Genomic DNA, 72,089 nt, shown 5'->3' with positions numbered 1-72,089 from the left:
TAAGAATGTACGAAAAATCTACAAATGGACAAGAAAATAGAAAAACCTTTTGATGCGGGAGTCTTCTACGAGTGTGTGACTCTTCTCTCAATGAAAGCACCAATTTGTGGATGTAAATTTTCGCCTTCTTGATCTTGGACAAAATTGCACCTACAAAACAAATAACACCTTAGGTCAAGGCCAAGAGCCACACGCGCCTAGGATGAATTGGGGGGGAGGGGGGCGCTTTGGCCAAAGAACCTTTGATGCCAAAGTTAGAATTTAGAGAGAAAAGTGTTTGAGAGTTTTGGAGAATTTTAGCAAGAGTGAAGACCTAGGTTTTTAGAGAAAAGTGGGTCATATTTATAGGGCATTGCCAGTCCTCTTTGGAAAAAGAGTGGCCGGCCCTTTATGTGTATTTTGGGTGTTATTTGGTGATTTAATTAGCAAATTAATATATTGATTAGAAATAAATATATTTATTGGCTAATTAACATAATAAAAGGAATATGTGGAGTGAATAAATAGCTAATTGATTAGCTAAAAAAGGGAAAATGAGGTAAAAGATATATGGAATGAAATAGGTTTTGGGAGTTACCTTGTAGAAGGGATTTGATGAGATAGGTTTTGAATTGTTACCTATTTTGGGCATTTTTGATTTAGTTGAAAGATGATTGCCCATTGCTCGCATGTAGGAGTCCCCTTGTACCTCAAGGGTATTTTTGTCCTCTTCTATCCAAAAATCCACATGTCGCCTTGTGATTATTTTTGGCTCCACACCTTTGTCTCTACTGTTCAAAATTTTGTCATATATATGGCATTTACGTTTATGTCACATAAATAAAAATAAAATGATACGCATGAGTAAAAATGGAATGTTGCCTCAAGTAAATGCACATGATTTTGATACATGTGAATCATGTATTAAAGGAAAAATGACTAGAAAATCATTTTCTCAGCATTGGACTTCTACAAATTTACTTGAGATAATGCATACAGATTTATGTGGACCAATGAGAACTACAACCCATAGAGGAATGAAATATTTTGTGACTTCATCAATGATTATTCCCGTTATGGACATGTCTATTTTTTGAAGCATAAAAATGATGCCTTAGACAAGTTGAAAGAGTTCAAGGCAGAAGTAGATAACCAATTAGGAAGATCCATAAAAACCCTTAATAATGATAGAGGTGGAGAATTTGAAGCCTTTGATGATTTCTGCAAAGAGAATGGTATAAGGCATAATTATACTATGCCTTATACACCACAACAAAATGGAATCGCAGAACGAAGAAATCAAACTCTAATGGATATGATGCTATTTATGATGTTTTATGCTGACTTACCTCTACATTTTTTGGGTGAAGCTTTGTCTATATATATTCAATAGAGTTCATATAAAGGCGAAGCCACTGACTCCATATGAATTATGACATGGGCGAAAACTCGATTTATCAAACTTAAAAGTTTGGGGTTGTAAAGCACACGTCCTCATTCCAAAGCCATTAAGAGATAAATTACAAGAAAAACCTTGGAATGTAAATTCATAGGATATCCTAATAATAGTGTCAGATATAGGTTTCATGAGAAAGGATTGATCGAAAGTAAGGATGCTACTTTTATTGAAACTACTGATTTGGTTAATCCAATACAAGAATTGGAATCTTTGGGAGAAGAAAATTCTCCTACGGATGATCAAGATTTCCATCTTGATTTAGACTTGTCTCATGATTATGACATTAGCAATGATCAAGTGGGAGACATAAACATGGGTGATCATAACAATGTCGATCATGACATACACATGGATGATGATCATGATATTATCATGGAAGATATAAATAGGGGGATAAATGATCAAATTAGTAGGAGTAAAAGAAAAAGGGAACCATCTAGAAGATTGAAAGATCACTTTGTTTTCAATCTTGAGGAGGTAGATCATTCAATGGGAGATCCAAACCCAAGGAATTATAAAGAAGCAATAGATAGTTTTGAGTCTGAACAATGGCAACAAGCAATGAATGAAGAACTAGATTCCATAAAGAAAAATGAAGTTTGGGAATTGGTTGATCTACCTGATGGAAAAAAAGTCCATAGGTTGTAAGTGGGTACTTTGTAAGAAGTACAAATCAAATGGTACCCTGAATAATTTTAAGACTCAACTTGTAGCTAAGGGTTATACTAAAAAACTCGGTATAGATTTTGTGGACACTTACTCTCCAGCTGCGAAGTTTACATCCATTCATATTCTTATGACAATTGTTGCTAGAATGGATTTAGAACTTCATTAGTTAAATGTCAAAACAACATTCTTAAATAGAGATTTGAAGGTAGACATCTATATGATTCAACCTGAAGGATATCATGCCAAAGGACATGAAAACAAAGTTTATAAATTAAGAAAGTCGTTGTACGACCTTAAACAATCATCAAGACAATGGTATTTAAGTTCCACCAAGCCATTATTGAAATGGACTATAAAATAAATCCATTGGATCATTGTGTTTACTTTTGGAAGTGCCAAGATAATTTATGTATGTTGTCACTATATGTAGATGACATCTTAATTACAGGTAACTCTATAGATATGATTGAAAAGACTAAGTCATATGTGGGATCCAAATTTGAAATGAAAGATATGGGAGAAGCATCTTATGTTCTAGGAATTAAAATTACTAGGGATAAAGATGCCAAAATGCTATATTTGGATCAACAAAATGATCTGGATTTTGTTTGTTATTGCAATGTAGATTTCGCAAGTGACTTGGATGACAGAAAGTCAACAAGTGGTAACATTGTCTTGTTTGGTGGAATGATTGTTTCTTGGATAAGTAAGAAACACAACTGTGGTGCAAAGTCTACCATGGAAGTAGAATATATATCTTGTAGCACATTAGTAAGTACTGCAATATGGGCTAAACAATTGATTGAAAATTTAAATATAGGTATACCTTAGGAGCTTGTCAATGTGTTTTGTGGTAATAAGTCCGTCTTCTTTCTGATAAAGAGTGGAGCAAATAGTTCGAAAGGAAAACACATTGATATTAAATATCACTATATACAAAATATAATGGAGAAAGGAGATGTAAAGGTCGACTACATACCCTCCCAAGAGATGGTGGCCGATCCTATGACTGAGGGATTGTCTTTGGAAAAATTCTGAGAGCATGTGACTACAATGGGTTTGCAAAACTAGATGTGTTGTAGTGTGAGACATGTGGCATGCATCAGGGACGTCTGAAACATAGACAAGTAGATGTGATTATGTCTGGTTCTTTAGTACTTGGTCGGTTAAAGATAGAGGGCACTAGCGAGGTAAACAGGTTATAATAAATTGTCTTGAAAGTAAAATCCGTAATTAGCTTTAAGAAATAATTTGTATAACATTGTGGCGTATAGTGCTGGGCTAAGTCATCATTTGTAACCGAGTATGGATTGTTTTTCCTAGTTACTTGGATATGATGTCATTTTACTAAAGAGTAAAATGTTATCAGATAAAGTGGAATGGTGCGCACCAGGTAAAGAAGCCACATATTTGATGTTACATTGAATTTCTTTATGAGTAATTGATGTGAAAATTTTCTTAACACACAAATTAAACCCTCTTGTTGTCAAATTGTAGTATAAATGCAAGTAGGGATCGTTCTAAACCGGGGATTATGAGGGCTTGCTAAAACCTCGAAACTGACTTAAAAACATATAAACAAAGTTAAAAACACTAAACTAGACTCAAAGAACTTAAAACAAACTCAAAGGACTCAAAATAAGCTAAAAACACTCAAATCTGCCTAAAAACACAAACTAGGTAGATTTGGACTCTAACACACTTTTGGGACACCTAAAAACACAAATCAAAACAGATTTTGACTAATAAAACACTTTAAAGTAAAAGGGTTTTGGTTTTGACGAATTTGAAAACAAAACAAGTAAATTAAAGAACTAATGAAATCTGCACGAATTTGAGTAAATTGAATGGATGGAAGGCTAGCTAGGAGGTTCTTCTCCACACATGACATACTTGCACATAAACCAATTTTCAGTTGTTCTTTCGATCAATCATGAAACTCAACACCCCAGGTTAATTAAGTCCGCTTAAATTAACCTTCAAGTTCTCCTTAAGTTATTGAATTGGATGGGAAAACGCATACAACAATTCAAGCATTCTTCAAAAGTTCTTTACGTGAACAGCACAATAAAGATACAATCAAACATCATTAAGCATTATGAAAATTATAAGTATTGACGAGGCATTCGTTACTATGATGAGCATGAAACTCCTGCCAAGAATTTATTTAACTCGATCGTTTAGAAGCGACCTCCACTACTTGTGAATATAAGTTTGTAACTATTAGGTGAAACTCCCTTATACTCTAGCATCATATTCATGCATGCAAACTAAGTGTGCACTCTTAATAAACATACACGAATAAGTTATCAATCAAGCAGTTAAACAAATTGAATTCACAACTTATGAAATCATAATTGAAGGTAATCAAATCATATTGCAAGCATGAACATGGTTTCGAATCCCCCCTAGCTAAGGGGGGTTTAGTTCCTCATACTCACAAAGCAAAGATAAACAAATTTAGACATTGAAAACAAAAGAATGAAAATACCTAAAAACGCTCAAACAATCCAACTTGAATGGCAAGCACGTCCAAGGGTCCTCCTTCTTCTCTTTGTTGTGGCACAAGGTGTGGTTTGATGGATGAGGGGTAAATTATGGTGGTGGATGGATATAGGTGAGTTATGGTGAAGGGTGGATGGGTGGATTGTGTTCTCTCGGCCAAGGAATGAAAGTGTAAGTGTATGGAGTTGTGAGATGTGAATGTAGTGTCTTTTGATGGATCTTTTTCTCCCCTCCTTGTTATGGTGAAGGGTGGATGTATTTATAGGCTAGGGAGAGGACCACCATCTAATTAAAGTGGTAGTGGTGTATGTTGTGGTAATGAGTGGATGTAATGGGTGTAGTGGATGGATGTTTGGTAATGAGTGGATGTAATGGGTGTAGTGGATGGATGTTTGGTAATGAGTGGATGTAATGGGTGTAGTGGATGAGTGTTTGGTAATGAGTGGATGTAATGGGTGTAGTGGGTGGATGTTTGGTAATGAGTGGATGTAATGGGTGTAGTGGGTGCATGTTTGGTAATGAGTGGATGGAATGGGTGTAGTGGATAGATGTTTGGTAATGAGTGGATGTAATGGGTGTAGTGGATGGATGTTTGGAGTTATAGGTCAACACACTTGCACACACACATGTTGATTTCTAGCCTTCAAATCTTCAAAAACGTCCATACTTATGTCTCCATGCTTGCACTATCCAATATTGGCCCAAAAATGCTCCAAAATGCTCCAAATAGCACTTTGTTGCTAACTTTGTTATTTGAACCTACAAATACACGAAAATAGCTTAAAATACATAATTGACTAAGAAATAACAACATAAATGCACAAGAACAAGCTAACTAAGTCGCATAAATATGCTCCTATCAGTAATACTCTTGAGAAACAAATCAGAATAGGAAACTATTTATGTCATCATAATCAAGTGGGAGATGTTGGAATATGATTATGATAACATGGTTTTCACAATATGTACATATGATTGTAGTGAAATGAGTTAATTAATTAATTAATTCTAAAAGGATATGAACCGTTGTATTTCAACATGAAAAGTTATAACTTCCCCTGAAGAATACAACTTCTCTAGAAAGATTATTTCCAGCTCTATATATTTGTCAAATCATTTTCTATCAAATTCATTCAATTCCATACTCACTCTCTGTTAATATCCTTCACATCATATTGTGATCGATAGTCTAAGTGACATCCGTTTTCAATCCTGTGAACTACCCTATTTCTATCAAAAGTATCAAAGTCTCAAGCTTTTGTAATAATTAGATGACTGCTCGACAATGATGAACTTTGTAATATGAAGCAGTTGTTGTCACCGTTTGAGAGGCAGAGAGATAAGCTATTTTGAATGAGGATCCTCGTAACTAGTTAATCAAAGTTAAAGACTCTATTATTTCAGGGTCATTTGAATATCATATCGCTTAATTAATAAGTTATTTGAGAATCCAGTGACTAATTGACAAGTTATTAATACTCATAATTATATTTACACTTCGTGGCTAAAGAATGATATTGTATTTCTGATTAATTTGTAATTATAAATTATGGTGTTTATTTCATGTGCATGATCTCATGTCTTCTTTTAACATTTTATGTGAGTAGCCTAATAGTGGCTTTGTTCTTAACTTCTTATCACTTTTTCTGATTCAAAATTTCAAGGGAGGGCATTTATTTTGGTCTCACTTTGACATCATTTGTGCCTCACCTTGAATACAAAGTGCAAAAGTTCAGGGGCCAGCCATTCAGTAGGTATGTATAGTTTGAATCGCGCGAGCCTTTCATATTGCCTGCTTAAGTAAGTGATTGGGACTAAATAATACTTATCCAATATAAATATCAATTTCAAATCAGAGAGTGGTCGAACTTCTTTTTGTTACAAGCGTGCATGATACATGGCACTTTCTAAGATAAGGATGTATAGCATTTCTTTACTCCACATGATATATTACCCGTCAAATCTTCTCGAATTTTCTAAGCCATAATGCAGTGTCAATTTGCCCTAATCTCTCATCACCTCCGACTGGAGAAACGATTTGTATTTGACAACAAAACCAAAAAACCAGTTTAACCTGTAATGTTATTTTATAAGTTTCAAATCCCTCTATCCCAATAGGGCTTTTGAGCTTTTTTGTAGGTGTGAATGCTGAACTTAGCTTGTTCGAGGGGCTATCAAGTCTAAGGCAGCATGGGTGTTGGAGCCTCAGAATCTCATTCCGTGACAGGCCGTTAGAGTTAATTTAAGTTTGGTTATGATTAATCAATCTTATGGTCATGAATAAGGTACTTATACGTTGTGCAAATCGCTAGTCCAATATTGTCAACTACATACCAGTAGCAACATATGATCGGTTTTAATTTCACGCGCGTTTTTGGTGGCACTATGATATTGTTTATGATTTTCACGGACTGACTGTGCTGCCTGATAAGTTAGCTTCAATAATTATGTCACAAAAAAGAAAGAACTAAAAGGTTGTTTTCTGGTCAATTCTGTTGACTTTTGTATTTTAGGTAGGATCCCTAATTGATTGTAATTCCATGTATTCTCATGTAATCACTTGTAATTAGTTCTCTTTCCATTTATGTTAGGGTTGTAAACCTATAAGTACCTCTTATTGAGAAGAATATAATACAATTCAAAACATTCTCTTCTTGGCACCAGAGCCAGGTTAAGAAAAATAAAAAAATTATTATTATCTCAATTTGTCTGGAGAACAGAAATCGGCATGCAGCCTGTTGTGCCGTGCACTATGAAACCAGCGAGCGACGTCGTCGTTGCTGATCCGAGTCCACCGAAGACCACCACGCATCCAGTTGTGTACCATGCCCGTCCGACCAGCGAGCGACGCCATTGTTGCTGACCGAAGTTCTCCGAACTGATTTCTGCATCCACTCACGACCCACTGCTGCATCATGTACTCATGTACTCACTATGCATCGATCTGATCAAACCAAACAGGAGAGTAGGATCAATCGTGACCGATTCAAGTTGCGTGCATTGGTTGCCGAAGCTAAGGCAGATTCTGATCATACAAGTAATGATGGTAAGGCTTTAAAAATTTATGCATCTGTTATGAATAGTACATGGATAATTGATTCTGGTGCTATTGAACATATGACTTGTGATTCTAGACAGGTCCAAACCTTAAAACCATCCACCAATACTATAGTTGGTGTTGCCAATGGTAATGTTGTCCCCATTATTGAGGAAGGCGATGTCTCTTTCTCTGATACCCTGAATCTTGACTCCGCACTTGTTGTTCCTTCCCTTGACTATAATTTATTATTCGTTGCTCAAATAACAGTCGTTTTACATTGCCTTGTTATTTTTTAGACTTCCTTTTGTGTTTTTAAGGACATTCGGACTCATAAGACGATTGGTTATGGTATTCGGAGGGGAAAGCTTTACTACTTGGAGCTGACATCAAACAATTCTAGAAATTTGACTCAAGCTCTTGCCGTGGAAGGATCTCATGGGCAGAAGGATAAAGCTTTGGAGGTTTGGTTGTGGCATCGTTGACTTGGACATGCTTTTTTCGGCTATTTACGAAGGTTGTTTCCTAGCCTATTTGTTAAGCATGACGTTTCTTGCTTTAAATGTGGTGTTTGTGAAATGGCTAAAAGTCATTGTACTTCATTTCCGTCCAATATGAATAAAGGTTCAGTTCCATTTATGATAATTCATTCTGGTGTTTAGGGGCCATCTAAAACTGCTACGTTTGGTGGTGCTCATTGGTTTGTTACTTTTATTGATGATTACACACGTATGACTTGGGTATGTTTGATGAAGTCCAAAAGTGAAGTTCCTTCTTTGTTTCAGTAGTTTTATAAAATGATACAAGTACAATATAAGTCCCACATACAAGTTCTCAGGAGTGATAATGGCGGTGAATATGTTAACTCTGACCTTCGTGCCTTTCTTGATCATCATGGCATTGTTCATCAAACCACGTGCCCATATACTCCATAACAAAATGAGGTTGCAGAACGCAAAAATCGTCAGCTTTTGGAGGTTGTTCGTGCTTCTTTGCTCGAGACTCACCTCCCGTTATCCTATTGGGGAGAAGCCTTTACCTCAGATGTGTATCTCATTAATCGTGTTCCATCCCAATCCGTTGATTTTCAAACACCACTTCAAGCTCTCTCCTTACACGTTGATGCTCATGCAGTCCCCAATCTTCCACCTTCTGTGTTTGGCTGTGTGGCCTTCGTTCATCTTCATAAACAGTAGAGGAGTAAGCTTGAACCTCAAGCCTTACGGTGTGTGTTTGTGGGGTATGCCTCAAATAAGAAGGGATATTATTGTTATCACCCTTTGACGAAAAAGTTGTTTGTCACTATGATGTTGCCTTTCATGAAAATGATATGTACTTTGCCAGCCCTGAGTCTTCACTTCAGGGGGAGAATCAAACAGAAGTTCAAACTCTTGACTATATTATTCCGGAGACAGATAGTTTGAATGATTTGGATATAAGTGGTGATGTCTTAGAAATAAGTGGTGATCATTCACAAGAAAATAATAATGTGAATGAATTGGAGGTAAGTGGTAATGTCTTGGAGACAAGTGGTGATCATTCACATGGAAACAATGTTGAAAACTTTGAAAGTAACGAGTTGACTGCACCAGATAACTCACAACCTTCATCTCTGCCTGACAGCTTACTACTAGTTTCCTCACTAGCGGACAACCATGTGCCGCTAATTATCTCATAATTCGATCTCACCACCATTGAGCCCCAATAACCATAATCAATCGCCTTTGATCCTGGATGCACCACTGCCACGTCGCCTCCCTGACCGTGTAAACCGAGGTATTCCTAAACCTACTTATGAAGTTGACCCTAAATGCAAAACGAGGTATCTAATGAATAAGCCTAACCCTGAATCCAATGTGTTATACCCATTAACTAATTATGTGTCGACCAGTCACCTGCCAGAATCAAATAAGTTATTTGTGTATCAATTATCTACTGTATCTATTCCTAACAGTATGCATGAGGCTTTAGCTGATCCACATTGGCAAACAACAATGAATGAAGAGTTAAAGTCTTTGAAGAAGAATGCTACTTGGGAGATCACAGACTTGCCAGCTGATAAGAAACATGTGGGATGTAAATGGGTTTATACTATGAAGTATAAAGCTGATGGAACTGTGAATCTCTTCAAGGCAAGACTGGTAGCAAAAGGATACACTCACAAATATGGAATTGATTATACAAATACATTTGCTCATGTGGCCAAGATCAACACTGTTCGTGTTTTGTTGTCCTTGACTGCAAATCTTGATTGGCCTTTACAACAATTTGATGTGAAGAATGCCTTCTTGCATAGAGATTGGACATAAGAGATTTATATGGATCTTCCACCTAGATGTAATGCTCCAGATAAATACAAAAGAAAGGTGTGCAAGTTGAAGAAATCCTTGTATGGCTTAAAGCGGTCTCTTCGAGCATGGTTTGGAAGATTCACAAAATCTATGAAAGCATTGGTTACAGACAAAGTAACTTCGATCATACTTTGTTCCTGAAAAGACAGAATGGGAAGATTACTGCACTTATTGTGTATGTAGACGATATGGTGGTAACAAGTAATGATCCGGAAGAACGTGCGGCCTTGCAAAGATACCTGTCTACAAAATTTGAAGTGAAGGACCTTGGATCCCTGAAATATTTTTTAGGGATTGAGGTGTCGAGAAGCAGTTTTGGAATTTTCTTGTCTCAGAGGAAGTATATTATTGATTTGTTGCACAAAACTGGCATGTCAGTTTGTCAGCCAGTAGCTACACCATTAGAAGAAGGATTGAAACTTAGTGTTGATTCTAATCAAGTACCAGTTGACAAAGGAAGATACCAAAGGTTAGTAGGCCGTTTGATGTATTTGGCACACACAAGACCGAACCTTGCTTATGCCTTGAGTGTAGTGAGTCAATACATGCATGATCTTGGAGAACAACAAGACCGAACATGGTTGGGGGTAACTTGGTTACATGGAGAAGTAAGAAATAGAATGTGGTTGCCCGTTCCAGTGTAGAAGTCGAATATAGAGGTATGGCTTTGGGAATTTGTGAAATTTTGTGGCTTAAGCTTTTGTTAAGCGATTTGGGTATACAACATGATCAGCCCATGAAATTATTTTTTGATAATAAAGCTGCCCGTGACATCACACATAATCCGGTACAACATGATAGAACAAAGCATGTTGAAGTTGACCGGTTCTTCATCAAAGAAAAATTGGAAGGGAAAATAATTGAAGTACTGGCGATAAGAACAGAAGATCAGTTAGCAGATATCCTGACAAAAGCTGTTTCAAGTCACAAGTTTTCAAGTTTCTTACACAAGTTGGGTATGAGCGACATATATGCACCAACTTGAGGGGGAGTGTTGACTTTTGTATTTTAGGTAGGATCCCTAATTGATTGTAATTCCGTGTATTCTCATGTAATCACTTGTAATTAGTTCTCTTTCCATTTATGTTAGGGTTGTAAACCTACAAGTACCTCATATTGAGAAGAATATAATACAATTCAAAGCATTCTCTTCTCTACATGCCCTTAAAGCTTACATATTAATTTTTCTTTTTCTTACTTTCCTTCAGATCCTCACAACTTTGCTTCAGCTTTAAGCCCTTTTTACAAATGGCATGATCATGGAACTCTTCAAACTTAGAATATATACTCCTGACAGAATTATAATAAAATACATGCATAAATGCAATAATAATAAATGAGAGGTTTTAGGTTCGATTCTTACCAAATGCGAATTTGAACCACATTATTGCTAGCTTATTATGAGGCTAAGCCCACCCCCCTCATAGTCTAGATAATATCGTTTATTAAAAAAACCAAATAATAATAATAATAATCTAAACTACCTATTAATAGAATTTTATTTGTCAACTAAAAGAGAATGAAACGACTATTTAATCTTCTATCACACAAAAAAAAAGAAAAAGAAATAAAAGATAATAATGTAATTTCACATATCCCAATTTCACAGTTTTTTATTGAACCTCGGTGATGTTAAGATATATCTAACATAAAAAAAAAAATTAAAAAAAAAAAAACCTCCCACTCACATCCACATTCTCTCCCTCTCTTCCCTTCCCATTTTAAAATAAAAATAAAAAGTGTTGATAAACACAAGTAATAATAATAAGAAGCTACCGTGAAAACAAAGTAACAAATAAAGTTTTATACATCTGCAAATGATCTTTTAAAACTCTCTATTTGTGCTTAAACTCTTAGCAGAAAATAAATGGGAAAATTGAATACTATAGTAATGTTCCAATTCCATGAAGATCATAAGACAACACCAACCATGCATGCATATTCACGACTAATTCTTAGACATTATTTTACAAAAAACTTTCATTAATCATCAACTATAAACGTAGTTAAGTTGATCATTAAGCCATCATTCGATGAAACTCATTAAAATCAAGCACCCCGTTACCATCAGTATCGAAAACTTGAATCATCGTAACACACTCATCGTACGACTTGGTGTCACCAAGTCTGTGCAGCATCCTCTGCAAGCTTTTAGGGGTTATGACTCCCTTCTCTAACTCAAACATCTCAAACGCCTTCTTCAAGTCCTCATCGTCACCACCTCCGCTATTCATCAGCTGCAGAAAATCTTCAAAGTCTAACAGATTGTCGCCGTCCGCGTCAAGATCGTTGATCGCGGCCTCGGCCTCTTCGTGTGACATGTACTCACCGATGGACCCGAAATAGGCTCTGAGCTCCGAGGCTGATATTTTTCCATCACCATCTCCGTCAAAGTAGCGAAAAACTTCTCTAAGCTCATCTTCTTTGCTTGTACATCTCGGACTAATTATTCCGGTTCGAGCAGTAGTTGGGGACAAAGGAGAGTTTGGACTAGTAGAGAAGCTAGATTTTGATGATCGTCGACCAGGGAAACTGAGTTTGATGGTTTTGTTAGAGAACCATTTGGAGGGTTTGGAAATTGGCCTATCAGTTGTTGCCATTGGTAGGGAAAACGATAGTAGCGAAAGATTAGGCGAACAGAAAGCTATGAAGGCTAAGGAGAACCTAGAATCAGACAAATAATATTTTCTACGCAAGAAACTGTGATACAAGTCACAAAGTGTGTCACATCTTATATAGGAAGAGGAAAATGTTTCGGGTTTAATTGTTTATGGGAAAGGGATCCTCTCCTAATTTCTTTCACTTAATTCTCCTCGTTAAACAATTTGGATTCTTAAAATTTGATTCAACGGTTAAAGTTCTTATAACTTTTAAAATGAGCTCGTGTTTTTAACCGTTGAATTAAATTTTAAGAACCCAAATTGTTTGATGAGAAGGATTAAGTGAAAGGGATCCGGATTCCTTTCCTTTGTGTATGAGCATATAAAGTGTGAGGACCTGCAGTGAAATTGCAGGGCTGAGGAAACCAATACGTATACAAGACTTATTTTTTAGGTGGAGAGGACCGAAAGGAAGCTGCATGGAAACTTCCTTTTGGGTCCCAAGAATTGACGGTTCACTGACTCTGTATAGTTCCAAATTCCCTTACACTATATTTGGATGAAGAAATTTAAGATTACTAAAGAATTTTAAAATGACGGAAATTGAAATGACAATATTTTATTTTCAAGAATTTGTAAATTTTCTTGTTCGGTTAATCTAAAAGAACAATGAAATTGAATACTGAATTTGTTATTTTTAAATTCTAAATCGTAGAAATTGGGAAATGACAACTATTTACATGGAATTTGAACTTGGGAATTGAAGGTCTCAAATTCCAAGTTTTTTTTCCACTCGGAAATTCTAAATTTCCATGTTTATGAATCCAAACAAGAGAATTGGTGCATGTTAATTCATAAATTCTGACTTTTACCAAAATTTCAAGTTTATTTCTCTCATCCAAATATAGTGTTAACACTTCTATTTCCAGGGGGCCTAGAAAATTATGAGTCAAAGTTAAAACCAAAATCCAAACATAATGACTATACACTATACATAATGATCACTATACACTTTGGAATTTGAATGTAATTCATATTTCATATACTTCACTACTGTTCTTTAAGGGTGTGTTTGTTTGGCATCACTAGCCCTCACTAGACTAGACTAAGTTTTAGTCCAATCTTGTGTTTGTTCCCTACCCAGACTAAGTTTAGTGGGATTAGCAGGACTCGCCTCCACTGAGTCCCTCGCTAACAGGCCTTAGCGAGACCCCCCGATTTGGAGAGGACTGCTAAGCCGCCCTCTAATCCCATCATCTCCCTTCTCCTTCGCACATTCACACATCAACCGCAATAACTGCAGCTTGCTTCTCGTCCCTTCGCACCTTCGCCCTCTCCCTTCTCCTTCCTTGTCGTACCACCTCGTAGTCATCCAATATAAACAATCGACGACGGACTAGTATCGCTGTCAGTGGTTTGATTAGGTGAGCTTCATTTGCCTTGCATTTCAATAGGTAATTTTTTAATTTTCCAAATTCAATTGCTTTTTGTTCATTCCTTTCGGTTTTGTTTATGCATTTCAATGGGAGTTTTGAGTTTTTTTAAGGGTTTTTGGTGATTAACTATAATCCAACATTCATAATTATCGAATTTAGTAGAACGGCACTGGGTCACTGACTGCAGCTTGTTTTTTTGGATATACTTATGAAGAATTTGACGTTCGGGAATCCATTCGCAGCTTATGGATGTTTTCAATTTTTGTGGTTCTTCGAGTGTAATGTGTGAGAAATTCACCCTTATATGGAGATCTTAGTAGTGGATTAGGGATGTATCATGTCCAGGATGATTGGTGTTGTATTGGCAGTGACGGGGTATCTAGTTGGATTGGATGTGTTGAACAATTATGCTATGAGCTAAGATTTAAGAAGAGGCCTCTCTACCTATTCTGATCATACTTGATCTTTTTCGAGCTTTGTATTCGAATATTTAACCGTTTCTTCAACTCCAGACCTAGAAGGAAAACCATTTCTTCAGCCCTTGAGGGTGCCACTTGTTTTCTAGTGAATATTTAACATATTGGAAGCTTCTCTTTGGAAAATTTTGTGAGTAATCGTTTTCTGAAGCTTTCATCAACGTTTTGTGAGTAACCATTTCTTATACACAGTTTATATTGGAAAGAAAAGATTGGGGGTATGAATACTATGTATGCGGAAAGGAAATGCTTGCAGTCGCTTATACCTTTTTGGAAAATCAGTGTGATCTTTGGCAGGGCTTTTTGGCAAAAGGAAAGGTCATATTAGTTTATGGTATGCAAAAGTGGCAGTTTTGAATGCTTTCTGTGGTCCTTTCCCATATTTGGGGTGTTGCCATGAGTCCCATAGAGTTGATGTTTTTGTTCTGTTTTCTTTTGTGTATTTTTTTTCTTTTTTTATTTCGTTGCCTTTTTCGTGATCATGGGATTGAGAATATCAATTTTATTCCTCATAATGCAATGGTTCTCACATATTCATTGTTGGGTGGGCGATATGTATTTTTTTCCTTATTTTCTGTGTATAATATGTAACTGTGAGTTGTATTTGGGTTTAGGGGTTGTGAGTAGCAAATCAATGCTCCCTTGTATGAGTTGGGATGGAAACAGTTGTTTGACTAGTGTCTGTTTTTCTCTTTGGGAGACATATTCTGTGCTCCTTATGTACATTTTACTGGACGTAGTTTTGTACTTCTCTTTGTAGATTTCATGTTGTCGATTTCTCAACAATGTATCATTTAGTCAAGTTGTCTGAAATGGTTGTTTAGACAAATTGTATTGTTTCTCAACAATGTATTTTAGAAATTTGGTGTGTAGTCATGTTTAGTGTATGAGAAGTTGCATCGTCATTGAAGAAGGCATTCACTGGAGGTGATTTGATTTACATGTCTTCCTGCCAGCACTACCTTTTTAATGAACCCTTGAAGGATTGTACTTTGCTCGAATTACTATCATATCAATTATATTCTTTGTTGTATCTTGATTTTGTTCGTATACAGTAATTCTGCATGTACTTTGTAGTCCTGCTGTTGTTTGAGCTCTGTCATTATAAGTTTTCGTTTTAAGCTTCGTAGTTGGCTTTTCAATTTGAAGCATTGAAACTCTACGCAAGCGGAAAGCTGCATTTCGTTTCAAATTTAGTCTTTTGAGCTATGACTTTTATCTTGAAGCTCTGTTTGTCAGTACGCAATAGTTAAGACCATTCATGTCGGTTTTTCTGTTGCATCATAGTTCTTAGCTGCAACTGTTAAGACTAAAGGAAGGCAATGATCTTTGCATATGCTAGAGTTTCAAGTTTTTTTTTTTTTGGCTTATGAACTAATCTTTGCATATGCTTACTTTTTGGTATCAAGTTGGACTAGCCATTTGGGAAGCTTGAAACTCTGGTGGGAAAGTTGCCTGTGGTAAGAGAGATATACACTCACTCCTACGACAAGATAGAGTGCAACTGCTACCCAAAACGCAGGCCAGGTGATATGAAATGTAGCTAAAAGAGTAAGCAAATGCAAAGCCAAAAGGACCCAACTACTGAGCCTATATCCACGATGTTCCATTCCCTAATAAGCTATAAGCCTGCCGAAACTAAATTCAAATGGTTCTCTTATCTTATCCAATCCATGCAACAGAATGTTTCAACTTAGTTTGAATGAGTCAACGATCTTGGAAGTATGAATTTTGTAATTTATGTATTTAGTTCTTAGTTATCTGTTATGTTTTAATTTGAAGAGTTTGGTTTCATCTCAAACTCTCTGTCAACTCTATATATATAATGAAAATATACACATGGCTAATTCATCTAGCCTAATTATACCTGAACTGAGATTTCTATCTTGGTATCATCCCTCTTTGCGTCTAACGACAAACTTTCTCTAAACTTTTCCCATGGATCTTGTTAATCGTACAACCTTAGGATATGGATGTATTTTGTTCGGCCAATGCTACTCTTGAATCATGTATGTTTCTTTTGTTGGCAAGAGAATTTGGTTTTTGTATTTTTATTGAGTCTCACTCTCATCCAATATTATTAATTTTAATAATATCTTTAATAAAAAAGCAATTAAAACAAAACAATAATGTAGTCCTAGTCTGAGCAAACACCAAACTGGTGACAATATTGTTTTCATTGTTCTGCTTCTTATTCTGACACTACACCAAACGTTTCACTAAGCTAGTCTAGCTTAGTCTAGTCTAAGCCAGTCCAGCTTAGTCCCTGAAGCTAGTCCAGTCCGAGACAGTCCGGTACAACAAACGCGCCCTAATATCTTAAAGTCAGGAAGGTTGATGGAGCTTTCATTGTAGCTTCTGACCTACTTATCCTATAGCTGACGTGGATACCTTAGTGTTATTATGTTCCACAACATAAGCATACAATTGTAAACTCAAATTTACTTGTATCCGATTGAATCGGCCTGAAGGATTTGAACTTGAACTTCTTTCAATATTTGAAAGATAAATATAACAATATTCATATTAATACTTATGCAACACATTTATGCAAAAACAATAACTAGGACTATTGGTTTGATCAAATGATTAATATTGAAAAGGAAAATAATTTATACACAACTCTTTTTTACCCCTGCACATTTTCGCCACAGTTTTCGAATCGAATAAGGCAAAAGATAATCAAAGATCACATTAAGAGCAAGTCCACCCCACATAGTTTAGCCCAGCACCCAGTCCAAAAAGCAGCCTAGCATGTTGTCAATTTGCTCCAGCTCGCAAACCAGCCTGGCACCTATCCCAAGCTAGGCAACAGACCAGCCCATTTCGGAAAGACCCAGAGGCTGGCCTATTTGGCTGGCGCGTGCAGCACACTTGCGACTGGGCGCGAGTAGGAGACAAGGGTGCATGCGGCAAGGCCCGCTTGTCAGCCCATTTGTGTTCACCCGGATTAGGGCTACGTGGCCCTCCTCAGTGCCGTTGGATTTCCAATGGCTAGTTTTTGTAGACCGTTGGATTTCCAACGATAAAAAATATTTAAATTTGACTTTTAAAATGGACCGTCCGATCACAGATCAATGATCCACGTTTTTTCACAAAAAATAAAAAAAAAGGCCCAACAGTCAGAAATATGACCGTTGGCCACGTGGCAACTCCTTGGCTCTTGGATTTGAATATCTTTCAAATCCAACGGTCTAGATTAATTAACTATATTAAAAATTATAAAAAAAATACAGAAAAATTATTAAAAAATACAGAAAATTTTAAAAAATATATAGAAAATTTTAAAGAAATTATTTTTTTTTCTATAAATACCTAACCCTCATTTTCCACCTTACACCACATTTCAATATTTTCTACACTTTCTATACTATCTACATTTCAATATTTTCTACACTTTAAGAGAAAAAAATGTCTTCATGGAAGCTCATTGAAGATGTTACGTTGTGTGAATGTTGGGTTCACACTACTCATAACCTAATCACGGGTAATGAGATGGATAAGCGAGAAATGTGGAGTAAAATTACGAAAGCGTTTTGCGATGTACATGGAAAAGACGCCAGAACTAGTCAAGGTCTTCAAGGTCGTTGGAAAAAACTCAACGCATCCTTTACTTGTTGGAAACACGCCATCTCTCATGCTTTCGGTAACCTGCATAGTGGGACAAGTTTAGCGGATCAGGTGACAATATTTTTATTTATTTATACGCATTCCACCCACATCAATATTTTAATTTATTTAATTTCGTATGTAATTTTTATGTTATTTCTTATGTAATTTTTATATGCATTCCACCCGCATCAAAATTTTGATTTATTTAATTTCTTATGTAATTTTTATTTAATTTCTTATGTCATTTTTATGTAATTTATATGCATTCCACCCGTATCAATATTTTAATTTATTTATTTGTGTTACACCCGCATTTTTTAACACTATCTTATCCCACATTTTTATGGACACTACAAGCTCAAGCATTCTACAATTCAAAGAACCAGAACAAATCATTCAACAAATGGGAATGTTAGAAAATTGTCAAAGATTGCCCTAAATACAAAATTGTGGCAACCGGTCCAGAAGTTGTCATGCACGGCATGGGTCTACATAGTTTGCCAGAACTAGACACGGCCGAACAAGAAGCCGACACATTTCAAGACACGGAAGGGACGCCTGAACAAGTGCCCGAGACCGAACCGACTCGTCAGTCCCTCAGGCCTCAAGGTAAAAAGGCATAAAAAAAGGTAGTTCTTCCAAAAATGACTACATTAAATATATGGAGGAACTTGCTCGCCAAGGTGAACTAAACATGGCACGGGAAAAGGCTAGAGATGAGGAAAAAGTTGCTGCTACGGCAGCAATAATAGCAGCTACTAAGGCCCCTGACGCGGCGGCTGAGAGACAAAGAGAAATAGTTAATCTAGAGAACGAGTTGGTTAGACAAGCACTTCATCCAGAAAATGGAATACTTAGAGAAGAAAGGATGGCTCAAGCAGATCGTGACACTATGAGCAAGTCTCTAGTAGGACTGTCTCCAAATTCAAACTATTTTTGGACATCGGAAAAAAGAGATGTCGTGTGAAGGAGGCGTGCAAGAGATGCGGAAACAAGTCAAGGGGGTTCTAGCTACACAAATCATAGCAACCAAGATCCTAGCACCACATATCCTAGCTCTAGAGACTTTGTATAATTTTTATGTAATTTCTTTTTTTTTTTAGAATTTTATTTAATTTCTTATGTAATTTCTTATGTTTTTTCTTTTTTTTCTTTTGAACTTTATTTAATTTCTTATGTAATTTTTATGTTTTTTCTTATTTATTTTAAAAACTTTATTTATTTTTATTTAATTTATTATGCAATTTTGATGTAATTAATTATTTATTTTTGTACTTTATTTAAACACATGAAATAAGATTACATAAACTCACCAAATAAGATTACATAAACTCACCAAATAAACTTAAAAACAAAACACACTACATAGAATTACATAAACTTAAAAAAAAAATACACTTTATTCTTCAACCACGAGCCTCATTTTAATTATCCTTCATGCAATCCCCACTGGTGCTCAATTAAGTCATTCTTGTGGGTTACGTGCCAGTATGGCTCTTGCACATCAGTGTACCGCTGAACGATCAATTCATTGTAATGTCCATCACGTTCCAACAGCTCGTGTTGCACAGGATCTTCGGTTCAATCATGAGCACAGTAGATACATGTTCTTGAGTTGTTCATCGGATCCGACTCATATTCATCGACGACATCATAATCATACTCATCTTCAACAATCATGTTGTGGAGAATAATACACGTCATCATGATGGATCGAAGAGCCTCGACATCAAACATTCTGGCTGTAGCCCTGACAATCGCCTAACGAGCTTGCAGGATACCAAAACAACGCTCGACATCCTTCCTACACCCTTCTTGGCATTTTGCAAAGTGTTTTTCCTTTTCAGTATGTGGATGTGGCACTATTTTGACAAATGTTGACCACCTTGAGTAAATGCCATCTGCAAGGTAGTATGATCCCTCGTATTGGGTACCATTAACACAATATGTGCATCTCGGCGATTTTCCTTGCAGCAATCGAACACTGAGGATTGGGCAAGGACATTCAGATCATTCTGAGCTCCTAGAACACCAAAAAAAGCATGCCAAATCCATGTATCAAATGAAGCCATCGTTTCCAAAATGATGTTTTTGGCACATTTTATGTCGCCATAAGCTCCTTGCCACGCACTCGGACAATTTTTCCAAGTCCAGTACATGTAGTCAATGCTTCCAATCATGCCAGGGAAGCCTCTCATCTCACCCTTCCTCAGAAGCCTTCGCATGTCCCTTGGCGTGGGTGTCCGAAGGTACTCATTAGTGTAGAGGGCTTCAATTGCAGAGCAAAACCGCATCAAGGACTCCAGAACAGTTGTTTTTCCTATCCTCGCGATCTCATCCACTTGATCTACAGATGCTCCATTGCAGAGCAAAGCCGTAATTTTTTGCTCGGGAATAAGACCTAGAACATGAAAAGCATCCTCTTTTTGCACAAAGTATGGATCATGGTTGCAAATAGCACTCATGATTTTGTCGAACAAACTTCGTTGCATTCTAAAATGACATCTAAAAACATGATCAGGGAATATGCTGTTGGGAATAAAATAATCTTCCAAGAGATCTTTACCTCGTCTTTCCCTTTTTCTATCGAGGTTTGCAGCACGTGTGGGTTTGGCTATCTGACCCACGACTTCCATGACACGGTGGGAATGTGAGGCCCTCTGTCTTCTATGGTGATCATCCTCATCCTCCTCCATGAAGAAAGCCTTATCTCTACCTCCACCTTCCTTGATATTGGCCAATTCTGCCTGTTGTGCCAACAACTTTTTTTGTTGCTCCTGCAAGTGTTTATACACTCTCCTTGAAGAAGACATTGTAATAAGAACTCAGGATTTAAAAACGATGAACAAGGATTCTGAGCTAAAAAGAAGGATTGAGCTTGGTGTGAGGATGGATGTAGGGATGTAGGGTTTATATGGACAAAAAAAGAAAGGATGAGGTTCTGGACAATGCCACGTGGCACTACGTGATTGGTTGAAAATCTTATCGAAATCTTGGCTAAATTATTGTAAATCGGAAGTTACACGTGACGCATCGGGATTAGTAAAAAATCTCATCAGAAATTTATCTACAAAATAGTACGTTCGGATAATGACACGTGGCATGACGTGATTGGTTGAAAATCTTATCGAAATCTTGGCTAAATTATTGTAAAACGGAAGTGACACGTGGCGTGTTGGGATTGGTTCAAAATCTTAGCGGAAATCTATTCACAAAATAGTACGTTCGGATAATGACATGTGGTGTGACGAGATTGGTTAAAAATCCTATTCGAAATTAAAACTATTTTATTTTTTTATTCTTTTAGAAAAAATTTAAAAATATTTTAAATGGGCTGGGTGCCAGCGCAATTTGTAGGGGTGGAGATCGTTTGTTCCAGTGCATTTTTTCACTGGGTGCCAGCGCATTTTTTTAGGGGTGGAGATGCATTGGCCTATTACTGTTCATTGGAGTCTATTACTGTTCATTGGAGTGGATAAATGGGCTAGGTGCTGGCACAAAGTCCTTAGGGATGGACTTGCTCTAAACATATGAGTGTGCATAAATCATTTTTTCACACTAGCTAACAATTCTCGTTCTAAATTTTAGGCCCAATTCATCACACACACACACACATATATATATTATATTAAATGGAGAAAAATTAAGCGAGGGAGCTCTTCAACAATGATCGCATACGATATACCTATCCTTTCCGAATGGGTGAGGGCCATTAATTAACCCAATTGCCCTCCGTTCATACATCCTCCACCATTTTTATTATTAATAATATAAAAGTAAAGGAAAAAGATACAAGCAAGGGACTGTGCAAGACCGCAAAGACAAAACTATCGACAGAAACAAATAATAAGGACAAAACAAGATGTCACAAGTATGAGTAAGAAACTACAAAATCTAGGACTATAGACCACCAGTGATAAACATGACTATGGGCCCCAAAATAAAGATAATGCATCTACAACCTAATTTCCATCTCAGTAAATATGTGTACAGAAGACTTTGAATGCGTTTATAACCACTAATACTCATTGCATAAAACCTTAGTGGTTTTCAATTTTTTTTATCAAAGTCCTTTGACTTTGTACACCTTAGTATTTTAGTATTAATATATTTCCATGTCAGCAATAAAGCTTGAGATTTTAGGATATTTAAAATCTGACATCTAATGAGCTATAATAAAAAAAGGGTCAACAAAAAAATATGGAAAATTTCCAAAAAATAAAAAATAAAAAATGGAAAAATTTTCAAAATTTTGATTGAATAAAAATCAAATAACAATGTAATTCCTTTTGAAAATGTATATTAATAAATGGCAAGTACAAGTACGCATATATATATATATCAATTAATCAATTGGAAACAATGTAAAAAAAGTGCCAAAAGAACGTTATCCAACATTGTTATGAATTTGACCAAAATAAAACATTGTTACGAATGATAAAATAGTTGTCATATGTCAAAAGAATGTACCAGTACATTCACTATATATAATTATCTATGAGTACAATTTCAACATTGTTCCAAAAGAAAAATGTTTTAATATAGAACCCATAAAAATGTTTAAGAAGAATGTACCCTTATAATTATATGACGACAATGGTGTGCATAATTATAAATTTAAAAAATGTGGGTACATTTTATACAAAAATAATTCGTATATGTTATACAAAAAAATGGGTACGTTTTATATAAAAAAAAAAAAACAATGGGTGCACTTTATGTAGAAAACAATGTGTACATTTTATATAAACAACAATGAATACATTTTAGATTTAAAAAAATAATATATATATATATATATATTATTTTCTATTAAAAAATGGGTACATTTTACATATAACAAGTGGTTCATTTTAAAAGAAACATGTGACAACCCGTCCCAAATTTTATTATTTTATAAATTTTAAAAGCGTGATTTTACGAAAATGCCCTAGAGGTGAAGGGTTTTTTACTTCCATTGACCAACGTATAGTGAGACGTACGGAATTCTTTTAGTGTATTCCTAAAGTACTCGACAATACGGGCTCGTAGACGCAAGCAGAAGAGGATTTGGAGTTACGGTTAAAGTTTTACAGAACTGTAAACTCGATAAGTATTTTTTTTTAGTGTTGTTAGAATATGGGAAAGAAAAGAAGAGAGTCGGGAAGGAAGAACAGAGGGAAAACGGGATTGGGCAAAGCTGCCCAATCTGGAAGAAGAAAGAGAGGGCAAATCAAGAGAAGAGAGAAGGAGAGGATGGCCCAACCAAAAGAGGGAAAGGAGGGAAAGGAGGGAGAAAGAAAATAAGGGTAGTAGTCGGGTTCTTTTAACCCGCGCGAAGACCCGATTTTATAGGGTTGTTTTCCCGACAGTTTTTCGTCCAAATTTCCGGTTTTCTTCAACCTCCTATCACCCTCAAACACCCTCAAGATATCCCAGCATCCAAATTGACCCAAAAATCAACGGGTTTCATTGTGATTTCGTGAAGAACACCCATACGCCATACGGGTGCCGTGAGATCTTTGCTCCAAATCTACCATTTTTGAAGTAATTTCTTCCAATTACCACTACCCATGCACTTCCCTTGAGCCTAGAAACAATGCCCAATTGTTGGTTGAAGCGGCGAAGTTGAGTAGAAGACGAATCGATCACACCCAAGACCTAGGGTTTCCGACGGGTTTTATCAAAATTGAAGCTCTTCTCGGCCAAATTGGCCTTGGTCAAAGGCGCCGTTCGTTCGGGACACCTCGATGTGCATGCTAGGAAAATGGTAGGGCGGACTCCAGGTGAGTGGATCTTTTCCTTTTTATCGCATATATATATGATTGGTAATTCCACAAACGTTTATAAATTGATTATTGCATATGATTACTGTGAATATTTTGAAGTACTAATATGAACTACGAATGGCTTGATCCTTGTTTAAGGTACGTAGGCAGTCTAACGAGACGTTAGATGCAGCCATACAATAAATGAGACTAAGTAATTGAGACAATAGCCTTGTTAGGAGAATTGAGCAAGGTGAAGAAGATTAGTGGAAAATGTGAGATGTAACATTATGATTTGGTGGTTAAACGTTGGTCATAAATCAATATATGAAGAATCAAGAAATTGAAGTAAGGAAATATAAGTAATGATAGTTAATTTAACTAGTGTTTAGTTGGGCTTATCACCGATAATTATTCCCGAAAACAAGTAGTTCGGGAGTGGGACGTTACAGATTATGCATATTTCTCCATCTTATGTATATGTATATAATTGGAGATATTATGATATGTTGAATTTCAGACTTACATCCTAATATTTCCATCTGTATATTCCTTGCACATAATTATTGTGAACGCTCTGAAGTGCAAATGTGAATGCAGGACACATAGGTAAGTTCAGGTAAGTATACGGTATTAGTTGAACTGATGGGGTTATGGTATGACTACATTCATGTTTTAAGCAACTCCGACACTATCGTACAGGTTGCAATAGTAGGCAACTCTAGCATTGTCGTACATGTTGCTTATGAATCGTACATGTTGTATTAGATGTATTTAAAGCTCATAAACCTGCACCCCGGTGTTAGTGCTTCCACCCGTGGCCAGGGCACAATCTTTCACGTAATGTTCACCTCCCGCACCATACGCTCACCTTGAATTCAAGGTAGGTGCACATGCTTGTCGTACAAACCACTATAGGTGGTTCCGATTCATAGGTGACTATTCACGTGATCATAGCACTTGAGCGTATTCATTTACACCCAGTCCTGTCATATAAACCACTACAGTGGTTCCGACTCGTGTGCAGACGTAGTGCCGTATAGGTCACTAGAGGTGACTCATGCTAAATTAAGATATGAGCTGTAGACTTAGCCGTACAGGTCACAAGAGGTGGATCCGGCTGGCATATCATTTGCATATGCGATGAGATATAAATATGTCGTACAGGTCATTATAGGTGACTCCGACTTATATGCTAGCAATGATTAATGAGATATATGAGGAGATATGGATAAGTCGTATAGGTCACTAGAGGTGACCCCGACTTATAAGCTAGCATATGTGATGAATATGTGATGAGCTAGCATATGTGATGAATATGTGATGAGCTAGCATATGTGATGAATATGTGATAAGCTAGCATATGTGATGAATATGCGATAAGCTAGCATATGTGATGAAATATGTGATGAACTAGTATATGTGATGAGATATGGGTAAGTCGTACAGGTCACCATAGGTGACTTCGACTTGCTTACTAGTATGAGTTATTAATCACATGATTATTTGATATTACTGACGAGAGGCTGTATTGTGGTATATTTATGATATTTTCTGGAAATTATACAGCTGTTGTAGCGAGGGATTATAATGTTTTATATGGGTTCTATTAAAATTTTATTTACAGGGCCACTCACCTTTATTTTGTCTTCACCCTCCAGGTCTTATTAGCTGAGCTTTCTTATCGTCGAAGATTCATGGCTATTCTTAGTATTGGAGATTATTTCGAGGGTATGATTCTTAATTCACTCTTCTGTACTTGCTTATGCTTTAACGTCACGTGTGAAGTGGGTTCATTCCCGCTCACCGGTGCACTCTGGTATTTAGGCACTCTTAGATTTAAATTTATTCACATTTTTCCACATCATCACACTTTATGGCTTCGTCACCTTCCAGGTGTCGGCCAGCACAGCTCGATTCGGAGTCCTAGTGGACATTCTGGGTCGGGGTGTGTCAAAATATGGATACATTATAAATAAAATGGATGCAAATAAAGGGTGAAAAAATTATCAGTACAGATAAAAATTTTAAAAAATATGGGAACAAAAAAAATTAATATATGGGTACAAATTAAAACTATAAAGAAAATTAGTACAAATTAAAAATGGGTGCAAACTAAAAATAGAAATATATGGTACAAAGTTTAGCCCTAAATATAAATATACCAAACGGTACCGTTTCTAACACTAAATGAATATATTTAGTAATAAAATTTAATTATCTTGACATGTAAATATTTTATTGTTGAAATAATGACGTTCATTAAAACCTAAGAACCTTGATCAAAAGTTGAAAAAGAATAAGATTTTAATCAATGAAAAAAAGAATGAAAATCTAATTTCTTCTGTGCGTACAAATAATCGCATTTGACATATATGTGTGTATGTGTGTGTGTGTGTGTGTGTGTATCCACATTTATCAGTTTACGTATTCGACCTCTTTCTTCTCAAACTCCTTTTCTTTTTCTTTTTCTTTTTTTTTTTGGGTCAAACAATAGTTTTTGTTAGATTAGATATTAGATTAACCACCGATAGGGTTTGAACCCACACCGTCATGTAAGAGCTCAACTCCTTACCGTCATGTAATAGCTCAACTCCTTTCCACCACTGTGGTAAAAGGGCAACTTACCCTTTTTCCGGTTCGCTCTTTTCACCCACTTTCCCTGTTAAATATGTATTCAGATCTCTCAATTAGTCTATCATTCTTCTACCAGGTAAGTTTGTTTTCGGTCAATACAAAATTAAAATTATTAAATAAGTTCTCAAAAGAATCTACTGCTGAGTGATATGGGTTTTTGGTTTTTGTCTCCCAATCTAAAACTGTATGTTTCTAATTATTTGCGTAACCAGGATGGAGAGGAAGTCGAGGTCAAGGAAGAAATTGAGGGGAAATTGATCAAAATGTGTGGGTGGGTGAATGCGTCAGTTTTTATTAGTTATACTTGCAGGTCAAGTGAGGAAATTGTAGGGAAACTGGGTGATGAAAATGGTGTTTGGACCTGTGAGAATACTTTAAGCCCAAAAGCAGAATATTACGTGAAGTATTGTCAAGCATATGACATCCAATGTGCTTTGCAATTTTTTTAAGCTTATGACATAAGTATACTTGCCAGGAACGTAAATCTTACTCTTTATAAAGCTAGAAATACCAAAACAAAAAAAAAAAAAACAAAAAAAAAAAAAAAGAAGAGAACATAGATCCGAACCCTTCTTGATAAAGAACATACAAAAGAGGGGTGTGGAGGTTGGGGACAGAGAACCCTTCTAAAAAAAAGCTAAAAGGTAAGAACTGCGAATCTCCTTTCATTAATAAGATATGTCAGCACATTGGGATAGAGAGATTGCCTCCCTTCCCCTGAGACTTGAACTTTTGTTGCCCTGTCAGCACTAGAATTTAGGGATTGTCTATGGATAAAATCATTAAAATTACTATAGTACATGTTCATTAGTTCTATGCCAAAAATGGTAGTTATATGGCAAAGTGCCATTTGTAAGCGTTCTCTTTGATTAAGCCAAGTTATCCAACTAAAACTCAGTTTGGCCCCTCCCCACATTACGGTAAGTCATAGTTTGACATAGATATAGAAATAATTTATTAAAGAAATTACGTGTCAAATTGTGATCACAAACAAGTACAAACATAAATGACTACTTTAAAAAAAAATGTCAAGTATTTAATATCAATTAAACAAAAGAGATTTAGTATAGAAGAAATGCTGTTATATATATATATATGTGTGTGTGTGTGCAAAGAACTTTTGAATTGCACATTTTCTTATCTAGGTTGAAAACGAACATAAATGACTACTTTAAAAAAAATGTCAAGTATTTAATATCAATTAAACAAAAGGGATTTAGTATAGAAGAAATGCTGTTATATATATATATATGTGTGTGTGTGTGTACAAAGAACTTTTGAATTGCACATTTTCTTATCTAGGTTGAAATTGCGTCTTCGTAGCTGAGAAGCGTGTAAAGATAAATGAAAAAAATACATTAAGGTGCCGTGTGAACAAGATAATTGGATGATCTCTTTTTTGTTTTCTTGATCAGTAATCTAGGCTTCACTGTCTTATGTCATCCATTTATGCAAGCCTAAAGGCTGAGAGCCTCAAAAAAATACATTAAGGTGCCGTGTGAACAAGATAATTGGATGCTCTCTCTTTTTTGTTTTCTTGATCAGTAATCTAGGCTTCACTGTCTTATGTCATCCATTTATGCAAGCCTAAAGGCTGAGAGCCTCAGAACATATTATACATACATGGGCTTGATGCGTTTGTGGAAGGTTGCCCCCCTAGGCTTGTTTCAACAAGGCTCTGAATGTCGGGCCCGAAAATTACCTATGAGAATTAATTTCAAGACTTGGTATGCAATCAAACATTTCTGCTACTGAAAGGTCATAGGAGAAAGTCATCCTAGATTGCTTTTTGATCGTTAGAACAAAGCCCAACACTAAACCAATCTAATTAAAATGGCGATCTCTCTGCTATGCTCTGTCTCCCTTATTTCTTCCTGACACAACGACAACGATCTCCTTCCCAAGAAGGAGAGGAGAGGAGAGATCGTTGTCTTGTCGACGAACATTCAGATACCGCCTCTACTGCTACCTCAGACTCACCCTGGCCCAAACTCCCTGATGCATGAAAAGCTTGGGTCCACTGACTTCAATTCAATCTTCCAATCTTTGGTGTCTTGCTGTTTCATTTGAGCATGTGCCACTCATTTTCGTCTGAATTTGAGAGAGAAAAATAAGTGAAGGGAGAGGAAGAAGAACCACATCTAAATCTTCCTCTTTGGTTGCTCTGTTGCTCCTACCATCACCACCTCCACCGTCTCACCTACTCTCAATCATCATCAGGTACTACTCTCACTCATCTCCTCATTGTCTCCATCTATTGATTTTCACACACACATATGTATACATATATAGGAGGCCTTCAAGGGAGTTGTTGTGAATGCAAATTTCTTCCTCCTTGATCTTGGACAAAATTGCACCTACAAAACAATTAACACCTTTGGTCAAAGCCAAGAGCCTCACACACCCATGATGAATTTGGGGGGGAGGGGGGGGCTTTGGCCGAAGAACCTCCGATGCCAAAGTTCGAATTTAGAGAGAAAGTGATTGAGAATTTTTAGAGAATTTTAGCAAGAGAGTTGGAAGTGAACTTTGAGGAGAATGAAGGGGTTTAAATAGGAGAGTGGCCGACCTCTTTGGGTGAGAGAGGACCAGCCCCCTAGCTCCCTTTGTGGGCTAGGTTCTTGATTTGTTTTTAAATTGGGAGTTATGGAATAATTAGCTAATCAATTAGTCAATTAATAAAATATTTGCCTAATTGATTAGCTAATAAAAGGGGAAAATGAGGTAGAAATTATAAGGAATGGCTAGCCCCCTTGGGAGAGAAGGTGACCGGCCTTATGTGTGTTTTTTGGGAGTAATTGGTGGTTTAATTGGCTATTAATAGATTAATTAGGTAATAAATCTATTAATTAGCCAATTAACATAATTTAAAAGGAACGTTTTGGGCATTACCTTGGAGAAAGAATTTGATGAGGATGGATGAAATAGGCTTTGAATTGTTACCTATTTTGGACACTTTTGACTTGGTTGAAAAATGATTGCCTGCTGCTCACGCATAGGAACTCTGATGTGCCTCAAGGGTATTCTTGTCATTTTCATCCAAAGATCCACGTGTCGTCTTGTGATTATTTTAGGCTCCACAAATGCCCCTACACCTGTTGGGCTGCTCACAGGAAAGGGCAACAGGTGTAGAGATCTTCTTGCTTAAGGAAACATAAGATTGTTTCATATTTTAATGTTGATTCCCTCTTTAATAGGAAATTAGATCCTTCTAGGAAAGGGAAATAAATTTCTCTCAAAGCCTACTTAAGTCCACCTTAAGTGGGTTATTAAATCAACTTTGGAGAGCAATTTATTCTACCCTACAAAAGAGAGAGAGCTTAGAGAATATTTGTTCCCCCTCATCTAGTAATCTTTTACATCTTGCCCGTGCAAATGATTGCCTTTCATTACTTTCTTCGTTTTGTCCGCGCCACACCGAGGTAAGAAAAATTTAATTTTCCTTGTCTTCTTCTTGGATAGTGATGTCGCGAGGCAGCCGTTGAGGTGGTACGGCACATCAGCTGGCAAGGGCCAAGAGTTTGCTCGGTAGAGGCCAATGAGGTGTTGTGGCAAGGACCACTGCTTGGGCTGCTTGGCTTGGCTAAAGCCAAGGGCAGCTTGTACGGCTGGGGCTGCGGATTGAGGTGTTGGGGCGCAGTGCTAGGCGAGTCGCATAGTTCATGTCCTTTATGCTCTTGGTCCTGACGCAGGCCAGGCCGAGAATTGAGAGAAATGAAAAGGTCGCAGGCCTTATGGGCTGTTAGAATGCTCGGCATGCAAGCTTCCTGTCTGCTGGTCCGAGATAAAAAATGAGGGAAAAGCCAGTATGGGTTAAGCTTTCATGCTGAGTACTGTGAATAGCGTTGGCTGTTTAGTTCTCTTCGCCAAGAGAAATGTGGGCTGCTCCCGAGAGATGAGGTAAAAATGATCAAGGTAGATGCATTGGCTCGTCTGAACACTGTCGTGTAGCCTATTATGAATAAAGGTGGAAAAAGAGATTTTCCCCGCCTACTCAAGAGATGCTGGTTGAGAAAACTGAAGACTTCCTTTGCTGCTTGTGAGGGTCCACTTGCTACTGAGAGGCTTGTGATTGACATGACTTTTTCCAATGGGAAGAAAAATAAGGCTGCTAGATCTGAGCATGTGGCGCTTACCATGTCAAGAATGGCTTATACAATTGCTGATAGGATTACTCAACGTAAAGGCCTTATCATACCCCCAATGCCAAAGTTTGTACTAAGACTTCTGTTAGGAGCTAAGTCCGGTTCACCTTTGGAGAGGTTTGCTATTATGAAGAGCAATAAGGTGGACTTTGCTGCTAAAGTGGTGTCAATGCCCACTCACTCTGTTGCTGAGACTGATTCGCCTGTTGTGAAAGATGAGACTGCTCGCATGGGCAGCTGTGGGAAATCCACTAAGCCTGCTTCTAGGGAGGCTATTGAGATCCATGTGCTTTTGAAACCATATCTGCTTAAAGACATGGACGTTTGTGCCAAGTTTGTTGATGGCAATAAAAATGTTTGTTTGCCCAAGTTCCTTTGCGAAGCATACGACCCAATATAGAAAGACTGCTCTACTTGTTATGAAGCAGATATAGCAAGGCTGCTAAGGAGGTGGCGAAGACTATGGCAGCTGAAGCTTATTCCTCGGCTGAGGAGATCAAGAGGTTGGATTCTGAGCTTATTGCTTTGAATGGGTCTAATACTTTTGTCTCCACTTCTCTATAGCTTGAGACCGTTTGTTAAGAGATCGTTGACTTGAAGACTAGGTTTGACGCGTTGAAGGTGCAGAGAAGGAGATTGGATGTTTACATACCTTAGATCCAGGATCTTAAGTTTGTAGTTTATGAGCTTCGTTTCGCTGCTTATGCAAAGGATGAAGAGTTGATTACTGCTTATAATCAAGTGATCCACTTCAAGAGAATCGTCGATAGGCTTGAACCCCAAGTGTTGGAACTTCAAGGTATATTGAAGATCAACGAAAGTCTGAAGAATGAAGTGGATGAGCTGCATCGCGTCCGTGTTGGTTTGCTAAAAGAAGATGAGCAGTTGAAAGTTGAGAATGATAGGCTTGAGGTTTCGAGACCTTCTCTATTTCTCTGGAAGACTTGCTTGCTTTTACTTTTGAGGCTTCCATTGGTAAAGTAGTTAGACAAGTTGGTGCACAGGCTGAGGCAGCCGGGGGTGAAGCTTGGATGATGCCACTACTAAGTGTGTCGCAGCTGCCGAAGGTATGACGACCAAGTAGTAGTGGGATGTCCAAGCTATTGAAGTATAGTCTTCTAAGTAGCCTTTATGATTTTCTTTGTTTTTCCTTGTAGCTCTTGTTTTGCTTAAACTCCTTTGACCTTTGCTAGTTGTTTATAAACATGCTTCCTTCGCTTTTCTTCATCTTCGCTTCTTTTGTTCATGCCCTAACCTTTAGACTTTATAGACCAATGGCATGCGTGCTACTTTTCTATAAGCAGACAGACCCGCGTAGCCTATGGAACCATAGGTGTTGGTGTAGAACTTTGCAAAGTTGTTAGCCATAGGGTTGGTAGTCGGATGCCTTACTTACAGAAGCAGACAAGTCCGCGTAACCACTAGGCTGTTAACCTTGGCTTTCTACAATTCCGTAGGTTGTGTAGCAAGTATCATAACACTTTAGGACTTGATGTAGGTTGTTCCGCGATTTGCAGAGGTGAAGCTTATCGACTACGTAGCATGTTAGCAGTGGATAAAGCTTCGTATATGCACGTTAGCTTGTTTAACCTTTCACAAGAATGTGCAGTTGTATAAGTCTAGCGTGGTTTTACTTCTCGAATGGCAAACCGTAAGCAGTCTTCTGGAAATCGTAAGCTACCTTAGTGCACTCAGTAGCAGCTTTAGAGTTCCAGCGTAGCCGTCTGTAGGCCGTACTGCGTAATGTGCCCATTTCGTCTCTAGAGCTCGGTTCCCCATGGATTAGGCCAAGAGACCTAAAATACTTTAGTTAGCTAAGCCTTGAAAAATACCATTGTGGCTACTTCTAGGAATCTCGGCGCGCCATCGTGCATCTAGTTATACTAGGGCAGCCAGGCTCATCCACGTCTGGATATTCGGAGTGTAGAGTTTATCCTCCCGTCTTGGAGAGCTGACCTATGTGGGTGTTAGGGAATTGGTTTATCCTCTCGCACGGGAGAGTAATTAGTTTACCCTCTTACACTGAAGAGCATGGTTGGTCCATCGGGGGGGGTCACAATTCCTGCGATGAGTCCCTAAGAAGGGCATGGTCTTCTTTTGAAGTGCATGAGTGATCAGTTATTATAAGCATACAGTCGAGCCAAGTTGTGATTACTTCTGGATTCATCATTGAAAAACGAGTGAAACGAACAAGAACTTAGTTGTAAGGTAGGAACTGCATAACAACTGGATAGTCCTCGGCTTGTGAGGTGGTGCCCGTTAAGCTGCTTGAGTCTTCGGGCTTTGATGTAGTGGAAGGTCACACATGGTACTTCCTCAGGTTGTAAGCGTTTCACTGTTTTTTTTTATCTTTTTGTCGTTTCTTGGTGACGAGGGTGTAATTACTTTTGCTGTCTACTCTACTGATCTTGTAAGGACCTTCTCAGATGGGATTCATCTTTTTGGAGCTTTCTCTGCGGACAGTGGTGAAGGCTTTTCTTAGGACTAGATATTCGGGCTAGAATTGCCGGATCTTGGTCATTTTGTTGTAGCTGGAGAGGAATTGCTGCTGGTAGGCTGCGATGCGGGTGATGGTTTGCTTGTGCTTTTCCTCTGCCAGGTTTGAGCTTGTGGCCAAAGAGAAAGGAGTATCACCGGTTACTCATCTTTTGGTGGTGCGATATGCCCATAGACATCCGGGGAATTCGTCTAGCCATTTTCCTTTCGTATTGGTGGGGGATTTCTTGAGGCAATGGAATATCATATTGTTAGATCATTCGGCCCGCCTAATTCCTTAAGGATATCTTGGCATGGACATGTGTTGCTTGATGCTATATTTTTGGAAGAACTTCACCAAATCTTTGCCCATAAATTGCGAGCTGTTGTCAGTGACGATGGATTGAGGGATGCCAAATCAGTAAATGATGTTCCTCCATATAAAGCCTTTTATGTCATTCTGAGTCGTGGTCGTCATAGGCTCTGCTTTTACCCATTTAGTGAAGTAGTCGGTTACCACGATCATCATGACTTTGCCTTCAGTAGAAGGTGGCATAGGTCATACCAGGTTGATTGTTCACTGCATGAACGACGAATGACTCGTCTACGGGTGTAGCTTGCTGGCAGGCAGTGTTGGTACCGGCTTGTAGCGTTGGCAGCAGTCGTACTTTTGTACTAACTCCTTAGCATCTTGGTGCATGGTAGGCTAGTAGTAGCTAAGAGCCTTCTGTACTAAGGATCGACCTCCGAAGTGATTTCCACAAACGTCTTTGTGGATTGAGCTTAGAACTTTTAAGTCATCAAGATGTGCTAGGCAGCGGAGATGTGGTCTGGTATAGGATTTTCAGATGAGAATGTCGTTCCACATGTAGTAGCGTGCTGCCTTGATTTGAAGCTTTCTAGACTCTAATCTTTTTGTGGGGAATATGTCATTGACCAGGTAGTTTACAATTGTAGTTGTATTAACCTGTGACACCTCGACTGCTAACTTCACCTCTATGCTTGGCTCGTCTAGATACTCCATCGGAATAGAGCGTCTGAGTTGGTGGTCGAGGGCGAAACCTAGGCCGGCTAGTGCGTCCACGTGAACGTTGTCTGCCTGTGGAACTTGAGTGAGGGTGTAAGTCTGAAACGCCTCAAGCAGTCTGGCTAGTAATTAGCTGGGAATTATAATGAATTGCGAGCTTTTTTACTGCCAAGTCTTTTGCCATTCGGAAGCCTGCTAGTAGGTCTTATATTCTGCTTCGTTGTTGGATGCTTTGAAGCCTAGAGTGATCACCTGCTCAAGCGTCGAACTATCTAAGTGACAAGGACTACGCCTACTCTCGAACCTTTGTAGTTGGATGCGCCGTGGACATGCAAATGCTAGAAGTTTCCATCGGATGGAACAAGTGCGGCTAGGGCGTGCTCGACTACCTCTGGGGCGTCGTTGGGCCACAGTGTTGCATTGTGAATGTGTGGTAGAGAGCCGTGAAGCTGGGACCATGTTACACGCAACAGGAGATAATCAACTGCTGGTATTAGGCCACTTTAGAGTTGAATTATAGAGTAACGGTCGGTTGGGGCATGTGACAAGTAGCAGGAAATGGTGCTCAACTACCGGTACATGTTGCTCTTATGTAGAATCTTTTAGGGCAACGAGGATAAAACTTGTTTCCGAGTGTGTTATTCCAGTGTTCATCTGCCCTTAGCGTGTCTTTTGGGCCAAGTTGTTGCGTTCGTCAAAAAACTTTGCCTACGCCTTTATCGTCGCGCATCTAGATTAGGCGAACTAGTGAGTTATAATGACTATGTGCCTTTGAAGGTAAAACTTGAGCTTCCGGGTTGCAACAACTATCGCCAAAGTTAGCTTTTGAATTTCTAATAGCATCGAGAAGAGCTTTTAAACTGTGGAATACAGGTAGTCGAACCCCCAGCTCTTCTCGTATGATGGTAGAGCTTATTACTGCTTTAGATACCGTCAAACATGTAAATAAGTCATCCGCTCCTTCTGGTTTGGATAGTAGGGAAGTGATGTCGGGTACTTTTTCAAGTCCTTAAATGTGCATTGACGAGCCTCGTTTTAAAGTGCATATTTCTCTGCCAGAGCGGAAGAGTCTGCCAGAGTTAGTTCTTCTTTCATGATCAATTTTCCTAATGGTGGGTGGTCTGTTAGAAGTCATTTTTGGAATACTGCTCTAGCTATCGAGTCATTGCATCCGACTATCTTTACCTTCTCTGCTTTGAACCTCTTCACATAGTCGCGAAGCGACTCCTTTAGGTTCTTCTTGATGTTAAACAAATGGTCGGACTTCTTTTTTATCAAGCGATATGATGAATATTCTTTGGTGAAAACCAAAGAAAGTTCGTTGAAACTCCTTATGGATTGTGGCGGCAGGCTGTAGAACCAATCTTGCACCTCGCCTAGTAGAGTGGTGGTGAATATCTTGCACATGAGATCGTCATTGTTTCAATAGAAGATCATTGCGTTTTGGTAGTGCTTTAAGTGTTTCTCCGGGTCTTCATCCTCTTTGAAAGATATGAAATGTGGCATGCCGAACTCGCGTGGAGGCTCTGCCTGCTCGATCTCATCCGGGAAGGGTGACCTGCTTACATTAGTCATGTTCCATCGTAGTGCCCCGTTGGTGACCTTGTTGCATTGGAAATTGCGCAATCCCTTGGTCAAGAATTTCTCTACTTCATCCTGAATTAGCCTTTGTTAGGGTAGTGGAGCTCTCGGCTGCCCCCAACTGTGACTTGCTAGTCTAAGTTGTTCTTCTATGTGTTTGGCTCGTCTATGTCGCTGATAAGATGCGTGTGGTGCGTTCCTAGTAGGCGAGCGAGTTCTTCGCAGGTTACCGGTTGAACTTAAGCTGGATTGAGTTACTGTTTCTCTCTGTTAGTCGTGCTTCCTACTCTGATGTGAGGTAGATGATGCTCCTTGCGGGCTTAGCCGTAAATGAACACTTCGCCTGGAAGGTTGCTCATGTTGACTATCAGAGTGTGGCCTCAACCATGATTGTATGCTCATCCGTGGGCCTAGTCAAGAGTGCACGCTCCTCCGTGCGTAAAGATTGGAATATACGCTATCTCGAGGGCTCAATCAGGAGTGTACACTGCCCGAAAGCTCGGTTTGTGACTGTTTACCGGGATGCCGCTAGAGAGGTGCTTTATCTGCCCTTGTCTTACTTTGGGATACCTCGTATAGGGCATGTTGCATCTCGGTGCACTGCAAGAGCTGGTTCACCAAGGTCGTCAATTGTGTGAAGGCGCTTGTCAACTCTATGACTTGTTAAGACAAGTGTTGTTCTCGATTTGGGTTGGAATGCGTCTCCTTGAGCAGTTGAAGTATGGTAGACTCCGGGTGCGAGATTTAAGTTGGGAAATGTCAAATCCGCATAAAAATATGGTGAAAATGCTCCCGGTTCGATTGTCAGTCCGGACATTTGAAGCCGGGATGATTGAACTAATCTTGGATCAATTTGGGATGCTTGGAAGGCCATGGGAGTAGATTGGGCTGCAGGAGTAGGCTGGGCCACGGGAGCAGGCTAGGGCTCGGCTTGGCAACGCGTTAGGTTCACTTTGGGCTCGGAGTGACATGGCTTGGGCCGTGGCTTTGATGTCGTGGGCCTTGGATGGCACGACTTGGGCTTGCTTAGATGGCGCGGCTCGGGCCGTGGTAGTGGGTGGCCACCGCGGTGGTTCTTATGGTGGAAACTCGTGGTAGTGGTGTCGTTCCACTTATGGTCACATTTCGCCTCGTGGATCGTCGCAATCCCATCTATTGAATATTGGAATTTTCACTTGTTGAATTTTCTAAATTTCTAGCCTTAACACTTCTCTTTTACGTTTAATCAACGAATTTTCGCAAATAAAAAATTCTAAAAATAAGAACGTACGAAAAATCTACAAATGGACAAGAAAATAGAAAACCTTGGATGCGAGAGTCTTCTACGAGTGTGGGACTCACGTCTCAATGAAAGCACTAATTTGTGAATGCAAATTTCTTCCTTCTTGATCTTGGACAAAATTGCACCTACAAAGCAATTAACACCTTTGGTTAAGGCCAAGAGCCTTACGCACCCACGATGAATTGAGCGGCTTTGGCTGAAAAACCTCCGATGTCAAAGTTAGAATTTAGAGAAAAGTGTTTTTGAGAATTTTTAGAGAATTTTTAGAGAATTTTAGCAAGAGAGTTGGAAGTGAACATTGAGGAGAATGAAGGGGTTTAAATATGAAAGTGGCTGGTCTCTTTGGGTGAGAGAGGATCAGCCCCCTAGCTCCCTTTGTGGGCTAGGTTCTTGATTTGTGTTTAATTTGGGAGTTATGGAATAATTAGCTAATCAATTAGTCAATTAATAGAATATTTGCCTAATTGATTAGCTAATAAAATAGGAAAAGGAGGCAGAAATTATAAGGCATGGCCGGCCCCCTTGGGAGAGAAGGTGACTAGCCTTATGTGTGTTTTTTTGGAGTAATTGGTGGTGTAATTGGCTATTAATAGATTAATTAGGTAATAAATCTATTAATTAGCCAATTAACATAATTTAAAAGGAACGTTTTGGGAATTACCTTGTAGAAAGGATTTCATGAGGATTGATGAAATAGGCTTTGAATTATTACCTATTTTAGGCACTTTTGACTTGGTTGAAAGATGATTGCCCGCTGCTCGCGCGTAGGAACTCCGATGTACCTCAAGGGTATTCTTGTCCTTTTTTATCCAAAGATCCATGTGTCGCCTTGTGATTATTTTTGGCTCCACAGTCGCGACCTAGGCGAGTTTAGGTGAGTGCCTAAGCGGGCTAGGTGGACGTTTGGGTCTAAGTGTACTTTCTTAATTTTTAAATGCTTAGGGACTGGGACTAATCGAGGTGGTGATCAATTGTCTAGTGCTGAGGCAGGAATTTTTGGAACAATGTTTTGGTTCAGTACATGACATTTCCTACCGATGTGCATTTTAATGAATCACAATAACCCATCGATATGCCTTCACCACCATTTGACAAGTGTTGGACGTAGTAGCGCAATCTGTTCTTTTTCTTTTCTTTTTTTTTAATGGTTTAGAAATAGGTGGAGTGTGATCTGTTGGTAGGTATGGTGTTTGTGTGTAAGGATATTTTTGAAACAAATGTGTGGACCTAGAAAAAAAATTAAAATGAAATATTTTAATAAAGTGTAGATGTCGACCTATATTGACTAAAAATATGAAGTGCCATGTCATCATAAAGGTTGTTAGAATATATTGAATGGTTAGGATATGTTGGGATAAGATTAGTTAGTTAATCCTAGTCAACTAAGATTGTAAGAAGGGCGGTTACTCTTGTATAAAAGAAGAGAATGTGAGACTGCAAGAGTGTATCAAATAATCAAAAGAATATTAAGATTTTCTCTTAGTTTTCTCTGTGTCTTTATTCTTCCTTCCTTTTCTTCTTCATTTTCTCTTCATTACTGTGATACAATTGATATTGTTAATATGGTATCATTGCCGAGCTTCGATCCTTGATGGTTATGTCGACTGTGCAAATCTTGGCTCGTTGCTGATTTGTTCTGTGTTGCTGATTCGAAGTTGGGATCTTGAAATTTGTCAGGTTGGCTCTTCTATCTGTCATTTTTTTATGCATATATGGTGTTTGTGGAAATGTCACTGAATGAAAGGTCTGAGATTTTATAAATGATCGGTTGTGAAGGCTATTATCAATTGTTGAAGTATGATGAAATATAGTTTTCTTTATTGGTTGCTGAGATATTCTGATGATTGATTGTTAAAAAGGCTGAAGCCATTGTTGAAGATCTGTGAATTATAGTAGTAAGCTGTGTTGTTTTGAAAGAATTATTGAAATTGTGGTTCTTCTTTCGATTGAAGATAATGATTGAGTTGAAGATTGATAACTTTGAAGCTTAAAATTTTAATCAAGATGTCGGATAAGGCTGTGAGAACTGAAAGTTTGCTTGGGATGTTGACTGTAAAACTCCAAGATGATAATTTTGTGAAATGGAGTTACCAATTTCAATCTATGTTGTGAGGGTACGATTTCTTTGATTTCTTTACTGGAGAGTCTCAATGTCCACCTAAGTTTGTGATTGATACTGAAGTAGGTGTTACTAAAGAAATTACATAGGCTTATAAATCTTGGGTTAAACATGATATGGCATTATTGAGTTTGTTGCTTGCCACTTTATTTGATGATGTCATGGAATATGTCATTGGTTGTAAAACTTCTTGTGAAGCTTGGAATTGTTTGCAAGAAAGGTATGCATCTGAATCAATAGTCAGAGTTAACCAACTCAAGACTAAATTTCATACAATTCAGAAGGGCAGTGATTCTATAGACAAGTATCTGTTGCGATTGAAGGCAATTAGAGATCAATTAGTGTCTACTGGAGAAAGGGTTACAGACAATGATGTAGTTATTGCTACTCTATCTGGTTTGCCTCCTGATTTTGATGTGGTAAAAACTGTCATTTTAGCTAGAGATACACCTATTAATTTGAAGGATTTTCGAGCACAGATACTTAGTGTTGAAGCTATTGTTGAGTCCAGAATTACATCTCTGACTACAAGTATGGCTATAATGTATGTTCAAGGGGATCACTCAGAGAATTCATCTGGAAGACATAAGGGGGGAGATCAAGGTGATAATTACTCACAATGAGAGAGTTCTAACAGTAGTCAATGAAGTGGAGGTACTCAAGGGTATCAAGGTAGTTCTAGTTATAGAGGAAATGGGAATAGGCCTCAAAATAGAAATGGTTCATGGAACAATTCTCGGGCTTACTATAATAACAGACAAAGAAGGGGTAATTTCTTTGGAAACTCTTACTCCAATAATGGTTCTAAAAATGGTTGGAATGGAAATACAAGTTTTAATGCTCTTGTAGTAATTAAATGTCAGAATTGCTCTAAAAAGGGGTATACTGCTCCAAACTGTTTGAACATAGTTGACTATGGATCATCCTCGCAGACTTATTAGATCCTTATATGTTAGATTTATGGCAAGAAAGGTCACAATGCACTGGAATGCTGGCACATGAACAATTTTTCTTATCAAGGACCATCACCACCTTCTTCAATTACAGCTTTTACTGCACAAAATCAGTCTATCCAAGGAATGACAACAGCTGAGTTTAGATAGAATGTACAAGGAGTTTCTGCAGTTGATACTAGGGTTTTAGATATAGGAGCTTCATATCATATAACATTAAATCTTGAGAATCTGAATCAGCTAGTTCAATACACTGGGGATAACAAAATTACCATTAGTAATGGTGAATGTCTGGCAGTTAAACATATTGGTTCATCTATCATCTCTACTTCTAATCATTCATTACTTCTAAAGAATATATTACATGTTCCAACCATTACGGTTAATCTTCTATCTATTAAAAAGTTATGTAACGACAATGGTTGTTAGTTTACTTGTGATGATCTTGTGTTTTTCATACAGGACAAGGCAACAGGAGCGATATTGTACCACAACATGAGTATATGAGAGTTATATAAGATTCCTGTGAGTGTGTTTTCCAGAAGATTTGCTAGTCAATCATGTAAAGGTGATGATTTTCTTGGCAAAGCGTTAGAGTTTCAACTTGGCATAAGAGACTTGGCCATCCATCAGAGGAAGTTTTGTCAATAATGCTCAAGGGGTTCGATAAATCTGTTGGTATGGATTCTAGTCCTTCTGTGTGTACTTCTTGTTTGTCTGGAAAAATGTGTAGACAACAATTTGTAGTAAGAGATACTAGAGCTAGTTTCATGTTTGAAAAAGTCCATTCAGATGTATGGGGTCCATCTCCTACTAGGTCATTGGAAGGATATAGATATTATGTAAGCTTCACTGATGAGTATTCAAGATTTCTCTGGATATTCCTTATTATAAATAAATTTGATGTTTTCCAAGTGTTCATCAAGTTCCATTCTTTTATTGTAACTCAATTTAATTTTGCTATTAAATGCTTGCAAACTGATGGTGAGGGTGAATACATAAGTCACAGATTTACACAGTTTTTGGAAACTAAAGGGATTATTCATTCTATTTGCTGTCCATATACCCCTCAGTAAAATGGTATTGTAGAAAGGAAACATAGACATTTAATAGAGACAACTATTACTTTATTGATAGAAGCTCATGTTCCATTGATGTTTTGGAATTGTTTACATGTTGCCTTTCTCATAAACAGAATGTCTTGTAAGACATTAAATATGAAATCACCCTATCAAGTTATTCTCAAGAACCAACAATTCATACTCTGAAGATTTTTGGTACGGCTATTTATCCATTCTTGAGACCATATAACCAGCATAAATTACAATCAAGGACTAAACAATATGTTTTTCTAGGATTTGCTGCTGGATATAAGGGTGTAGTATGTTGTGATTTGTCAACAAGAAAGCTAATACTGTCAAGGCATGTGATTCATGATGAGAATGTTTTTCCATTTAAGTTGCCCTCATCATCTCAAGCTGGGAATATGGATGGCCCTAAGAACTCGACTATCTCTCCAGCGATTATTCAAGTACATGATTTTAGAGATCAAGATCATCATACTTCTCAGGTACCTGCTACAGTTCAATTTGGAAGTCCATAGGTTATTAAAGACAGTACTGAGCATAGTTCACAGAATCTGAGAATGCTAAGTAATACTGCACAGAATCTCATTACTACTCCTACAGGTTATTTCTCCTATACTCTAACAATGTCTTAACATACAATATCATTGTTGCCTATTCATAGTCCATCACAATTAGAAGTACACATTCCTATTTATACTTCCTTATCTGATACCATGCCTCATGAAACATCTGGTCATCCAATGATTACACGATTGAAGTCTGGTACTATAAATCAGAAATCCTACGTTGCATTTATTGCTTCATGTCCATAAATCAGAAATCCTACGTTGCATTTATTGCTTCATGTCCTGAATCACACTCTTTAATGTTGGATGATGATAGCACATTTGTTGGAGGTTTTTCTTTTGTGGCTTCAATTAATGATTCAGATGAGCCATCTAGCTTTCGAAAAGCATCCACTATACCTCAGTGGCAATCTGCAATGCAAGAAGAGTATAATGCTCTTAAATCTCATGGAACTTGGCAACTAGTACCTCTTCCACATGACAGGTCTATCATTAGCACCAAATGGGTCTACAAAATAAAGAAAAATCCTTATGTAAGTTTGTCTAGGTACAAAGCTAGACTTGTAGCTCAAGGATTTTCTCAAGAACAAGGTCTTGACTACTCTGAAACTTTTAGTCCAGTGGTGAGACATACAATTGTGAGGCTCATTTTGTCCTTGGCAGCAATTCACAAGTAGGAGTTGAGGCAGTTAGACATCAAAAATGCTTTCTTACATGGAGAGTTGCAAGATGAAGTTTATATGAAGCAACCTCAGGGCTTTGTTGATCCTTCTCATCTGAATTATGTTTGTAAGTTAATCAAGTCTCTGTATAGTCTCAAACAAGCACCAAGGGCTTGGAACTCAAAGTTTACTAGCTATTTGCCAACATTGGGATTCAGTGCATCCTCTTCTGACGCAAGTTTATTTGTGAAAACTGATGGGAATGATGTAATTGTTCTGTTATTATATGTGGATGATATCATCCTCACTGAATCCAATGTTACCAAATTCAAGCTGTGATTCAAGCTTTGGCAGGAGTGTTTGATTTAAAGTATATGGGAAGACTTACATATTTTCTGGACTTACAGATTCATTATAAAGCTAATGGTGACATATTTGTTAGTCAATCCAAGTATGTCAAGGATCTCATTCATAAAGCTGGTATAGAGTCTTTTAAACCTACAACTACACCATGTAAACCTCACAGTCAGTTGTTACTCACTGAAGGCACATCTTTAAAGGATGCTACATTGTATAGGAACTTGGTTGGATCATTACAATACTTAACATTTACTAGACCGGATATAGCATTTGTTGTCAACTCTGTATGCCAATTCATGATAGCACCAATGGATGTTCATTTCAATTTTGTAAAGAGAATCTTGAGGTATCTTCAAGGGACTTTAAAGTGTGGCATTACATATACATCTGATACAAATATTCATTTGACTGCATACTCAGACTTGGCTTGGGCTGCTAATTTAAACACACAAAGATCAGTGATTGGATATGTAGTATCTCTGGGCAATAACCCTATATCTTAACAGTCCAAGAAACAAACCTCAGTATCTAGGAGCTCAACAGAGGCTGAATATAAGGCACTGGCATATACAGCAACTGATGTGACTTGGATCTGGTTGTTATTGAAGGATATATGAGTTGTTCTACCTGAGCCACCAACCATTTACTACGATAACATGTCAGCTATTGCTTTAAGTGCCAATCCGATGTATCATTCTCGAATTAAACATCTAGATACAGATTATCACTTCGTTCGAGAAAGAGTTCACAATGGTGACTTGTTGGTTCAGTATATGTCCACTGATGAACAAACAGCCGATGTGTTAACCAAAGGCCTTCACATTCCTACCTTTACTCGACATTGCTTCAATCTCAAGCTCGGTTACCCTAGTTGAGATTGAGGGGGGATGTTAACCTAAATTGACTAAAAATATGAAGTGCCATGTCATCATAAAGGTTGTTACACTGTTGAATGGTTAGGATATGTTGGGATAAGATTGGTTAGTTAATCCTAGTAAACTAAGATTGTAAGAAGGGCGGTTACTCTTGTATAAAAGAAGAGAATGTGAGACTGCAAGAGTGTATCAAATAATCAAAAGAATGTTCAGATTTTCTCTTAGTTTTCTCTGTGTCTTTCTGCTCCCTTCTTCTTCCTTCCTTTTCTTCTTCGTTTTCTCTTCCTTACTGTGATACAATTGATACTGTTAATAATAGATAGATATGCAGGTGAATTTAAATAAGAGTTGGATGTGTAGAAATCAGTCTAAGCAAAGGGGGTCATATTTGAATACATTAACATTGCCATTTAATTAAGAAAATAACCTAATTTCATCATAGTGCATGAAAAATCAACAATAGCTTAAGGTCATTATTTACGTAGAAATTTGATCTAAAAGATTATGGTGAAAAATAACAGTTTTTTACACTTAGTAATGTAGAAATTAAATGGGTAAATATATCGTTCTACTTTAAAACCAAGGATAATGCATGATACTTTCATTGTAGTTATTAAAACCCTTCTAGCTTCTACTTAGACTTGTGGGAGACATGCATGCAAGCATGCGTGGGAACAATAGCTAGCTAGCAAAATCCAATAGATTACGAGGCTTCTGGCTCCACTTGGAATATATCGGCAGCTACTGTTACAGTATAAATTAGAAAGAGACGTGCACAAAGTTATAGTTTTTCGCTAATCCTATTCGATGTCGACTAAACAGTCATACAGACTGCTTTTGTACAAACAAAACCTTAGTACGCTTGCCGTCTTAACCTCAAATTTTACAAACCCTAGCACTCTTAAACTCAATCATATATATCGTATTCTTCGATCAATACACACACATACAATTGAGTACGAGCATACACTCAAACTTTATCTCAACATGCAAACACACTACGTACTATTGGATAAGAACGAAATGACATTGACACACGTTTGCGATATGATTATTAGACAAGTTGCAGCGCACCGTCGCCGTTCTTTTTTATCGTTTTCCTCTGCTTTAAGGATCAGATTTCAAAGGGTTATTCTCATCTACACAGCTGTTTGATATTTACTTAAAATTTTCCCTTCCCTTCGTTTTCTTTTTCCATTACAATTTTTTTTTTTTTGGCCTTTTTAGTATTGTTTTTAACATGAAATGAAGGACACAAATGATGAAAAGGTAAAAGGGGCTGTTACGAACTTTATTGCTCTCTTATCTGAATTACCATCACTGCCTCCCTGTCATAAAATTTGATGAGGTAGACCAGGGCAACATACAGGTTTTTTTGTAATAGGAACAAAAAATAAGGAAGAAGTAAAATGGATGAACCTGGATGAATATGGAGGCTAGGTTCGAGTAAATTATTGGGTATATATTTGGCCAATCTATCTGCTGCATTGTTTGCTGTTGGTTTGTTTGTCTGCATTGCGCATTGAATTTGGCCCTTATTTTGGGTTTGATTCACAGTGGTTATTATTTTTGGATGCGCTTAATGTATGGATGTGTTGTTTCCAAATCAAGAAATTAGTCGGTATATACTATTTTACATATATAAGTAAGAAAAAAAGCTGAAGATAAATCAATTTTTGAACAGTTTCTGCGCGAAGAGTTACAGTTTGGTGATTATTACATGGAATGCAAAGTAAAAATTGAAACACTATTAAGAATATAGGTAATTTTCTATAAATAATCAATAAAATAAATTTATCCGACTAGTGTTAGATACACCAAAACAGACGTTGCATTTCAATTTTTGAACTAATTATCTCCTTTGTACGTGATATAACTATACGTATTTTTGTAACTGTTCGTAGTTAAGTCTAATAAAATTCCTATCCTTCGACCAAAAAAAAAACTATACGTATTTTTATCTTACTTTTTTTTAGAAAACTAGATTTTAATCCTTAAATAAGATGAAGTTTAGAAAATTATCTTATACAAGATTAAAAATTGATTTTATTTATAATTTTATGGTGTTCATAAATTAAATTTTATGAAAATATTATAAATTTTAATTCTCATTATGGTAAGTATCTTATATAAGAAAATATTTTCGTAAAGATTTTTCGGTACACATGTTTTTGCATATTTTCTTATGTGCCACTAATTCATTACAATATATTTAGATACAAACATTTCGATACACTAGGTTAGTATAATATGTTTATGTACTAATATTTCGGTACACTAGTTTATTATAATATATTTAGGTACCGATATTTCGGTACACTAGTTTAGTATCATATATTTAGGTACGGAATTTTTCGCTACACTTATGTTTTTGCATATTTTCTTATGTGCCACTTAATTCACTACAATATATTTAGGTACGGACATTTACACTAATTTAGTAAAATATATTATGATACGGACGTTTAGATACAATAATTAGAGGAAGTAAAATAAATATAATGAATTAAAATGTATAAAATAATACATAATTTTAATTTTAATGTAATGACATTAAATAAGATATCTATTAATTATTAAAATAAAAATATAATAAAATTTGAATTAAGTACACATTAGAGGAATAAAATCAATATCCAATTTAACATTAATTTTTTATTAAATTTTAATTTTCTTCAATTTTATGGCCATCAACTATATTTATCTGTATGCAATATTCATAATCTTATCACTTCAAAAGTAGTTTGCAACTTGCACGAAGGTGGAGTAGGATATTCTACTATATATTTCTTTGATACCACGATAGATAGCAATTGGTGCAGTGCAAAGATAACAGCTCAAACAAAAGAGAGCTGACCATGAATATTATTAGGCTTATTATATTTATACCCCACATATTGTTGAATAAATCTCACATACTTAATACAACCTACATTTACTTTTTCAATTAAAATTTATCTTAATACACCCCATTTACTTCCCTATATTACCCTCCCACCCCATTCAAAACATGCACCTTACATTTTCTATATACACCCCACATTTTTTATACACCCCACATTCTTCACATCTTATAGTACTCAGTCACAATCAAGATTGGAGGAAGATGAGGCTGCTGAGACTCTATTGAAGGTGGCAGACGAGGTAATACGTTGAGGTTTAATGACAAAAATTCGAGGGTAAAAGCAGCAAGGAAAGGAGAACAATCAGAGGGTCTCTTGTAATGTGAATGGCACTAGGACTTTGCCCAAATTGGCAAAAACGTAGTTGAATGTTGATGTAGTTTCATTGCATTTTCAAATGTATGAAAAGAAAAAAACATTTTTATTTATTGGTGTTGAATTGCATAACAGAGATTGTGTTTAGCCATTTTATTACTATTATCATTTCTTTAAATTGGGTTTATGCCGTGAGACGACATACATAAGGAAATATCGTTAATTTCTTCGCACTCCATTCAAGTTCTAATCCCGCAGTTTCATCATTTTCCTTGCATTTGTTGGGAAGACAAAAAAAGTGGATAAATAATACGCTAAAAGTGATTTGGGGTTTATTAAGAAAATTTTTATTAATTTTTTAAAACCTAATAAGGTCAAAATTGGCATTGCATAGTAGAGTGTATATGTCATTTAATATCAAATTTGAATGTGAAGTGTATTCAACAGTACGTGAGATGCTAATAAAAAAATATCATATTATTATTATTACATTCCTAGTGGATGACTTTACTAGTTTTTAAAGCATACTTAGATTAGAATAAATAAATAAAAAATAAAAAACTCAAAATTGAATTTTGGAGCATGCGATGTAATCGAATATTTCCAAATGCATCAGCAAGTTTTGATCTAGAACCAATTTGATAATGCTTTTACATATTGTCTACTTTCTATTTTTAAAATAAAAGAGGGGAAAAATATAAAAAAAAAAAATTGTGAAGGAGACGAGGAAAAGAAAAGAACATTAAAATGAGTCGATCTGCAGAAGGTGTGTTGTTTTTTGTTTAATTATTCGTTTTAGGCAAGTTTGATTGTTTCTGTTCAGAGTGAATCTCCCTTTAATGAGAGAAATATGTTGTTGTCTTTAAAAAACTAACAGTAGTTTAGAATCATTTTCTTTTTTATTTTGCTGGAACCCTTTTCGCGTTCCATAAAATGTAACCATGTTATTTCGATATTTTCTTAAAATCATTCCTACTTTTCTTTCCACTCTAAGACTCTCACTGTCACTCATCGTTTTCTAATATCGCTTGTCTTTGATCTAAACTTAATAAACAAACAAGGTTAGTATCAAAGAGATATGCTACATGCAAGTAATAAATAAATAAAATATCATAAAAATTTGTAAGCGGTGAAACGAAAAAGAGAAACCCAGATATATATATATATATATATATATATATATATATATATATATATATGTATATGTATATATATGTACCAGCTGATCTTTGATTGAAGAATGTCGACATGTTCTTGACATCTATGCACCCGGACAAGGATCCTCTTCGGATCCTTTTTGTGGGAATTCGATGATCAATTAATAGTATATGTTCATCGTAAATCGTGCAGTTAGTTTTCGTTAGATACTATTTATATTTATTTCAAAATTTAAAATTTAAAATGATTTATAACCATACGATATATGATAAACGGACATGATTGATTTATCATCTGAATCCCCTAAAGAAAATCAGAAGAGGATCCTATTCCTTTGCACCCATCTGCATTATTGAACTTTTCTAGTACTGACTTAGCTCGAGCGTCAATTCATGTCAGTTACAGCTAGCTATGCAAGCATGAGGGGAGGCATATGAAATAAAGATTCGCATTCATGAGGGATTCCTAAATTTATATTCTTAAAGGCAGTTTAATTTTAAGATTGTTGTTTGAATATAATATATAATTCAAAGATCTTTAATTTCTTTAGGGGGGAAATGATTAATCAATATTCACTAGCGAGAAACAAAATTAAACCGTTGAAGATATGACTTCTCTAATAATTTTTTTTATTCCCACATTTATCTGGTTTTCAAAATTTTAAATTCCTAATTAAGTTAATTTTATCCATAAATCAAGTACCTATTTGGGAATAGTAGGATTTATTTGAAAATGCTTTTAGATCACCAAAAACGTTTATAATAATATTTCATAGAAAGTATGCACTTAAAGGCTTTCTGAAAGTAGCATCTCCTATGTGCTTTCATCTGGAAGCACTTCAACAGCTTTTTAAACAAATACTTTAAAAACAAACATTTGTATAAAAAGTTTCCATAAACACTTTTAGCATTCGGGAGGCTAAGCAACACAATGGATTAGTTATAGTAATTTTATTCAAATTCATCTTTGACGAGAATTAAATCTAAAATTTCTTGCTTATAAATGAAATAAAATATCACTAGAAACATTTAAACCTAAAACCTTTCACTTACTTAATGACACCCAAAGCAATTTTTTTAAAAGCAATAGCATATATAAAGTATTTTAGCCTTTCTGAGATACATTTCCGCCTATATTTTTGTCCGTTTCAACTACTCATATAGGAATGATTTACCAGTGTGAACTTTTCAAAGCTCTCTTTTATTGATACTAGCCTTCATGCACGTGCTCACGCATACATAAAATATTTTTTGAATCACGACGTGTTACGTTCGATTCACACCTTTTAAATGTACTTATATCGTAAATTGACAAAAGGAAAGTCAAATATTTCAATTAAATGAATAATCTTAGATCATCCTAGAAGAAACCCCTCATAAACCAATCAAAGCAGCTGAATTCACATAATAAAATAGACCTCTGTTGAATTTACATTAAGAATAGAGAAAATAATATTTAATAAACAATTGATTAAATCACATTATTGCTAGCTGATTACGAGGCTAAGCACACCCCCTTAGTGTAGATAATATCGTTTGTTAAAAAAAAAATCATTTGACAACTAATTTAATCACATTATTATGCTGGTGCAAAAAACTTTTTTTATAACCAGCATTATATGCCTCTTAAGATGTTTTGAATGTGTTTAAAAATAAAGAAAATAACATTTAATGAACAATGGATTGAATTACATTATTACTAGCCTATTATAAGGTACTAATTATAAAAATTAAAACAAAATTAATTATTTAAAAACACTGTTAAAATGACGAAAATATTCCTGCCACATTTGATGCATTATTTTGGACTGCTTTTGAAGTTTTTTTGTTTGAAATGCATTTCTGTCCACTTTTTTTATTTTTTATTTTTTATTTGTGAAGCTTGTGACCTCAAAAATAAGTATTCAAAAGCCCTGCCGGCTTTATATATAAGATTAATTAATATTTCTTAGGCAAATAAAAAACATCATGGTATTATAGAAGGATAATACTATGGAGGCTAAATTTGTAAACTAAATGATATGTCACTAATAGAAAGAAACACGTTTATCAACGTTTAAGTAATAAATCAATCATTAATTGTCATATACTTTAGTTTTCAAAACTTTATTTATAAATTTAATCTATCCACCTTTAATCTATATAGAATATGCTCATCACCACACACTCCCCCACCCGGCATACTATTTTCTTTTCCACCAACAAACAGACACATATACTTTTGAGTACATCGGGCTAAAAACTAGGCATGCCACATGTTTAGCATTGCCCTTTTACATATTTACAATTTGACCCAATAAACAGACAAGACTTTTAGGGGATACTCTAGGCTTCTATATGATTCCTCACTTCCTCTGTAATATGTTGTCTTGTGTTGTGTTTTTTACTTCATAAGTATTGCTGCCTCTCTCTCTCTCCCCAAAAAACCATTTTCATCAGCTTTGAAAATTGGAAAACCACCAACAAAACAAGACTCAGTAGCCACTCAGTGACAGCCAGAGAGAATGCCTCTCTCTTATTGTGTGGCGGAGAACAAACCATGCTCGCGTTGGATTCAGAAGTATTTCAAGGACTGCCTTTGCAATCTCAACGATGACATCTCGTTTGTTTTTGGTATGATAAGCTTGGTGTGTTGGGGGGTGGCTGAAGTTCCTCAAATCATCACAAACTTTCACACCAAGTCCAGCCACGGAGTCTCCCTCGCCTTCCTTTGCACTTGGGTCGCCGGGTTAGTTTTTGACTGACGACTAACTCTTAGTCCAGTAATATTTCATTTCTCAGTGCTCAAATCTCCCTCTTCCCTAAATAGAAAAAGGTGGTTTAAAGTTATGTAATATGTTATTAAAAATTAATTAATTAATTAATTAAAATATTTTCTTTTGGGTTTCATGCAGGGATGTGTTTAATTTATTGGGTTGTTTTCTGGAACCAGCAACGGTGAGTTAACCCAGCAAATTGCTATATATTGTCTTTCTATCTGCCATAGTTATGTTGTTTGTTAGTCTGGTGGTCCAGAAAACCATCAGCGGGTGAGATTGGCTCTGGTTAAAACCATTATCTTTATCTTGATGCATGACAGGGTCTCCACCATATACTGTCAGATTTTTTTTCCGTTAACTTTGTTAAGTTTCTGGTGTAAAATATTTTAATTGTAGCCATTTTTTTGATGCAGTTGCCGACCCAGTTGTACACAGCTCTGGTAATTGCATCTCAAAAAACTTTGGGTTACGTTTCTATATATATTTGCTTTTCATTACAACTTGTAGCAAGAAATGATAAAGTTAAAATTCACGACACGTTAGGCCCATGTCCGAGTCTATAGTAGGACCTAGTTTTTTTTTTATAATATTTGTCCAAATTAATCCCATTAATTTAGGGGAGTCACTGGGCATTAAGTAGGTCATTAATTACTTTAATTTTGTGAATGAGAATTTTAGTTTATGGAGTGAAGGATTACTTTGGTGGCTAGGTTTTTTTTTTCTTTCAGTCCACCACATTTCAAGTTTAAACTCTCTCCTTATATTAGTAATATCGCTTTTTTAAAAACTTTAGTTTATGACATGTTCTTTTATTTTTCTTTAATTAATAGCTCTACACAGCAAGTACTGTAGTATTAGTATTGCAAAGTGTGTACTATGACTACATCTATACATGGTGGAAATGCCGAAATATCACAGCAAGACAGAAGGTACAACATCCATTTCAATTTTAATTTTTGGCCCTCAATCCATCAATTATTTTCTGAATTATTGTTATTAACTGAAGCCGGCCGGCTGGTAATACGAGGGTCTAATGATCAATTATCATGTAATTAGGATGAAGAAGAGAATAAAAAACCATTGAATCCAAAGTTGGCTGATTCAGGCATTCCAATACCAAGTGCTTCACCCAAAGCCACTCCTAAAAGGGAGTTCTACTATACGTATGTAACCTCCTACAACTTCCACAGATATATGTTCCATAATTATGTGTATCTTAACTGAATTGATAAAACAGAGATTCTTGTTAATCAATTGGGATACTTTGGATGCGGTCCCTAATCCTTAACATTCTTTGACTAAAAGCTTAATGGTATTCAAAGTTTGATCGATCAAAGTCCCTTTACTTTGTACACCTCATTATATTACAATTAATAGTTATATTTTTATAGTTTTGACATTAATTGTTTGATATTTTATGAGATATATAATCCTATAAATTTAAAATCCCTCATTATAATACTATTAGAAATGGTTACAATAAAAAAACTCAAACATTTTGATTGAATAAATGGATAAAAAATATGTAAAAATAAGAAATAATAAATGGCAAAAGAATGTATCCATAGTGTTAAAAAAATTGGTACATTTCACATATAACAAAGTGGAACATTAATAAAGAAGAATGAGTACATTATAAATAAATTAGGGTACAAATAAAAGATTAAAAAATTATGAGTACAAATGAATTTTTAAAAATATAGGCGCTAAAAGAAATTAATACATAGGTACAAAAAAAACTAAAAATAAAATACTACAAATTTAAAAAAAAATGTTGCAAATTAAAAGTGGGTACAAACTAAAAATATAAATACATGATACAAAGTTTAGGCATAAAACATAAATATACCATATATAATTTTTCTATCACTGATTAAATATACAATGTCACGTGACGGTATACACATAAGTACAAACATAATTAAAACTTTAAAAAAATATGGGCACAAAAAGAAACTAATATATGGGCACAACTAAAACTAAAAATGTATGATAAAAAATTTAACCATAAATATAAATATACTAATTGTAACATTTTTAACACTAAAGGAATATATTTAAAATTTAAAAAAAAATTATTATTCAAATAATTAATGATGTTATTAATACCCAAGAATCTTGATCAAAAATTAAAAATGAATAGAATTTTAATCAATAAAATAGCAAAAAGAATAATGTAAACCTAATTTATCCTTAATTTTTTCAGGTCAGCGAGATCTTTGGCTGGCAGTGGCACTCCGCCGTTTCGAACGTATATGAGGGCAGCTAGAAGTGGCCCTTCTGCAATGACAATAGACAGTGACTCATCTTCTGAGGATGAGTCAGCTCCAGTTACATCCAACAAGAACTCTGTTACCCAGCCTAGGCCAATCCCAAGATTGGTGAGCCTCACAAATCTAGTTTCCGACTTATGGTCATTTTATACATGGAGGCAGATTGTCTGCCGTTCTATTTGGATGTCATTTTTATCCCCTCTTATTTTGTACAGTCATAGTTAAATCACGTCAATATTTTATATTAAGTCTTTATAGAGATAATAAGAAAAAAAACAATAAAAATATAAAATGTTGACATGGCTTAACCGTGACCGTACATATAAGAGGGGATGAGAAGGTCACCCAAACAGAAGGGCAGACAATCTGTCTCCTTTATACATTGCCTAAGGGATGTGCTATCCACACACTCCATTTTACTTCTCACATACCCTTGATAATTTTTGTCTGTTGATCTTTTTCAATTCATTCGATCCGACGGTCAAAAATTAAAAATGTGTGAGAGAAGTAAAATAGGATGTGTGATATCACATCTTTGCCTAAAACTATTCACCTTTAATAACAATTGTTACATTTTGTGTCACATCAGTTAGGAATGACGAGTTGACATATATATGTAGTCGTACTCTTTAAAAAATAGCAAAACATAATTAATTAACACATGTTTCCTATACTATATTGTTTTGATGAGTAAACTGTCGATTTGCCCCCTGAACTATCACCCAACTTTCAATTTCCCCCCTGAACTTTTTAATTGGAAAATTAAGGACTTAAACTATTTTTTTTTGGCCAATTTCCCCCCTACAGTTAGTTTTTCATAGATTTCATCCAAATTAACGTTAACTCTTATCATATGCAAACCACGTAACTCTCATTTGTGGACAAAAGTGTCATTTCACTAGATCTTTAGATACAAAAGCTATAGAATCACACATATTTGCATAGGTTTATATTTTAGAAATCTAAGGTTTTCAATTATTTTAAAGAATGAAACGACCGAACTACCCACACATGTTGTGCATATGCTTCCATTTAACAAAAATTTGGATGGAATGAATGAAAAATTGACAGCAGGGGGCAAATCGGCCAAAAAAATTAGTTTAAGTTCTTAATTTTCCAATTAAAAAGTTCAGGGGGAAAATCGAAAGTTGGGTGATAGTTCAGGGGGCAAATCGGCAGTATACTCTTGTTTTGATTTGCTCACCACTTTGTGTACTATAATTCCAGGCAGGGTACGGAACATTTCTAGCAACATCGCTTAACTTGCCTTCACAAACAAAGGGTTTGGCACAAGTATACCTGGGAGTAACTGGGAGGAAACTCTTGCAGGTATGATTGGCGGTCACACGAACTATATTTATCTATTAATACCGCTTATGTGAAAATTCACATGATCCTTAATTAGTCTAGATTTACACTGTTATGTTGTTTAACAATCCAACGAGAACATTTTTTTCATCCAAAATAGTCTTTATATATATATTAGTGTTTGTACAGGAACACTCAGTTGAGCATAGTACCTTTGGTCAATGGCTGGGCTGGCTAATGGCTGCTATATACATGGGCGGTCGACTCCCTCAGATTTGGTTAAATGTGCGTATACATTTTACTAAATAAGGAGTTATCCTTGGCCTTTGAATTAAATAGGCACAGCTGATATATAAAGGAGATGCACTTCTTACTGTTTTTTATTCATTCGTATCTCTGCCACTATCAAAACGTTTATTTTACCCTATTTATCGATTTTGTTTTGGACGTTCCTAACTTAGTCGCTGTGTGATTTACATTGGCCAGATTAAAAGAGGAAGTGTGGAGGTAATTCTTTACTTTTTGATTCCTTTTGTAATTGTATTTAATTGCATATGATCAGCATATAATCCAGCTGTTTAAAACTATTGGTTTTGTGCATACAGGGATTGAATCCTCTAATGTTCGTCTTTGCACTGATCGCAAATGTCACTTATGTGGGAAGGTATGCAGTACTCCCTCTACTTTTATCTTCATTTCCTCATGCTTCTCAATTAATTTGTTTGAATATTCCAATTTGCAGCATACTTGTAAGAAGTACCAAGTGGGACAGCATTCAGGCCAACATGCCATGGTTGCTCGATGCTGCAGTTTGTGTGGCACTTGACTTATTTGTATCCTTTGCTAGTCCTCATGCATATTAAAACAGTTCAACTTTATGATACATTTAGTAATTACAACATCTACGATATTTACTGATCACTTTGTTAGCACATCTTTAACGTAAGTGAAATGTGAGGAATGTGACCAGATGTGGTCGGTGAATATGACAAATAAAAGTATGTGTTATAATAGTCCCAACTTTATGTTACATTTAGTAATTACTGTACTTACTATACTTACCGATTACTTTGTTCCCTGGTCTTTTACATAAGTGAAATGTGAGAAATGTGGCCAACAATGTGATTGGTAATTGTAAGTATGATACATATGATTTAATGATATCCCTTGACAAGCATAACAACAGATAATTTTGCAGTACATATACTATAAACACTGGAGGAAAGGGACTACAAGAGGTGAAGAAGACTACACGTACTATAAGGAAGCAAATCATGCTGCAGCTTCTTGAAGCACTTGCATGCTGAAATCATATCCAAATCTAGAGCACCATAATTAATCTTTCTATCTCCTTATTATTGCTCGGGTTGTTCTTGTCGAGTGAATGATCATAATCTGTATTTTAATTTTGTCGAATTAGGAATTTCCTTTTTTAATTTGTTTCTTGGGAGCATGATCATCGTAAGTTACGAATGTGAAAATGCTGACAGCGATTGTGAGTCAGGTCAAGCAGTAGCAGTAATGGGCTTGAGGCCTTCTCCCCCGTTGACAGTGATAAATACTATGTTTATGTGGCTTTAGTCTTAACTGATGATGCTGTTTAATTTATTTACCAGGGAAAGCCATTTTCATCACCTAACACGTTTGGTGGGTATCACCAATGCAATTACATAATTGTGTCGCTAGACCAACGCAAACCTATGGACCTAAATTCAAATATTCAGGTCCACTAAAGAACATAATTCATCTATGTGAACAGTGTATTTCACCAACCCTCAAAAACCTAAATTAAATTAAGTGCAACTGTTTAATGCTAATTTTTTTGGGCAAGAAATTTTTTCTAACTTTGTGTTATCGTAATTCAATTTATGAATGTTTTAACTTTAAAAAAAAAATCTGACAATCTTCAATATTGAACAAATAACATTAATCAACCACTCAACCAACCAAATCAATCAAATTTCAGTATAGAAACCAACCAATCACTCAACGAACCGAACAAATCAATGGGTACATATAAAGTGTGGGAAAATTGTTTACACTGGATCTATTCTAATTATTATATTATTTTGACCTTTGGATCTAAATTTCAGGCGTTGGATCTTTTTTTACGTTTGATTTAAAAATAATAATTTGAACCATTAGATCAAAATAAAAAAATTGCTAAAAATTTGAATTTAAGAGTGTTCAGGGCAGTTGTGTTTAGGCTACAAATAAAAATAAGGAAAACTAATGAAAATCGCTTGAAAACTTTAAGTTTTAACAATAAGGACAAAATAAATGATAAAATGAATAGTACCATGATTGACTTTTTAGTGTAAAAATTGGTTTTTCGTTAAAGTGAACAGTATTTGGAGTTTTTCGTTAAATTTCCCATAAAAATAAGGTGTACTATGGGGCCGAACTACTTTTATCTACACAAAATTGCACAACTCCTATCCACCTTCAAAACCTAATTGAGGATCATATCTTGGGTCTAGGATGACTAGCTCACTCCACTCTAACTCATCCGAGGGCACAAATAGATTCCTCCCTCAAGTGCATTTGCCTCGTAGACAACTTACCCATAAAATATCTCGCTTCCTTAAATGTTGACGTACACGTCATATAACATGCTATTATCACCACTGCGATCGTGCGAACCGCCATAAAACACAACCGAGGTCCACAAACCAAGAATTATAGTCACTGTCACACCAAATGACTGATATACTCGTGCTTTAGCTCATAGTAAGATCGATGTTTCTCTTTCTTCGTTATTTATAAGAAGAACCAGACGTCTTCAAGCTCACGACCTTTGTTAAACTCAATCTCTACGATTAAACAAAACCTTAAGTGGTTCTTCAATCAACTCAATTGTTTTTAGTACAAACCCAATGGCTCTTCAACAAACCTTCAGCTACAACCTCAAAGCCTTCATTCAAAGCAAACACTACCTACGTCCCTAAGATCTAAAACTCTTATATCTTTGCGACACCATGGTATGATTCGATTAATGTGTCATTCTGATCACCTTGATTTCCTTACTGAGGCATATGTTCTGTACTAAGTCCAATTTGATACCACTAATCTCAGTGGACTCCTTTAGCATTATCTCACCCTTTATAGCCTAAATCTTGCAATAGTTTTACTGACTTCTTTACATTTTCAGTCAATTTACATATCTAGTCATGTAGCTCGGCTCATCGGCCTAGATTCGACTTTTATAAACGTTTGTAATCTTGACTCCATCATGAAATGATTACATTCTGTTTTTTTTCCTTATTAGTTTCCAATACTTTTTGTTTGCATTTGAGGTAAAAACAGAAAAGTTACATTGAATTTTAAGTCCTTGTTCGCTCGAGGCATAAAAAAAAACTTATATGAATTAGCATCGCACCCGGTGCATAATCATTTGGTTAAGAAGTCAACACGCAACCTTCTCATACATTCAAACACAAACACTGTCGGTTGACAACCTCCAATAGTAGCACACATATTCTCTCTTTTTCTCAAGCCATTCCACGATACTGAGACTGAAATCAACATTTGAGAAAAATACATGTTAAATCCAATCCAGACTCCCTTATAGTTTTGACACCAACAAGTTGCCCGCGCATATGGGTTACTATCTTAACCACTTACTCTGCATTTGAAGGATAAATTGAAAAGTACTAGAGATTCTAAAATGACAATCGGATATATTATTTTGGTTATTCGATCTAGTATATAAGCTAAACCCTAGACTACTCTCTTTACGTTGGTCATGCCTTTATATGATGTGGAGTTTGGGCTCCCTTCACTACTCTTTGCCTTTAGGAATAATGAAAAAGTGGAAATGTATTTGCACTAAATATTGAGATATATTACTATATTAGCATTCAAGAATCAATATTGCTGATGTTTTAAGAGTTGGACAAAGAATTATCATTCAGTGAACAATTTAAGTTATTTCTGCTCTTTTTGTAGTCCCAAACAATTTAAGTTATTTCTGCTCTTTTTGTAGTCCCAAACTTCTAATGCTTAGAGCCAGAGCTGCTTGTATGACTTAAGAGAGAAATTTAATCAAATCTGTGTAATTGTAATTAAATATTGTTCTCTTTTATTGAAGAAAAGTAGTAGCGCCGGTACCAGAGATACGGTTCTGTTCATGTTTCGTTCATTTGCATTTAGTTGTTTGATTGATTTTTCCGAGAGGGAGGGAGCTCTCTAACAAAATAAAGTCTTTCTTATAGACTAAATCGTGCAATATGTGTGTGTGTGTGTGTGTAATATGAATAATCTTGGTATATACGTGACTATAACCACATCGACCGTATCAATGACAAAAGAAGAGTTTAAATACCTTAATCCCACTCCAACTAATACTGAGGTCTTTTGTGAAAAAACCCCACATCTGACGGATTATGCAGGTGGTAATTACCAAGTTGGGGACAATATCGGTGTTTTTGGAAGTGTGTTGTATAACCCGTCTATCTGATAATTCTATATGGTATCAAAGTCAGGGAGCAGCCCTGTACTGTACCGCCACGTGATGGGTGGGTCCCCTTGGTCCCGCGCAATGATGATGGGTTCTTTGGCCCCTCGTGTAAGGTAAGTCCCTTTGGCTCCACGTGGTTGTCGATGTGTGGATCTCCCACGTGTGACCCACTAATTGGGCCCCAAGTGAGTGGGTGTATTGAAATGTCCCACATCGACCGTATCAATGATAAAATAAGAGTTTAAATACCCTAATCCCACACTAACTAATACCAAGACCTTTTGTGATAAAACCTCATACCTTACGGATTGTGCAGGTGGTAATTACCAAGTTAGGGACAATATCGGTGTTGTTGAAAGTGGGTCGTATAACCCGTCTCTCTGATAATTCTATATGGTATCATAGTCAGGGAGCGGGCTCGTACCATACTGCCACGTGATGGGTGGGTCCCTTTGGCCCTGCACGATGATGGTGAGTTTCTTGGCCCCACGTGTAGGGTGAGTCTCCTTGGCTCCACGTGGTTGTCGATTGGAGAGCCTGTATTGTACTGCCACTTGATGAGTGGGTCCCCTTGGCCCCGCGCGATGATGGTGGGTTCTTTGGCCCCGCATGTAGGGTGAGTCCCCTTGGCTCCATGTGGTTGTCAATGTGTGGATCTCCCACGTGTGACCTACTAATTAAGTCCTATGTGAGGGGGCATGTTAAAATGTCCCACATCGACTGTATTAATGACAAAAGAAGAGTTTAAATACCCTAATCCCACTCCAACTAATACCGATGCCTTTTGTGATAAAACCCCACACCTGACGGATTGTGCTGGTGATAATTACCAAGTTGGGGATAACATCGGTATTGTTGGAAGTGGACCATATGGCCCATCTCTCTGATAATTCTGCAAAGAATTGGAGCTGTCCTTTAAGATGGCATTGGTGATATCGCTTCATAAGTAGAACCTGATAGTAGGGATGGATATGAGGACGGGCTTGGACTTGCAAGTTAATCATCTAGCGAAGTAGAACTTAATAGTAGGGATGGATATGAGGACGGGCTTAGACTTGCAAGTGAATAATCTAGCGAGGAAGACAAAGGTCAGAAGGAGACGGGTTCGGACCTGCAGCCGAATCATTTAATGAGGCTTGTACGCGACCAAATTTTTTAGTACGAGGGCATTAATCCTTTAGTTCCCTCCAATATTTACAAAGTAAAGTATGTCATTCACAAAGAAAATGTGGAATTAGCAATGAGTGGTATGAGTACAAGCTACAAATGCAATAAGATTTATAGTGTGATCAAACTTATATAAAACAGTTAGTTTACTAGAGGTAAGACATGAAATAGATTTTAGCATATAGTTAATTAGACATGAAGTAGCTTTCTTGTATCTTACCTTTACTTTATAGAGAATTCAATTTCTCAAGAAAAGCATATGGCCTGAAATATTCATTTCTAGTGTTGCAAAAGAAATGGGATTGTGAGGTAAACTATCTTTCACAAAAAATTTGCCTCCATCTTTCACAAAGGATCTTATGAGCTCTTTGTTTGATTGGGACAAAAGATCTTTTTTAGATCGTATTGTCCTTAGATCAAGGACCAGACAATCTAGACTTCTAAAATTGAATATGTCAGCCTTCATTAACTCATTCTATTAACCTACTTCACATATATCAAAACTTCTGATCTCTCTTCCACACAAATAAGGACCCAATTTTTTTAGTTCTTGGCTTCCGGACAACAAGATCTGAAGAGGAGCCAAATTCGTTTGATTGCATATCAAGTCTAGGAATAAATTTTGCAAAGTTTAATTTCTGGGCCCGACATTCAGAGCCTTGTTGAAACAAGCCTACAGGGGCAACCTTCCACAAACGCGTTAAGCCCATGTATATAATATACAAATATTTCAGGGTTTGGGTTTGGATAATGTATGGCATTGGACAGTGAATGAGAGCCTAGATTACCGATCAAGAAAGCAAAAAACAGAGAGATCATCCAATTAATGTAGTTGAGAACTTTTTAATGTAGTTGAGAACTTTGATGGAATTTTTCATCTATCTTTACATGCTTCTGAACTACGGAGATGCAATTTCAACCTAGATAAGAAAATGTGCAATCCAAAAGTTCTTTCTACACGCACATAGTTTCAGTTGTTTAAATAGATATGAAGTACTTGACATATTCTTTGAAAATAGTTACTTGTAATTGTCTATTATTACAATTTCTGACGTGGTAGTTTCTTTAATAAATTTTCTTTGTATATATACATATACCCATTGTTAAAAAAAAAAAAAATGGAGATCCCTTTGCATAAAGGGTATATATATATATATATATATATATATATATATATATATATTACTATGACTTGGGCATAATTTGGGAAGGGGCCAAACAGGGTTTTGTTTGGATAACTTGACTTAATCAAAGAGAACCCTCACAAATGGACTTTAGACATTTAGCTACCATTTTTTGAAAGCAAACAACTACTAGTCCTTATGCTAGTTGAAGTGGCTACTAACACTATTCGTACTAAATAATGTTCAAGGTAATCTGAGGGAGGATTCATTTTTCTTTGAATTGTAACTTACTAGACAAGGATGAACTAGCTGATGTAACAACTCAGTATACATAGTAACTCAGCTGCTAGGGTCTTGTAGGTATGTGGTCAGTGTTTTCATGTTCCAAATGCATATAAAAAGCTCGATTTCTACATTTTCTATTAGACCATCCACTGTTCGATTAAGATTTACTCAATATAAGGATTTAACTAACTGCACCTGACAATTGACTTTGTAACTCATAATATACAAATATAACCCTAGGAGTTCACATTAACCTCCCATGTTTGATCGCGGTTTTTAGATGAAGAAAAACACTTTGATAAGCAGACTAAGCTTGACAATCTACAATATATTAATACATGCACAATTAGTTTATGCATAAAAGTGATCCAAATTCACTAATTAAACATTTAATCCCAATAAAAGGGACGCAACTAACAATAGTCCCGTGCATGGCTGCAACGCCAAGATCCCGCGGCCAGAAAAACTGGTTCTTGGTTCTTGGTTCTCGATCGGAGAGCATTTAATTTCTCCTTCACAACCCTACAACTCCAACGTCCCATGATGCCTAATTTAAAATATTGTGAGTTGGCGGTCACATCAAAGTTTTGAGAGCTAGTAGCATTATCGTTCCTGTGATTTCGCTTTAGAATTTTGGAGCTTCAATTCTCTTCGGTGATATCAAAACAACTTTTACAAGATCGAAGATTAACCTAATTATAAATCACAACTACAGTAAACATTCATGCCATGAGTTGAATGAACAATTGAACAAGAAGCAAACATTTAGAAACCAATGAAGATGAAATCACGATCGATCAAAGTAGTCCTTTTCTTCTCTATCAGCTGAAAGCTCTATGCTCAACTAATAATAGGCTTTAGTTCAACAGTACCTTTGTGTGAGAGCAAATGTCACTTTTTCTGCCATACGATTCTCTTAATAAAATTCATATAGAAAACCAACATAATCTCATTGTTAAGTTCTAAGTGGCAAGATTATCAGTTTTCATATATATTCAAATTAATTTCACCAAATGGATAAGTACGTAATCATCTTTTAATAAGACTTTTCTATACCAATGTAAATCACAAGTGCCAGTCTAAAGTTCTTAGATTTATGCTTGTATTCTACCATCTTATTTTCAATTTTTTTAGGTTTCAACAAGTTAATCGATGTGCGCATGCTGATACATAATTTGTGAATTTAGCATTATTGCTATGAAAACTATTCTCTTTTTCGCATACGAGCTAGATTGTTTTGCAATCCTATAAAATAAATTAATAAATCATTAGTTACTTTTATTGAATTGCTTTTTAAATCACACATGAAGGTATGAACAACATATGCACTGGATCCAGTTAATCGTAGTATATACACGCACATATACATATATATATGCATGTCAACCATATTTGTATTTTAGAATTTTAAAGGAGTTCAAAGACAATTAAAGTAACGACTAGATGTGCAGGAATTTTACTACTTCTGACTAGTTGAATTTGTCTTCAGACTAGATTTCTAGCAATCTCTAGGAATCAGCATTGGTAATCAAACATATAGACCAAATAAAATCATGTATTAAAGAGAACAAGGGTGACCCAGTGACTTAGAAGAGATTCTTTAGCTATTTTTGGTGGTATGTTCTCGTGCATCTATTTTTCTTATCATGATGGAAACAAGTTTTTGTCTTGTTTAATTTTACAGCATATCGCTATTTTATATCTGATACAAGAAAATCATCATATTACATATTTAATGACTAATATATCTAATACAAGCGTGCATATGTTGTGACTAATATCTAATAAAAGAAAATCATCATATTGCATAAGATAGGTGTCTTCTGTTGATACAATAAGGACTGGAATCGTTCATGAAAATACATAGAGAGAGGTTTACCCTATGAATAACTCGTTGAAAATGCACAATTTTCTATTGTATCAATTTCATATTTTGTTTTTCTAGTGTGAGAGAGAGTTTGTGCTTTCTTACATGATTTAATGATGGATAATCTAGGATTTTTAATACTTATGTGGTTTTATAAGGACTAAGGGCCAGTTTGGGAGTTACCCTTTAAAAAAAAAAACTACTTTTGTTGTAGTTTAATAATAATCAACTGTGACATAAAAGTGTTGGATAAACTGTATTCTTAAAATTGTTATGAATATGAAAAGCAGTATAAAAGGGTTTGGTAAATTATAATGTAGAACTGATATAAATGTATATACTGACAAAATTGGACATGGTAGTGGGGATGGTGGCAAGGGCAGTGGTGGTGATGTTGGTGGTTGTGGTGGTGGTGGTTGTGGTGATGGCAACAACAAAAGTGGAGGTATGCTAGTAGAGGCGCACAACAGTGACAATATTGGTGATTGTGGTTGTGGTGGTTGCTATGGTTATGGTGGTAATGGAGGCGGTGGCGGTGGCAACGATAGTGGTGGCAATGGTGGTCATAGCGGTTGTGATGGCTGTTGTGGAGGAGGAGGTGGTGGTGGTGGTAGCAACAATGGTTGTGGTAATGACAATGGTGGTGTAAGGTGAGTGTTTGTAGTGGTAATTGGTGGTCATTTTGTTCTCTAAGAGATAAAATGAGTGTGGAAGGTTAAACTAACTAGGGTATCATATGGATTGAAAATTAATAAGGGTATTACAGGAATTGAAAATATTCATTAAAGACTCAACTCCGTTTTTTATTAAAGCAACTTTTAAAAGCTCTCACATGTTACTTTTAAAAGCTACTGTCTGGAGGGCATTGCTTTTAAAATAAGCAGGATATATCATTTTTGTCAAAAACTTTTTTATTACTCAACTTTAAAGTGAAAGAGTTGTTGGTAAGAAAAAAAGTACTACCAAACGAGGCCTAAGAAAGCTTGCTGTGCATGGTGCATTCTCCCACCTCGTTGTTCCTGTATGAGCTTGGAGATGAAATGTTATTTCTCTACTTATTAAAGAGGTGTGCAGCTCTAGGTTAAAACGTGATCACATTTGATTCAGTCAACTCAGCTTTGAGTTTTGGTTGTTTTCTAAGTGTCCTATTTGGTTTGTAAGGAAAAAGGGAAAAATGAGTATGTTCTCTCTCAAGCTTTCCTATGTGGAGTTAGAACATGGGCTTCGATTTTTGGTGATCCAAAGCAGCCAAAAATCTTTCACAACCTTAATTTTACGTAGGCCCAATGAACTTATGTAACGATCCACATCACCATTCAATTAGCAAGCCCCGTTACACGGCTTGGCCTACTTAAGCACGTTGCGTGATTGGTGAGATTTATTATAACCGGTAATATTATAATATGGCTTGGCATGATAAGTATACGTAATTTGCATGGGCTTGTCACAATTTATAAATGTCCAATTTATAAACTATTATTTATTAGCATGCCATGATTGTAAATTTACATACCCCTCATTTCGCATTTTGGTGCATGAATTTAAACTCAGCTTGTGATGTATACGCAACAATTGGCTTTGGACTTATGGGTGAAATTTTTTGCCCCTAACAGTCATAAAACCCAATACATAAGACAAGATCTTGAACTCCACAATTTTCAAAATAAAATAAAACAGATCATAAACGATAATATGTCAATTAATCCCATGATAACATAATTAAATCGACAGTAACCCACATTAAAATTCCTCATACTTTAATTCAATGTCAACACTATCATACATGCATGTTTCCATCAAGGTTACATCCAAACAATCTATATCATTCCATACAAGGTTTACGCACAGACAAGTCTATTCATACATTTCTTGTATAAATGCATCAATATAAAATTAAAGTACGGCCCAAAAAATAGACAAGAGATTTCAGTTCTCCACAAATTGTGTCAATGGTAGAAGCCACAATAAGGTCGAATGATAATGATCAAATCAAATGCAATTTGAAAACTCACATACCAGTACACCATCCAACACATAATCCATCTCAAATTTTTTTTTTTTTTTTTTGAACAAGCGATATTACTTACACTAAAGGAAAACGAGTGACTTAGCCTCATAATGTGTAGCAATAATGTGGTTCAAATTTGCTTTTGGCGAGAATCAAACCTAATTCATCTTAATTATTTTATGTAGTTGGTTGAAACCTTAACCCCATAAGTCCTTATAATTATATGCCATCGTTATTATTAGTTGAAAAATGATTATTCACGGGCTACACGAAATATTAATTCAAAATGTCAAATTTATGAAACCAATCCGATGGAAAAGAGTTGTCAATGTATGTTATTCAAAGTTGGTGCCATTGCTATACAATAATTCCAATATCAAAGATGATTATATCAACATGAATCAACCATTCCAAACCCAATTACTCATATATACGGCAATCCCAAAATCTTATTACATACATGGTGTAATCAAAACTGTCAAATTGAATTTTAATGCGAGCCAAAATATATTTACATGCTCTTGATAATTAGTTTTAGCAGTGCAGCACATATTACTTCAATTCAGAAATCGGTAAAAACGCATATGTCGCATTGAATTAGCCGCACAATAGGCAAAGGCCAAAACTTGATTATTGTACAAACTTGACATGCATATTACAGCAAAACCAAGCAAGGTCATATCAAATTATCATCGACAAACGAGACCACATCAAAATCATTACTCATAAGTGAGGCCACATCGAAACCATATCGCTCGTAAGCGTGAATCACACCCACCAACGACCAATTAATACATCAACCCAAACCCGCAGATCTTGCCCAAATCAAGGAAATAGGCCCTGTGAGGTAATAGTTCTCGAGTTTTGAACGGTGGCTGCATTAAAGCCATGAAAATTCGTTGCCCACAAAATGGTGGGGGATGCAGAGGTGTTGCGCAGCACCAAGGACAGGAGAGAAAAGGGAAAAACAAAGGGAGGGTCGCGGAGGAGCGGTTGGGGGAAGGGAGGATGGAAACTGGGGAGTGGAGACGAAGGTGAGAGGTTAGGAGGAGGGGAGGCCCTAGAAGAAGGGAGGAGAGGCTGCCGCCACCCAAGCCAAAGTAAGGGACCAGTTGCTAAGACTTTTGCAGAGTTAGGGTTTCTGGTTGCAGAGGGAGAGAAAGGAGGCTACTTGCTATCACATTCCTGTAATTTATCTATAAACGCGATTCTACAATACCCTATACATAAAAGAGGGTACCAATACTCTTTGTTTTAATAAAATTACACAGTAATCATAAAAATTTATTATTTAACGTTACATAATAATCATGATGTTATAGAATGGTTTGTTTATTACAGTACTACCAATGTTCACTGTTAAACCATGAGTGTCTTACACTATATAGCCGTAAATTACTACTTTGACTTTTGAGTCTCTATCATCACTTCTAATGATATTACAACATGACGTTAAAATCACAGCTCATACTAGTTAATTTGTAGCTGATAACACATAATGTTATTATAGTAATAACAATGCTATAAAAACATATAAACACACCGTTCAATTGAAGTGTACAATACTATTTTTAACAGGTACCGTAGACTATGTATACAAATATATTTCAATATCTAAATGAGAAGTGAGGGGTTGAAACTTGAAAGCGTTCATCATGTAAGCGATTTTCACCAAAAAGAGAAAGTGTAAGCATGACCTCACCAATCTCATCTTGACCTGACAACAAATAATTGAGTAACATTTGGTTTATAGTTTAGGTCTAATTCTCCTTCAACAAATAGCATACTGAGGACTTTTCATTCTCCAAAACTTGCCACTAGTACTCTCAAATGGAACTTAATCACAGTATTAACAAGTTCAAAAGAACAATATATAACTGTACTCATTAAAATAGTTATTAATTAACTAATAATTAACACGCGCATTTGATTGCAATGAATAAAATGTTGAGCTTAATTCGTTTAGACAAGCGGGTGATTCAAATTCAAGATTCTTTCACCAAACTACCTTACAGAGGAGGCGATTGAACAGCGTGGAGAAGCTCCAAAACGGGAGTGGTACCTAGATTGAGGATGACGTTGGAATCTTTCGGACGGTGGATTTGCACTTTTCTAATCTATTTAAGTCTGTTGGGCAGCATGATTGGGGCTCTATTTTAGATTGCATTGACATGGTTGTCACGAAAGAGATGAATGCTTCTCTCTCTAGGCTGTTCTCGTTGGAGGAAATCAAGGATGCAGTTTTTAATTTACGCGGGGGGGGGGGGGGGGGGGGTAAAGGCCCCAGGCCTTCAGGGAGTTTTCTTCCAATCCTTCTGGGACATTATTGTTGAAGAAGTTAATGGATTGGTGAGTGATTTTGTGAATGGGAAAACCAGCCTGAAGACCATAAATTCGACACATATTGTGCTTATCCCGAAGATACATAATCCGAAAAATGTTAGGTAGTTCCAGCCGATTAGTCTCTGCAACTATTCATATAAAGTTATTTCTAAGGTACTGGCCAATCGTCTAAAGCCTTTGCTGCCATCCATTATTTCCCCTAGCCAAAATGCATTTATGGCAAGGAGACAAATACAGGATAATATTCTCATTGCACATGTGAAATTGAGGAAGGCTAAAGGCAAGTTTGAGCTGGCAATGAAGATCAATATGAATAAGGCCTATGATCAGGTTGAATGGGACTTTCTTGAGGCTGTCATGATTAAGATGTGGTTCGGCTCTAATTGGATTAAGCTGGTTATAGCTTGTGTGACCACTGTGGATTTTTTTGTCCTTATTAATGGTTAACCAGGAAAAAATTTCACCCCAACTCGTGGATTAAGACAGGGGGACCCAATTTCGCCATACCTTTTTCTCTTACTTAGTGAGGTGCTATCTCAGCTAATTCATTGTGCTTGTGAGTCAGGCTATTTGGAAGGAATTAAGTTATGCCCGCACGGGCCTGTGCTTTCTCACCTCCTCTTTGCTGACGATACCCTTATCTTCCTTAAGGCCTCCTCTACTAATTGGTTGAATATTGTTAGCATTTTGGACTCTTACCGTCATGCATAGAGGCAAGAACTAAACTTGCAAAAATCAACGGTCTTCTTCAGCAACAATATGCCGGGGAACATGCGGGAAGAGCTAGTTCTTTCTTTCAGGATGCCTTCAGTGGAGAATCCTGGAAACTATCTTAGTGTTCCAACTATCTGGGGGAGATCTAAAAGGGCGGCCTTGGCTTATGTTAACGACCGTGTCCTAGCCAAGGTTCAAGGGTGGAAGCATTGGTTTCTATCTCAAGCAGGCATAAAGGTTCTTATTAAATCGGTGGCCCATGTCGTCCCTGCCTACCCTATGAATGTTTTCCTTTTTCCAGACTCTATATGCAATGATATTGATGCCGCCATTGCTAGGTTTTGCTGGGGTTAGAATGAGGGAGAGCGACATATTCATTTGGTAAGTTGTGAGACTATGGGTAAGGCTAAGAGTGATTGAGGTTTGGGCTTTTGAAATTTGAAAGAATTTAACTTGGCCTTTCTTGAAAAGAAGTGTTGGCGTCTAATCCATGTGCCTGATTCTCTTTGGGCTCGGGTAATTAAGGGCCGATACTTTCCTAATGGGTCGTTTGGGGAGGCTAAAAGAGGATGAAGGGCTTTGTGGGTTTGGTCGAGCATCCTATTAGGCTGAGAATTGTTGCTCCAAGGTTCTCATTGGCAAATTATGGGCGAGGCATAAACCAGGGTGTGGGTGGATAGATGGATTCCTACCTTATCAACGGGGCATCCAACTCCTTTATTTGGGACTTCGGTAGACACACTTTCTATATTATCACTTATTGATCAGGATTACTCTTCATGGCATTTGATCCTTATTAATGGGCTGCTTTTTTCGAATGAGCATGCTACCATTCTGGATACACCTATTGGAGACCCTACGAGGTGTGACAGGTTTGTGTGGGCTGCTGACCAGAGAGGTAAGTACTCGGTCAAGTCCAGCTACATGTGACTGCATGATCGTAATGTTAGATCTTAGTCTCATTGCCCATTAACTTTTAATGTTGTTGACTATAGGGTCTAGAAATGTATATGGAGCTTGGAGGTCCCACCCAAAATTCGAAACTTTATGTGGAGGGCCCTCAAGAAGGGGCTTGCGACGAAACTTGGTCTCTATGTTAGGCAGTGCGCCCCTTTGCCTTTATGCCCGTTATGTAACACCCTGGATGAGTCAGTGGAACACCTTCTACTACTCTGCCCGTGGGTTGATAGGGTTTGGTTTGGTGGGCCGTTGGGTTATCGTGTGAATAGTGCGTCTATAACATCTTTACATGCCTGCTTTATGGGTTTTTTAGTTTCGGATCTTGGCTCCACAGAGGAACGGATGAAATCCCTGTCCATAATTGCTTTTACCTGCTGGAACATTTGGAATGCTCATTGCTATGGGGTGTTCAACAACAAAACCCCATCCCATTCTCAAACCATCCATACCAGGTGTTGCAAACATCATTCATGGATGCTCGCTCTAGGTTAGCCCTTCCTTACCTACCATGTAGTAGGTCTCCACGTTCGCCACCTTACTATACTCTTCCCCTTGTGAACATGTTAAAGGTTAAAGTTGATGCTTCGTGGAAGAAGGGCCATGCTGGTGATTGAAACGGGGGTTCTGCATGCATTGTTGTAAGAAACTCAATGGGTTGCTGCGTAGCAATCAAACGTAGAGAGGTTAAGGCCCCAAAAGTGTGTTTGGCGGAAGCCTTGGTAGTCCTTGAGGTGTGCCTGATGGCCTTGCAGCAGGGTTTCTATGATATTATTATCAAGTCTGATTCTTTTGAGGTGGTGTCTTGCCTCAATGGACAGATTGATGATTGCAGCTGGGAGGCGTTCCCCATCCTATCCCGTATCCGTGTGTTGAGGAATTCCTTCCATGCTTGCGACTGGTCTTGGGTCCCAAGATTAGCTAACTGTGCGGCGGATTATGTGGCGTCTCATTTTGGCGCAGAGATGTGCGATCTCGTTTGGGTCGAAAGACCCTCATCTTCGTTTATGGGCATTCTCAACAAGGATAACTTTCCCTGCTCGCCAAATTATTTTTTTTTGTTTTTGAGAGTTTGGGTTAACTCCATGGTCTTGTGTGTCTGTTTGTACCCCTATCTCTCTTCTAGTTGGTTATTTTGTTTGTTTGCCTTGTTGGTTTTCTGCCCTTTGTGGCTTTTTCTGGTTAATATATTGATCAATTTCCAAAAAAAAAAAAGAAAAAAAAATACACCCTAGAAGCAATAGCCAAGCAGAAGATGTGTTCAAACAAGTTGTGAAAGGTAAAGAACACTAGAAAGAAAAAGAAAATAAAACAAGCAAATAGAAGAAGATTATTTGGGAAATTGACTACCACGTGGAAGTTGGATTTAGTAACTGGGTGTTGAAGCTGATTGTCAACATACTAATGAACAATTTCTTTTTAATGTAAGCACTATTGCGGAAAGGAAGACCGTCTCACCAATGGTACTAATACTAGTTTTTAAAAAGTGATTAATAGATAAGTATAACAGTAATTACACATATACATGAAACCAAGAAAGGAAAAACAAAAACTATCAAATCTTCTTTGATATGATTCAATTGTTTCCAATTTAACCAAAAGGAAAACACACTTATAGAAGTTAAGTCTATTAATGCCTTTGTATGATGTACAACAAAAACCTCAATCGAGCGACCAAGTCTTCGATTTACTCACCAATTATCATGAGCCATGACACATCTAGAGAGTCCAGAAGCCTCAGTTCCTAATAGTATAGTTTTCTCACCCAATACCTACAAATTTCCATGGACTAAAAAAAAAAAGAAAAATGTATTTACTTTTATTATAAAGAAATTAAATCCATGTAGTAATGATTAATGAATTTAATAATGCGATGATTATTAGTATATAAGCTAAACCTTAGACTACTCTCTTTACTCTGGTCATGCCTTTCTATGATGTGGAGTTTGGGCCCCCTTCAGATTACCCTTTGCCTTTAGGAATAATGAAAAAGTGGAAATGTATTTTTACTAAATATTGAGATATATTAGCCTTCAAGAATCAATATTGCTAAGGTTTTGAGAGTTGGACAAAGAATTATCATTCAGTGAACAATTTAAGTTGTTTTTACTCGTTTTGTAATCCCAGACTTTTAATGCTTAAAGCCAGAGCTGCTTGTATAACTTAAGAGAGAAATTTAATCAGATCCATGTAATTGTAATAAAATATTGTTCTCTTTTATTGAAGAAAAGTAGTTGCACTGGCACCAGAGATATGATTCTGTTCATGTTCGTTCATTTGCATTTAGTTGTTTGATTGATTTCTTCGAGAGGGAGGGAGGTCTCAAACAAAATAAAGTCTTTCCCATAGACTAACTCAGATCTATATAGGATTAATATCATTTTACTACCTTGAAGTTTCTTGATTTTCAACAGTTGATACATGAAGTTTTTTTTTCATCCTAGAGTGGTACCTAAGTCATAATTTTGGGACACTTTCATACATCCGTCAAGATTGTTGTTAAATCAGCTGTTAATTGGTGACATGGCGCCCACATGGATAATGATTGTGCACCACATGTCAATATGGGTCCCACGTGGATATTAAAAAAAAAATTAAAAATGAGCATCTTCTTCCTCAACCCCCTCCCCCCCCCCCCCCGACCCTACCTCCATTCTCCTTCCCTTGTCTCATCTGAACTCACCTAACCTTTGCACATCCATCCTTCCCTCACCCTACCCCAACCCTCCCTCCCTTCTCTCATCTGCACCTAACCCTCATCTCCTCTTTGACACCCTACACCAGTTCACTAGTAACGAACACTGCTGCC

General features: G+C 36.6%; 2 protein-coding genes across 3 annotated transcripts; one reads left to right on the top strand and one right to left on the bottom strand.

Moving 5' to 3' along the window:
- Positions 1-11,881: 11,881 nt before the first annotated feature.
- Positions 11,882-12,848, bottom strand: LOC126601774 (probable calcium-binding protein CML41). Its single transcript, XM_050268531.1, has one exon. The coding sequence runs from the start codon at positions 12,598-12,600 to the stop codon at positions 12,019-12,021; it is 582 nt and encodes a 193-aa protein (XP_050124488.1). The 5' UTR covers positions 12,601-12,848; the 3' UTR covers positions 11,882-12,018.
- Positions 12,849-50,359: 37,511 nt separating this feature from the next.
- LOC126601226 (probable vacuolar amino acid transporter YPQ1) lies at positions 50,360-55,943 on the top strand. 2 transcript variants are annotated; one of them, XM_050267901.1, is made up of 12 exons: positions 50,361-50,744; positions 50,911-50,953; positions 51,189-51,215; positions 51,606-51,704; positions 51,832-51,938; positions 52,982-53,156; positions 54,276-54,377; positions 54,546-54,641; positions 54,843-54,863; positions 54,962-55,020; positions 55,099-55,189; positions 55,543-55,943. In XM_050267901.1, the coding sequence occupies exons 1-12, from the start codon at positions 50,521-50,523 to the stop codon at positions 55,645-55,647; spliced, it is 1,149 nt and encodes a 382-aa protein (XP_050123858.1). In that variant the 5' UTR covers positions 50,361-50,520; the 3' UTR covers positions 55,648-55,943. The 2 variants fall into 2 exon arrangements, with proteins under 2 accessions (XP_050123859.1, XP_050123858.1); XM_050267902.1 differs by lacking the exon at positions 54,546-54,641 and having other exon boundaries at positions 50,360-50,744.
- The last annotated feature ends 16,146 nt before the right edge of the window (positions 55,944-72,089 follow it).

The sequence above is a fragment of the Malus sylvestris genome, chromosome 15, assembly GCF_916048215.2.
Source record: "Malus sylvestris chromosome 15, drMalSylv7.2, whole genome shotgun sequence".
NCBI classification, from domain to species: Eukaryota; Viridiplantae; Streptophyta; class Magnoliopsida; order Rosales; family Rosaceae; genus Malus; species Malus sylvestris.
Note: the sequence above shows the minus strand (reverse complement) of the source record. Positions and strands in the feature narration are given on the sequence as shown.

Excerpts from the sequence above, each read along its gene's own strand:
- LOC126601774 (XM_050268531.1), bottom strand. The coding sequence starts at position 12,600 with ATGGCAACAACTGATAGGCCAATTTCCAAACCCTCCAAATGGTTCTCT.
- LOC126601226 (XM_050267901.1), top strand. The coding sequence starts at position 50,521 with ATGCCTCTCTCTTATTGTGTGGCGGAGAACAAACCATGCTCGCGTTGG. Across the intron at positions 50,745-50,910 it reads CTTTGCACTTGGGTCGCCGG|GGATGTGTTTAATTTATTGG; the intron begins GTTAGTTTTTGA and ends GGTTTCATGCAG. Across the intron at positions 51,705-51,831 it reads ATATCACAGCAAGACAGAAG|GATGAAGAAGAGAATAAAAA; the intron begins GTACAACATCCA and ends TCATGTAATTAG.